Source organism: Chanos chanos, chromosome 8 (genome assembly GCF_902362185.1).
Source record: "Chanos chanos chromosome 8, fChaCha1.1, whole genome shotgun sequence".
NCBI classification, from domain to species: Eukaryota; Metazoa; Chordata; class Actinopteri; order Gonorynchiformes; family Chanidae; genus Chanos; species Chanos chanos.
Window position 1 is genome coordinate 10,206,762 of NC_044502.1, and position 66,812 is coordinate 10,273,573.

At 43.4% G+C, this 66,812-nt stretch overlaps 1 protein-coding gene across 2 annotated transcripts; it reads left to right on the plus strand.

The window, feature by feature from the left end:
• The first annotated feature begins 23,286 nt into the window (after window positions 1–23,286).
• tnrc6c2 (trinucleotide repeat containing adaptor 6C2) lies at window positions 23,287–60,490 on the plus strand. Of its 2 annotated transcripts, none has more exons than XM_030781043.1 (23): window positions 23,287–23,649; window positions 23,834–24,019; window positions 33,455–33,554; window positions 34,366–34,387; window positions 41,653–41,967; window positions 46,803–49,058; window positions 50,150–50,356; window positions 50,570–50,733; window positions 50,935–51,012; window positions 51,199–51,256; window positions 51,374–51,519; window positions 51,707–51,853; window positions 52,512–52,658; window positions 53,002–53,121; window positions 53,262–53,345; window positions 53,831–54,077; window positions 54,330–54,494; window positions 55,253–55,441; window positions 55,735–55,884; window positions 57,211–57,426; window positions 57,557–57,630; window positions 57,817–57,956; window positions 58,119–60,490. In XM_030781043.1, exons 3-23 carry the CDS (start codon window positions 33,492–33,494, stop codon window positions 58,480–58,482), a joined length of 5,352 nt encoding a protein of 1,783 aa, XP_030636903.1. In that variant the 5' UTR covers window positions 23,287–23,649; window positions 23,834–24,019; window positions 33,455–33,491; the 3' UTR covers window positions 58,483–60,490. The 2 variants fall into 2 exon arrangements, with proteins under 2 accessions (XP_030636903.1, XP_030636904.1); XM_030781044.1 differs by having other exon boundaries at window positions 53,831–53,966.
• Window positions 60,491–66,812: the final 6,322 nt, after the last annotated feature.

Below are 66,812 nucleotides of genomic sequence, written 5' to 3' on the forward strand. Positions count from 1 at the left end.
GCACATACGTGTGCTGGCATGTGTAAAGCGTGGAGGATGGACAGATGTTTCATCTCAGTGTACATGTTGGACAGGTTCTTTCTTTCCTGAGCTGATCATGCAGTGCACCTCTACATTGCTTTTATCCCATTCTTCTCTCCTTCGCTCTCTCTCTCTCTCTCTCTCTCTCTCTCATCTGTCTCTCTCCATCTCTCATCTGTCTGTCTCCCCTGTTTCTCATTCCTCTCACAGTAGCCAGTGCAAAGGGTAGTGCTGCTCCTCCTCTGTTGTCAAGACAACAGGCTCTCAAGCAGTGTGTGTGTGTGTGTGTGTGTGTGAGAGAGAGAAGGAGAAATACTTTTACAAGCAGTTATCTGCATTCACATTTGTGTGCACCTGATTTCACTTGCCAAGATGGATTATTGTTGCAGTGCAGAGTCTTGCTTAGATACCCTGAATGTGAATCCGTAATCATTGTTTTCTCTTTTTTATATAACTGAAGTGTCTGAAATAAAATGTTGAGTTGCAATTAAGGTGCATTATTTCAATCAATTTATTCTTCCTTACTTGTGAAGTTGTCTTAAATTAAACTGATTTATTTCAAGTCAGTCCCTTCAATTGTTTCTTTTGTCATGTAAACACAAGTAACTCTTTTTAGCAGTGTTACGCCTTAATGTGCTGAAATACAGAGTCATCACGAATGTGTAAAATGTTTTGCAATGTGCTTTTTTTTCCCCACAGAGTGTGAAGTGGTGTGTGTGTGTGTGTGTGTGTGTTTGCGTGTGTGTGTGGGAGGCTGTGTCTGCGTGTGCACACACACGGGAGAGCGTGTATGTGTGTGCATGCGCGCGCGTGTCTGTGTGTGTGAGTGTTTGTGTATTTGCATTTCCATTTAATTGCTAGCGTCATGCCTGACAACTCTAAAGGCAACCCAAAGCTTTGTGTTGGTCCCTTAATTGAAGTCATTACCCATGCAACTCACCGGCTTCAAGTGTTTGATTGTTCACCCAGCTTAATTATGAATGCAACTAAAAAGCATTACTCAACAGTCTAATAGACCACATACACAGACTTCAGATCTGAAATGGCTTCTGCGGTAACATCAATTACTCTCTTTTCTGCCTGTTTGGGCTTTAAGTAGCTTGGAATCATTTATAGTGGAATGTGTAGAGGCAAACATGTTTTCACTCTCTCTCTCTCTCTCCCCTCTTTCTTTCAATGTTGCTGTTTCTTTAAGTATCACAGTTGCAATGAATGCATACTCATATGGACAACAGATCTTCCAACAACAAGCACTGTAGAACAAAGAGCTGTGTCTAAGCTGTAGGAGGATAAGAAAGCAATTACTGTGACCCCAGTGCAGTACCTGGGGCTCCACTCTGGAGTAAATAAGTCACTGTTGGTGTGTGCTTATTCCAGAGATGGAAAGAGAGTGCAGCAGAAACATACAAACACTCTATCTTGCAACCTTTAACAAAGATCACCCCCAGTTCTACCCCATGTGGACTGCTATGCCCCTACTTCAGAGGAAGTAACACCAGCTCTGCAGCACACATTTTCCCCTCCATCTCTCTCTCTCTCTCTCTCTCTCTTTCTCCCCCCAACCCCATACCCTCATTCCATCTCTCTTACCCCTGCACTCCATCACTCTTTCGCTCCCTCGTTTGCTCTCTCTCTCATTCTCTCTCTCTCTTTCTCTCTCTCTCTCTCTCCCTCCAAGAGCCTGATAAGAAATCGCCCTGTCGCCACCACAAGAGAAGCAGAGCCAATTTGACTGGAGAGGAGAGGGGAGCGATTGTGTACTTGTCACCGAGTACCAGACTCCTGATATAAATCTTAATATCCTATTTAAGGCTCTTATTCATCATTCCGCTGATTTATTAGCAGGGCTTCCCCTTCAATTTATCAAAATAAATAAAAGCTCAAGGCCCCAAGCCGATGAGCAAATGGAGGCATGCATTAGATGATTTGGTGAGCCATTCAGTTGTGAATAGAGGAGAGGCATTATATTGGTTTTAGTTCAATATCCTAGTTTGAGCTTTTACACTGGATCTATTACACACTTAGTACGTTGTTTTTTTATTTATTCGTTTCAATTCTCAAGGGTAACTTTTCTAGTACTTTTAGCACGTGTGAATGTACAAAAGCATGTAGCTTATTTCCATACTGAAGAATTTTGTGGCTGCCACATCACATAACACAAGATAAACCTTGTAGTGAGAGATGTATTTTTGGAAGTATTCTGTCCGTTAGCAGTACAAAAACTAACAAAACAATTATTATAACAATATGACGTCATTTGACATAATTTTTTTCATGGGTATTTACTCTCATCTAAGGAAACGGCCTTGCAGGCGCATACCCATTTCCCAGTATTTCTGAGGTGAGAAAAGTGAGATCACTGTGTAGGCCTAAGCAGATTTTAGGATAAATTCCATATTTGGCCAGTAAAAAGGGTTACTGGCACAAACATAACAGCTCAACAGCATCTAAACACAATTTTAGACATAGCGTCAAAAATTGAACCACGCCGTGTGACTTACAGGGCCGTTTGGAGGACACAATGGAAAAAGAATTAAGGATTTAACAAATTTCTTTAAGTGAACAGACTGTATTTACCTGAAATTGAGGAGAAGAAACTACTGAAATGTTCTAGAAAATCTGACTACTCCTCAGCGAAGGAAGGAAGCCGGAAAGGAAACACCAAGATGTGACCTTTTTTTTTGACAGTGTACCCTCTAAGAGCTCCACGGGGTTTAAATATTTAGGGTTTTAGGATTTATCAGGTTTGATATGACTGTATCCATTGTTATGACAAGATAACTGGAACAGAATGTTTTTCTGACACGTCTTCAACCATATCCAACATTTTCCTAACAGAATCAACACCCATGATCATTTCAGGGAAATAACCATGTTAGTGCTCTCTAAGGCACTGTACCCCTGCAGTAACACGACACTGTGTAGGTAGATAACTTGGCACTGACCTAGCACGGTGCACTATTATTTTTTTGGGAAAACTGCTGAAGACTCACATAAGATTTAGGGCATGAAGAAGCGTCATGCTATAGCAGTGGGTTTTTTTTTTTTTTAGAGGCCAGGATGAAACCATTTCAAAGTCAGTTTTTGAAATGGATTTGACCACACCGCAGAATCCTCCTGAGATTACCCGCCTTGAAAACCTCGGCTCGGACGCGGAGCGGAAGGCGGAGTGGAGATGCGGAGGCGTGAAAAAAGGAGAGTCGCGAGCAGATGAAATCAGCGTTATCACAAGATGGCCGTGTGGTTGCAGGGAAATGAGTTGAGGTACGGGGAGCTGTGAGGAGGAAATATAAACGTAATCTCACACAGCCAGTCCTGGACACCGGTTATGAGTACGTTTTACGGCCTGACAGCAGTAAAGTAACCAAACAGCTCTCCGCATAGCTTGTGATTTTGATGACATGTCCTGGTTACATGACCTTTAGATCGAAAATAGAGACAAGACTCCCACCGAAGTTCCCACCAGACCGTATTTTACTGGAATGGATTTCTCCAAAGCCCGCCTAAGTGGTCTTTTCAGATTTTACATCCAGGGTTTTTTTTTGTTTTTTTTTTCTATTCTGATCATGTGCGCGCTTCCAGCGGTAGCATCACTTGACTTGCACGCCGTATTGATTGGGAAGAAACCGTTAGCTCAGGGAACGATCAATGTCTCTTCTGAACGGGTCGGCCTCAATGCCCGACCCTTGACCCCTGCTCACTCCTTTGGGAGTCTGGCCTGGATACATGAGGTGAATTGATGGCTGGGCAGTGCAGTGTCTGGTCCAAGTTCCTAAGGGAGCACTATAAATCTTACCCATGGCCAGCAGTGTCATGAATGGCCAGCCACCTTGTCAATCAAGACAGCTTAACCACAAAGGACTCTGTCTGCATGTTCAGCCTGAAAACATGCACATATTGGTACGTCATTGACCATAGCAAAGTATAAGGAATATGGATTAATTATTACCACCGCTGATTTACAAATATGTGGGAGTGAGAATGTAAGTTTTATCTTGTTGTGAGTCACAAAACCTCATAAGAAGTCATTTTCATTATTGTAGAGGAACAGACGTGGGTAAAATATAATGAAATTTAATAGTAATAATCAAAGAGAGGAGGGTTGCATGAGATTATTACATGCATATAAAAGGATAAACAAATACATTTATATGAGTTGTTTCAGGCAAACAACTGCAAGCTAGTCAAATGAACTATAAGTCAGGCTAGTAATGGGAGTGTGATAAGAGAAAAGGATGAATTCTCTGTTATGAAGTAAGTTTCATAGTCCTAAGAGTTTATTCTGTTCACTGGATTTATTCTACCTGGAAAGCTCAATTAGCTCGGGAGCCAGATCTTAAGCAGTCTCTTGACAAATGCTGTAGAAAAAAGGCAGGTGCAGCTATAGTGACACAACGGCTGACGTTATACAGTCTCTAGACCTTTTTTTAGGTCATGAGAAGCTAAAGGTCGCCTCCACGTTTGAAGCCAAGGCAGAGGGGTCAAATGTGAGGTAGCACATGGAATATGGGGTCTTTACAAGGTTTTATGAAAGTTGGGTCATACAAACCTCTTTCTGTGATCCAAGTAGCTTCTGTTTTACAGTGTGTGTATTAATATCAATGAGGAATCAAACAAAAACTGTACAGTTGGCTATGATTGCAGACCTTCATCAGAAGAGTATGTCAGACACAATTTCAGATGGAGTGAATCGCAAAATTTATTTCACGAGTTTATCCAGTTAAATGATGGAGTGTCGGAAAGACTGTCCTGGCAAGAGTGCTTGCTCACCAGAAGTTCGGAGGCGTAAGGGTTGACTTAAGTAAAGTTATGACATCATGGAGCAGCAAGCTTCTCTTAACAAGTTCATATTCAAAGAATTTGTTCAACAAATTTTAGGACTGTTTGATCCTTTTCATGACCAGTACAGCTTTTGAGTGATGCCAGACATGCTGTGGTTGCCTTGCTCTACCTGGAGTTACGCTGATTGCTGTCTGATCTAGTTTAAAGTCCTCCTGTGAAGAGTGCACTCTAGATGTGAATGGTCTGTGACCTACTCATTGTAGTACAGGTCTGAATGCGTGTGTGTGTGTGTGTGTGTGTGTGTGTGTGCGTGCGTGCGTGCCCAATCTTTACAAGTCTTTTACAGCCTTACCCTCATTCATTACACATTATCGTCCATCATCGTTGTAGAATCAAACTGAAAAGCATTCATATTCATCTTTTATGACTGGAGAAGTACCTTCTTGAAATAACTGCGCATTAAAATAAGTTCAGCTAGGTGATGGGAGGGCGAAGATGACCACCCAGATAAAAGCCTCCTCCGCCCTCATTGCTTGCTCTAGTCTCTATGGGTGGCCCAAGATCAAGTCCCTTCTACCATGTTAATGAGCACCAACCGAAGGGTCAGGCCATTATGGAGATAAGTAGAAGAGAGGTCAGAGGTGAAGAACCTTGTTAATGGGAGGGGGGGGGCCCTCTGTGGTCCCCTCATGGAGAGGTGTCTGCCTAATGAAGGGGCAGATATGCAAAGCAGGGTCTGCTGAAGACCTCTTTTCATCCTCCACAGGAAAAGCAGCGCCTTTGAAGTTGCTTGTCTCCACCTCAGCTTTTCTGCAAGCTTTGTTCTTTCTCGAAAAAACCGTCGTCCGTGGCCTTGTTTCGAACAAATAACTCCCACAACTTTACCGAGTGAAACGAGAGCATTTCCCCGTCTTTTCTGACGCAGTTTTGGACCAGAGGCTTTTTATTCAATAATGTCTGAAAGGGGAAATGTTTCTTGAACCAATAGGCATTCATCTCATGCTGTCTTTTGGCTCATTTAAAGAAAATGGGCTCTTTGAGTCATTGAAAAAATATTTACGTGCTGTATAATCTATTTACATGAAATCAAGGCAGATTAATCCATTAGAATGTGCTATACAGCGACAGAGGCCCTATTTAAAACCAGCAGGGCCGCCCTGTCAGCATACAGAGCCCATTAACTCAGAGGTGAAGGATCCCCATTGTCCTTTACATAGAAAGGTTTGATCTATTGTAAAGGGGTAGCGTGAATGTAACAAATACATGCCTGTTCCTTAAAGAGATACTGAAGACAGTAATAGCCATCGGAGTTTAATTTTTATTATTATTATTTTGGTTTAAAATTTTGTGGAGTTTCACATTTCGTTTAGGAATTCATCGAGGAGATATTTTAAATGAGTCAATGCTTATAGTGTCCAAAACATTTATGAAAGAGCAGAGTGCTGTTCTCCGTCACAACTGTAGTCACCATCAACTGTGATGTTGATTTATATTAATGGCGAAAAAATGTTTACATAATCCACACTCAACATTATGGATTATAAAAATGTCTTAAAGTTAGCCTATCATGCAGTGTACCCTTCAGTAAATACTCACGAGCTATTTGTGTTGGATATAAATCCAACCATACAACAAAACTATATTCTGTAAAAAAAGGAAAAAAAAAAAATATATATATATATATATATATATATATATATATATATATATATAACTTGTGTTTCTGTATCAGACATATCATAGAATATGTTTGATGACATAACTGTAATTGCTGGTTCATCAGGACCCTTGTCATTTGACAGTTTTGACAAGAGACGAGTTTCTCATCTAGGGAAATCTGTCAGTGTTGTTTCCTTATTAGTCCTTGTTAGCTGTGGATTACTCTGTGTGATGCTCTCCACATGTTATCCTCTAAACTACCACTAATGAGATTAGTGTCTCTGGCTTCATCTGCTCGAGGTCCTGTAGACACAGACACGGAGGTCATCGTAACAGACGCTCCCCTACAGAGGACACTTGCCCAGTGGGGAGACTTTGGCCAGTGTGGACATCAAAGCTCACTCCCTCTTCTTATTTATTTATTTATTTACGGATTTATTTATTTCTTAGCCTCATACTTCATTCATAACAAGGACTGTAATTTCAGTGACCGGTATAATATATGACCAGGTCAAGTCATATTTCAAAGCACAGCCCCAGTTTTTTTTTTTTTTTTTTGCCCTTTCCAACAGCAAATATTCCAGACCGCGCACAATGCATTTCTTCTGAGCGCGTTGAAAATGGGATTTGCTTTGAGTGACACTGGAAGAGAGCGGGAATCCAACATCCAATCAGAGATCTGACAGCAACGGTGTAAGGTGCTCGAGGGCCGTCTGTAGTGTTTGACTGTGTTCTGAAGGGGAAGGTATGTGGGTCTTTATAAGAACAGACAGACAGCGTCCGGGCCTTGCGAGGGCCCCCCGCGGGGCATTGGAGGAGGGTGGGTTTAGGGCGTGGGGGGTTGGGAGGGGGTGGTGGGGGGCTGGGTCCTGTTCCATGTGTTTGAAGTCAGCCTTCAAAAAGCCCGTGCGTGTGGTGAAAGAGTGATAGATAGTCACTTATGTGACTGCTGACATCCAATCACAGATCTGTGATTATAAAGCACCACACATGCTCCCTCAGACCTCCGAGTTGAAGCTCAGAAAGGGGGGGGGGGGGGGGAATCTGATTTTGTGCTTTCCATAGACAGAGATGAGGTTACGGAGTCGCGTGAAGATGATTACATGCATGTCTATGAGGATGGGATTGTGTTACTTCAATACGAAAAGGGCTGCTTTTTACTTACGTTTAATAACATAAAATGTACAGTTGTTTTCATGACAGTCTCATTCATTTCATCTTCGTTTCATGTCACTCACATGCGTCATATACTAAAAGACATATCAAATTGAGCTTACTCAAAAAAAAAAGTTTCTGAGGTAAACGTATCCTCATTTCACCGTCTGCTCGTGGCTTGTTTTTTTTTTTTTATTTCTCCTCTTTTTTTAAAATCAAGTTACAACAAAGAATGTATATAAAGAGACAGCCAGTGGGTCTGTGTTTGCCATTTAGATGTCATCAATGAACTCGTGAGTGGATGTCCTTGTGGCGGTGAATATCACAGACTGTTGGTAATTACCTATAAGCATTCCACTCAAGAAACTGCACCTCACTACCTCTAACGGTACTCTGTCACCAAAGGGCCAAACACAATAGCAATGATTATTTAAGAGCATCTGCCCGGGCTGGGGGAAAAACAAAGCCGAAGGGCTCTCCACACATCAGCTAAATGGACTCTCTTGCTCCATCTCCGTCATCTTGCCCACCGCGGCCATCTCAAGGGCTCTGTTTTCTTCCTTTTTTCAACGTTTAATGCAGGAACCAAGGGGAGGGGGGGGGGGGGGGGGGGCACTATCACTCTCATGGTAATGTAGTCATTGCTGTATGATATTGCCTGCACGGAGACAGACAGGAACGTGGGGCCGGTTGCTGTCGGATGCACCCCCCACACCCCACCCCCCGCAATGCTTTCCTGCTGTTCATCATATCAGTGGGTGAATGCGTTTTGCTGTTCATTCACTTATGGATTAACCACGCCGCAACACTTCCCCAGCTCAGGTTCAGCATGCAATCGATATCAAATCCAAATGCATTATTCAGTTAGGGAAAGGAGGGTGTACACTGCGCTCTGAATATCCGAACACTGGCCCCTCCTCATTGATCTACTGTTTGCTGCCGTTGTTTAAAATCACATGTTCTTTCATGTCTGGCTAAACCTTGTCTGTAACAGCGGCGTGTACTAAAATTTGCCGACATGCCTCTCGATGCATTTGATTGACAGGAGCAAGGTGTTAGCCTCTGGAAACATCTGTTTTACCTTAATGGTTAAATGAGGTAAAACTGTTATCTGAAGTGACGCCCCCCCCCAAACCATTCCTCTCGAAGGGGGGTGGTAGTCACAGCAGGAATGGGGAGGCGAGCGGTGGGGGGGGGGGGGGGGGGGGGGGGTGAGATGCACTGTGAAATAGGGTAGTCCCCTTTAGATCTTTCTCGTGACCACTCATCCCCGACTGTGTACATAACCCCTTCTGTGTCTACCTCACGTTATGTGGAAAAGTGATAATAGGTGTAATAAAAGTACGTCAAGCCTAGTGCGTCAAGGCAGCGCGGCTAATGCGCTTACCCCCAGCAGGGAGGCACACAGAGGGAGCAGCCATTCCCCTGGTCTTCTCCGAGCTTCAGCAATGCAATCTGCTAATTGGATTAGCCCCGTCAGTAATGCACAACCGGGTTTCGCACCAGCCACCTAATAAATTGTGCAGAACAATTAGGCATATCAGTTGTGAAGGGAGATTAAAAGAGATTATCGTAAGATTAAGTCAATTCTACCCCCGTTGCCACAATGAAGGATGGTTCACCTCTCACTACGTTGATACTGAAAAACCAGTCTCATTTTATGAAGAATTTCTCAGCCATGCTAAAGATGGCCACTGAGCTAGAGAGCAGCCATAAATTACATTAATCAAATTATTACTATTAATATACTCTCATATTATAGCCTCATAATTATGACAGCGCTAATTATAATGGCGTTAATCACCGATAGTTAGTGCCGACATGATAGAGTTTATGTGCTACTTTGTATTTCAGTTTAAATTCAATCATATTTGTTTTTGCATGCAGTTTAATGTCGTTATAATGTCATTAAGAAACTGCTCAGGACCACCCACACTGTCAGTTACTTCTGTAACGCTGTATGAAAGGATTTAAATCATTCATCTCTGTTAGATCTGTGACATTTTGTGGTGTTTCTTGACACGATTGAGACTTTCAGACAAGTTTTGCATTTTGCCTCTCTCCCCCCTCTGCCGATGATATCATTCTTTTTACATCCAATACCTTTTTTTTTTTTCTCCACGTTATGGTCGACCTTTTCCACTGCATTTCTTTCTCTTGCTCCCCTTGACCTTTTACAGGTCCCCTTAGCAGCTTTGTCCTTTCGCTCTTTTTTGCCTGGAGGTAGTGTCTCACATTCTGGCTGGGTGATTTATTTACTATGCTGTTCTGTCCACCCCCCAATCCCCACTCTCTCTCTCTCTCTCTCTCTCTCTCTCAGTCTCTCTCGCTGTTAAAATTGAATTTCTCTCTTTTTTTACACACGTACACTCCAAAAACATTATAGAGCCCATTCCCACTGCCTCTCTAAGCCATAAACCAGTGATACTGTCTCCTGATCATACACTGATGCACTTAAGAGCATCCCACTATGAGTGTCTATTTGACACTGCTTCTCACATTTAGCTCTCCTCGCATTCACACTGTTTTTACGGCGTAAAGCCTGACATGAAAAATGAGTAAAGAAAAAAAGGAGAGAATGTAGGGAAATGAAGAGATCGGCCAGGCACAGATAATCTGTTTACGGCGGGAAAATGTGTAAATTTTGGTAGTATATGCGGTTGAATCTATTTTGCTCGCTAAATAATTTGTTTCAAACAACAGGTTACCTGGTTAATGATGATGCTTAATGTCTCAGTGGACAGATGTTTAATTATTGCAGACCTAAAGCGTTAGCTGTAGGTGGCAGCAGCTCGCATATCAGCAGTAGAGCACAATACATTACAGCTTATCAGTGAAACTTTCTTAATGAGCTTTTACCCATCACGTCTCACGTGTTTCCAACATGTTTAGAACCTGCGAAGAACATCCAGAACATGGTATGTCAAAACTGTTATAAAGATATTGCATTTAATTGCATAACGTGATCCTTTTGTTTTGCACAAAAGAATGCGGTGTGATTCACCACGCAAAACACACACACACACACACACACGCACGCACGCACGCACTTACACATGTACACACACACACGCATGCATGCGTGCACACATGTACACGCACACGTGTACACACACATTCACACATCACATTTAAACTTCTTGATGCGTTCTGTGCTTGATGAACTAGCCATCTACTTCAGAAACGTGTTTTAATCATAAACGAAGATGAGATACTGTTTCCGAAAGCAAAAGAGTAATGAATGAAGATGATTTCTAGCCTCGGGCCGCAGTTACCTCTAACAGACTCATACAGCTTTGCTGCGCATATTTCGAGACACAACATTTCCTTTTCTCTCTCTCTCTCTCTCTCTCTTGCTTTGAAGGTACCATTAGAACTAGGTCAACATAGAGCTGAGACAATAACTGTTGAAAAAGAATTTGACTGACATTTTCTTTTTTTCTTTTTGGTTCCCACAGTGTAGCATAACCAAACCTGTTACTGTAAGATTGAATACATACTGAATCCATAATGGTGTCAGGGTTCCTCAGATGAATTCATTTTAATGTACTTTGCCACCCATATGTCTCTCCTTAAAATAAAAGATTCGTTTAGCTCCGTGAGTTCACGGTAAACCGTAACACAGCCTATTGAATAAATGAACAGATGCGCAATTGAACAGTTAGTCAGAAATGTAAGTAAATACAGTGTGTGAGCTGGGTTAGATTGTATGAAACAATGGGAAATGTATGGTACACTCTACCAAGGTTAGAAAGAAGTACCCCCCCTCCCCCCTCACACATGCTCATGCAGGCTGAGATAGTGTTCAGTCTGACTGAGCTTAGCGGTGTTGTGTCGTTCGCAATATTTTTCTCTGATCAAGATTCATTTTATGACCCAGTAGCATTAGGGTCTGAGAGAGCAGGTGAGAGAGAGCATCCAATAAAAACTTAATACCCTTGCAGCTACATCACTCTTTCTCCTTGTCCATATTGTATGGATCCAGGTCCACGGAGCCCCCCACCATTCTCCCTAGAGTAACACAGCGATAGAGTTTCACAATCAGCGTTGGCCACATGGAAGGAGATCAATGTTTGGATTACTCCAGAATGGCTCGCTCCGCTCCCTCCTTTCCCTCTCCGACCTTATCGGTCCAGCTAAATCAAATTGCCAGTTAAAGCAGAGGTGGTGCTGAGAGAATGTGGCGAGGGGGGTTGCCGAGACGCTGGGGGTGGGGATGGGGCGGGGGGGGGGGGGGGGTGTTGAGGGGGTGCATTCACTGAGCTTTGACAGCCGCTTCCCAAAGACACAGTGATACAATGGAGGCAGACAGCCGTTTTCTGTCAGCAATGCAGACAGAAATTCAGCCTCTCATCCCAGCTCCAGCCCCCACCCCTCCCTCTCCGCCCCCCCCCCCCCCCCCCTTTTTTCCCGCCTGCCCGCTGCACACTCTATGCACCGTATCTACATATCTGCTGTAATTGACATTTTCCATTTGTCAGGTTCTATATCTCCTGCCTGCTGTCGCCTTGGTAACGATCACAGGGGCCTCTGCCAGCAAGTCTTGTGCCGTGGCCCCATGGGCTCTCCATCTCGACGTTAACTCTCCCTAACCTTGACGGGATGTACAGCCAGCAGCCAGACCTGTGGGGAGGATTTAATCAGCCAAATAATAATAATTACCACATCTAATAAGTTTTTAAGAATTAATAAAGAATTTATGAGTCTAAGAGACCTATTAAGAGGATAAAGGTAGCTTTGATGTATGTAACGTTGTCCACTCATACAGTTACTTAAAGCTGTGTTCCGAACGGAGTAGAGTTTATATCTTCAATTCACGCTGCTTTCTATTTTGAGAATTATTTAACATTCTTTTCCAAGGTTATCTTCAGCTCCCCTTCCAACAAAAGGGGTTTGGGGGCAGGAAGGGGAGGGGGGGCGGTCCAATTGTCAGGGAAACTGGGGGAAAAAAATCAATGGAATGGCTTGGCTAATCTGGAGGTTTAATTACTCTAATGTCAATGAAAAGCCGTTTAATCCATAGACCTGAATCTGCAGCCTCGGGTTGCTCAGCCCCATTAGAAACATAGATACAAATGAAGATGAATGTCAGGGGGTGTAGGTAGAGCAGCAATATTGGAAAAGTGACATCATACCTGCTAAACTGAAAAGACTAGCGAGAGTAATCTTTGGATCAGAATCAGGCACAATTGGTCATTAAGGTCCCTTTAGATAGATTAGAAGATTATGAATCCGATCAACATCTGTGCCAGTACGTCCAGGTCTTGAGGACAGTTGGGAATTTTTTAAGTAAAAAAACAAATATTAAACTTGATGACGGAACAGCATAGGGAAAGTACTGCATCCGTTCAAGCATTTTATATCATATCAGCCATTCAGTGGATTCTCATTCTGAATGAAAGCATCTAAGCACGATTGGCTGGATGGTTCACGCGTTGCATCAATTTCAGCCGTTTTAGGTTTTTAGCAGAATCCTGATGTTACGTTCGCTCTCTCTGATAAGACCAAGAGCCTCGCTGTCCCTCTCAATTTAAGGGAGGATTGGACGGGCACGTCCGGTTTCACTCCATTCGCGATGGGGGTCGTGGATGGAGGGGGAGATAAACAGCCAGCCCTTGCGACGCACTCAACTGTGGCGCTAAATTGAAATGGGGGAGATTGTGATCAGCGGTGGCTTTTGCATGCCGCTTGATGCAGATTGCCAGGATGCCTGTTTATATATCTGGGGGTGGGGGGGGGGGTTTGTTGGGTTTTTTTGGTTTTGTTTTTTTGCCCGCACTGTCACACGGGCTAACACACTTTAATGATGGTGCTCCATGCAGGGACCAGGCTAACAATGGACTGATGGAACCAATAAACAACAAAACGCGACAGCTCACAGTACATCATAAAGCATCCGGAGAGCCTATATAAAAGAGAATATGACAGTGTCTTTAAGGTTCTAAAGCAATGCACATGTGATGCTTGGCATCAAACATCCTAACCGTGCCGCATCAGTGTACGGCTTTGAATTAACCCCACACTTCATTTACATATGCTGTTTTTAAATTCATGGCTTAGAGTGAGACTCACTCTTAAGGTTTATGTGAACAATAATTTAGATGGGTGCTATTGCCCATTTTGTCTCTGGAACTGACTGATCTTTGCTTTTAATAAATATGTTAAGATGGCTTTTAATCTAGTATGTTTATGAAAATCTGTTCTTGGAATTTCAGCTCTCCCCAGAGAATTCAAAACACATTTTGTTTACGTGAACTACAAGCTGTCCTCAATAAAATTACAGTAATCCTGGAGAAATGTCATTTCACTTTCTCTCACGTGAGGAATCTATTTCATTTCCACTGTAGGTGCACACACACACATGCGTGCGCACACACACACACACACACCCCTCCCCCTTGCTCAACCTACCCCCCCACACACACACACACACACACACCACCCCCCACTCCCATGTAACCCACTTTAATTAGCTGTGGATTAAATTAAAGGCTATATGTTCGTGTTAATTGATTTATCTCGAGAGTCTATAATTACAGATTCTGAATGGAGAGATCTCCATGGTGTCACTGGAAACTGTGTGTCTGCGTGTGTTTCGTATGTGTAACACATACATTTGAATGGATTTGTCATTGAACGTATAATAGCCATTGTTTGAGGCACCAAGAGGTTAGCAGGCGGACACAACTCGGAGGACAACGGTAATGAAAGGAGATGCAAATAGACATAAGAGCACTGTAATCAGACACAATTATAGCTTTATTATGGATGTAATTGCCTTTTTAAAGCATCCGAGTTTATTCACGCTCCGCATTGTTCGCCGCGTTCATTGAGAAAATGGGTTTAACTCCAGCAAACCTTATCATCGCTGTGTTTGTTTTTAGCCTATTGTGTGTCATACTCAGAAATTATTCCTCTGAAATGTAGAGGAAACAGAGAGAGGCCGGGCCTCTGATAGCAAGCAGCAATGTCCTGCATCAGCAGCTTTAGCAACCAAATCTCTCTCTCTCTCTCTCTCTCTCTCTCTCTCACACACACACACATTCTCACATATACATGCACATACTAGCCTTAACAGTGTTCCACATGGAACATAATCAGGCCCTCTTCAATTTTGAGGGCCACTGGTGAGCCCCAGTTCTGCATGTCAGCTCTGAAATCTCCCTGATCATCAGGCATTGTCTGGGTAGAAGACGGTCACTCAAGTTGGAAAAGGCATGATTGAACAATAATAAAAAAAGCAGAAGTGGATTAAAAAAAAAAAAAAAGACAATCAAGAGAATCTGTTTCATGTTTTCTTTTGATGAAAGGCGTGAGGAGGATTTTTGGGGATTAGTCAACTGTTAGAATGACTCATCCGGGCTTCTGTCCTCTCCCCTATGCCGTATCAGAAGGAAACAGGCTGCAATAGTAAAGCTGTCTCAGATGAGAAAAGTCCAGTGAAAGTGCTTCCTCACCACCCACATTCACTACGCTGTTTTCTTTCGCCTTTTGACTCAGAATGATTTTGGAAGCTATGACTATTTTGTGGTTTCCTCTAGAGAGACAGAAAGAATGATGCATGAGTTGATCTTTATGACAACAATACATACAACATAATTCAAATAGCTCAGCGAGGCACATATGCGTTTTATGATGTATGCTGTCCACAACTGGGTTGTATGTACAAACAGGCTTAATTAAGTATAATACAGGACTACTCTAATCCCTTATCAGTGAAGGGTTTTAGTTTTTTTGTTTTTTTCTTCAGGATTACACCTTTCAAATTCTCTCTCTTTCTCTCGCTCTCTCTCTGTCATGGACCACATTAAGACCTTTCTAACATAGTGTCATTATTCCTCTGGTAAGTGACCTATGATTGATTGCACATTATTAGCTTAACTGTGATTGTTCTGTGGATATGAATACGCTGGTAATGTCTGATTTGACTTTAATAGTCCACTTCTGGTGCATTTATAATGTGTCATTTGCAACATCCTAATGTAATGGATTTCCATTCCTGAAAATTTCGCTAATTTAGGAAAACGCGTAAGGAAAGCTGAGCCGGAGAGTAATTCTCGTTCGGCCAGTGATGCAATTGGGAAAAGGAGGAATTCTCACAGCTCATTCGTGTGGAAAATCCCATTTGGGCAGGTTTTGGATAGCAGCCCCTGGGCACGAGTAGAGTGTCAATAGAACACTCCATAATTTCATACTGAGCTCTGAAGATGAGATGGACATTTCCCTTTCCCATGATGAAACAGGATTTGGCCAACTGTCCTAACCAAGATCCTGTGAAAGCCATTTAAGGAGAACTACAATGGGGATTCTCTTACACATGCCACTTAAATCAGTCGGAGAAGCTCGAAGACGGGAATCACTTCACTTCAAGAGCCGTAGGAGATCCAACACTGATTCTCAGAGTGAAAATCTTACGATATTCATCAGAGAAGACACTGACAGTTAAGGCAAATGTCCTCACCAATGGTATGTCTTCTCAAATAACATCCAAAACCAAGGTACGAGCATGTATCTCTCCACAACCTGATTCCCAATGGACCCACCAACCCAGACACTGTAGCTTCCATGACCTCCATCACTACTTCATCCCCCCCCCCCAACCAACCAACCTCTTCCCACGGGGGACCGTCTGCTGCTTTGCTGCCAGGGGTCTGTAGTAAGCACTGGAGCTTATCTCTGTCACTGCATGGGGTTGCGCAAACAAAGGCAGCCATGCGACACGGTGCACTGGCACGGCTGTAAACACTGAGCCACAACAAAGGGATCAAGCGTTGCCTTTGGAAAAAAAAAAGCAAAAAAAAAACGGCCTGTCATCAGCAATTTAATCGAAAAACAATCCACCGCACTCCAACACAAGGAGGAGTTGCGTCGGTTACGATACTTGTGACTGTTTGGAAAGCGGTAGCCAAAACAAGCTCTGAATTATGCTCCACTGACATGAGCACAGGTGGGAATATGTCAACACATTGTGTACATTTGCATTACATAATTGGAATCCTATTATACAGTAATCTGCGTTAATTAGACGTAGATTGAAACGGCGAGTTACTAGTAGAGAGGTACAGGACAAATGATGAATAGGGCATTTAACATTTCCAATTGAACAAGCTTTGTCCTGGATGTGCGTTATATGTAGACAATGTCTCGGCATTGCTTGGTTAAAATGCTGAATGGGAATTCTCTTTCTGTATTCACCAGGCAATCCATACTGGCTGGTTTATTATGCGTGCTGGATCGTTAGTCAGAGATGGATCCTTGTGCCATGCTGCTGTCATACTCTGACCAGAGGGAGGGGTGGGGGGTTAGGGTGGTAGGTTTTGGGGGCGGCGGTGGGGGGGCGTGGGGGTTATGGGAGGAGGAGAAGAAGAAGAAGAGTGAAGCTAGAAGAGGCGGAAGCAAAGGCGTGAAATTGGCACTGCCCCCTCCATTTGCCCCCGCTGCTCTCTGCGACGTTCGCAGGGCCACGGTCGTGCAGCTTGTTGTCTACGTTTCTCCCTTGCTGCTCCCCGACTCCCCCATTCACACACACCCACCCACCCTGTGCCCAGTCCAGTCATAACTCACCTTAATTGTGTTTCATAGGTGGTGCTCGTACATACAATAGAGCATGTGTAAGGGCAGAGCTGCATCACATATACTGCGACATTGTAATAGGATGGATAGTCAGTAAGGTCCTTTGGCTCTTTCTGGGCCCTTGAAATGCACTCACATGTTGGGTCACACGTTCCAGCGTTCCTCCTCTTTCTTCCACATCCCCTTCATTTATCCAGTAAGGGAGAGCAACGTCTCACTACTGTGAAATTTTTCCAAGCTCGTGAGTGATACTTTTCTTCATGTGCGACATTACTCCATTTTTCTTTCTCTCCCTCCTTCACTCTCTCGCTCTCTCTCCCTTTCTCTCTCTCTCTCTTTTTCTCTCACTCTCTCTCTGTCTCTTTCCTCGGACTCCCCTCTTAATCAGTGTCAACGTAAATCAGTAGCAGAAGCATAATAAGCTAATCCGTGCAGCGAGGAGATCTTGGTGGCTGATCGCCTGCCTGGGTGCCATTAATTAATGTGTCCCTTCCCCCGATTCCTCTGCTGACAATCCAGACGCAAACACTCACAGGACATCACAACGCGATGACAAGCACATAGCTTTGAGACTTAAACGTCCTCCATGGAAGGCCATGAACGGGAGGGAGAGACCACGGAGCATTGTGCTTTGATTCACACATAGGAGCTGTCCCTTTCATTTCAGCATTGATGGGTTTGAATTGGAAACTGGGAGAGCAGTATCTGTGCTACGTCTCAAACTGGCGAATCTGGACTCTCTAGAGGTGACAGTGCTATGTCCTTGATTGTCCTTGACTGTCTGTCTGCTTGAAGAGGATACGTTTACATGCGTGTCTGTCTCCTGACACACCTATCACTTAACATCAAGATCTTTATCAGTGGCTGTGTACCTTCAGACTCAAGTCGACATGGAGAGGCTAGTGGGCTTTGCAGGGCACAGTAGTCTGAGTCTGTAGCTGCTGGGGAAACAAACGAAACTGCCTCGCCTTCTTCTCCTCCTTTATCCCCGGTCAAAGGAGCGCCAGTAATTGCAGCTCTGAAGCCCAGTCCTGCGGCACACCTTCAATTTGTCTCTCACTCTCATTCTCTCTGCCCACTCCCCCTCCTCCTTCCTCCTCTCTCTCTCTCTCTCTCGGTGTAAGGTGATGGAGGCAGTTGTGTGTGGGTCTCAAGGGAGCACGCCTCAGGGATTATAGCGAGCGGCGGCATGAAAGATTCATGATGCTCAGGAGAGTATGTGTGTGTACTGACTGGAAATAGGGAGTAGGGAAAGAAGAAAGGAGGGGGAGAGAGAGAGAGAGAGAGAGAGAGAGAGAGAGAGAAAAAAACCTGGCGCAGAGCGAGAGAGACAGACACAGAGAGCAAAAAAAAAAAGAGGAGAGAGAGCCAGAGAGACCATAAATTGATAGCACACCATATTACAGGCTGTGAAATCAGGGATTGCAGGCTTTTCCTGACCAAGGTCTTGGTAATATTGGTCACTCGTCTGGACGTCTTTGCAGTTTCCTAGAGGCACGAGGAATAGATACACATATATGCACATATGAGTCTCTCTTTAGCTCCTGGAGCTGCAGAACACACGACCACAATTTTTCTTCACAAACACAGTATAAATATGTAAAAACAGATACTGCGAATTCCAAACACCTTGGAAGACTCAGATTTGACGACAGCGATTTATGGGAAATAGGGGCTTGTGAATGTGTGTCTGAACCAGTGCATATGTGTTTTCATATGTATCCATTTTTTATCAGTATATCTAGTCTTTATGTGTACATACATTTGTGTGTGTATATGTGTGTGTGTGTGTGTATCCACTCCCTCCCTCCTCCAACATTCCCTCTCTCCTCTCTCTTGAAAGCCAGTTGCATTATAGCCAGTTTGATTACATTTCAGATTAGAAGCTTGGGCGAGGAGCTTCCTTGTGGGACTGAATTATGTGCCAGTTACCCCCTCCAGTGTCGCTCTACAGAAGAGAGCTGCTGTTCCCACTATTCATGTGACCTTGGGGGTCACTCAAAGGAAAGCAGCATTAATCAAACTGACGCATGGCCAAAGGGAGTGGGGACGGTATCGCTCTGAACAACACCCCTTCTCTCTCTTACTCTCTCTCTCTCTCTCTCTCTCTCTCACTGTGCCAGAAGCCCACGGTTTCCACGCCACCCTAAAAACTGAATTAACCCATCTCCAACCTCTATTACAGTTATGTACTTCTAAATATCACCCTTAGCCCTTGGATATGCTTGTAACATTTACACGAGAGGTGGAATTAATTCACACCCTTTTGGCAAATAGACTACATGTTATTGCGATATTGATTTGGGTGGACTCACATTAGGTTGGTCAGTTTTCAGTGTGTGTGTGTATATATATATATATACACGTGTGTGCATAAATGTGAATATTTGCATATAACCATATGTGAAAGGTTCCCTTTCATCCCTTGTGTGCTTCTGTGAGTTGTTGTTGTACTAATTCTAGTACTGTGCACATTGTTTCCCCTCCAAACATTCAGCCAGAGGTACTGCCCTTGGCATAAGCACATCAGCACTTGTGTCTATACCCCCAGTTTTTCTCCTAACAGTAGATCTCTCAGTCAATATGACTGGATCGATGGAGCATTGTGTGGAAAGGTGCTGGCTGAAAGTTGATGCAGCTGAGCTAATCTATTGAAACGCCTCTGTAGTGGTAATACAATTGATTTGGAAAAGATCATCTGAAGGTCAGTGTGTTGTCTCGGTTTGCACTGGCATAATCCTATTTTGAAATTAATCTCTGCCGTGTTTGCATTAATATTACAATGACAAAGAGCTTGCGCTCCCTTCTTGGCACCACGTTATTTTTCATTACGGAGGAAATGGGCTTGTAATTTTTCGTCTTTTTATTTCAAGCCATTGAAATATCCTGCGTCTTTCTGTGTAGCATTCAGCTACCAACACGCCATTCAAAATGATCTGTTTCCTTTGTATTTTCTTTTAAATATCATTAAATATTGCTTATTGTGATAGAGTATTTTTTTGTGATAGATAGTTTTGAAATGACGGTGCTGTTTGAGTCCAGTGTGTTTGAGGGCAGAAGATATGATGATGTTTCCGTTTTTGATTGACAGTCCTCCCCTCATTTCCTCCCACTGGGTCATTATCACCATCTCTCCACTTGCTTGCAGGTTGATGAAACAGAAACTATGCTTGTTAGCACTTAATTATTCATTTGGATCCATGAAAGCAATCAATTAGGTTTAAGTGTGCCATAAATCTGATTAACCAGTCAGTTCCCAAAACACCATAAAAACCACACAGGTCTTATTTCCCTTTAATGAGTTTGTAGAGAGAGCGTGAGGAAACACATGTACGTAAGCAGCACAAAGCATGAATGTAAAGTTAACGCGCGCGTGGAATTCCGTTTCAGTGGTAATTATTCTTGACCATTTCAAATCCTGGATATATTACAAAACACATTTTGTTTCTTTTTTTCCTTCATTTGACAGAATAGCATTGTCTTCCAGTCACTTGTTACCTCAAAGGTCTTTAATCATGACTTGAAGACATAAGTATGCCCTGAGGTAGAATTACAATGAACTAGGCAAGAACCTTTCCCTCAAGGTTTAACAGTCAACAGGGTGAAATCAAAAAAAAAAAAAAAAAAAAGATGTCTCAATGGAAACTGAAAGGTTTTAAGGATTATGTCTAATACATTCTTTTATGTACTTGAATGACTTTTTCCTCTCTTCTTTTTATGTTCTACATTTATCAGCGTAAAAGAACACATTTGTGCGTACTGATATGAAACGTTATTTTACCATACCTTATAGTCTATATGTGCCGGCAAAAGAGAAATAAATCCTTTAACACAAGGCTGAGCCTCTTTTTTTCTGTGCTGCTTCAATGATTTGTCATTATTTCCTCTCTCCCTTCATCCTTTTTCTCGTTCTTTCTTTCCCCCCCCCCTCTCTCTGTGCTCCATTCTGTCTCTCCCTGGCCTTTACCTGCTCGCTGCATCTTCCCCAGGGAAATTACAGCAACGTAGAAACAGGCTCTGCACTGCAGTGCACTGCACTCTCTTGGCATCTCCCGGTAAAAAGCCACCGCTGTCTGTCCTCACACTCGCCTCTTCCCTCTGTCTTTTCGGTTTGTTTATTTTGTCCTGTTCCTGCAGGAATTACACTAGGGTCAGGCGGTGGCCAAGGTCCACGCCGTGTCTGTAAACAGCTATTGCTTGCCTCTGGCTTTTACTGAAGCTTCCTCCTGGCTATTTGTTCTTATCTTTTAAAGCGTCTAATGAAAACGTTTTGCTCTACCTGATCTTAATACAAACACTTTTCCATCTCAGTCACACGCTGCGCTTTCATCTCAGTGACAAAGCCTTTTAGGATCACAATCCGGCGACAGCAACAATAATGGACTTGCTGCTTTAACAATGCACAATGGTTGTTGATACTTGTGATAGAACTGTTTTTTATTTGTTCTGTATCCCCCTACACCCCCCCCCACCCCCCCTCCTCCTCCTTCCCCACCTCCACTACCTCCACCCCCAAGGTTGATGGCTGTTTTTAAAGTGGCAGTCTAGGATGTGGGATGGACAGTTTGCCCTTGTGATAGTCTTTCATCATCATAAAGCCAGTGAGTCACAAACATAGTCCTCCATTACAGGAACACATGGGGCTCTGTCTCTGCGCAGTCGTGTATGGGTCCCTCCGTCTGCATAATTGCCACTATCATTTTGCATATGTCAAGTAATGCCTTTGGAAATGTCAACTTACATGAACGCGGCGGTCACTGTCTGCATTTTGAACATTCATACGCCTAACATTCAGACTGGAAGAGTACCTCTGTGTATCTATAATCAATAAAACTCAAGGCCATCTATCATGCTGCCCTAGACAGGGTGCCATAGGTGTCTAGGACTTAATGACCAAGGAATGAGGTTGTACTAAGATCAAGATTTGGCTCATTGCTTTTGTGGTTCAGTCCTTCATTCAGTCTGTTTTTAAAATTTTGGGAGGTATGGCATTGAGTTACAAACTGAAATAAGCTTTATTATTTCAATAATATTATCATGTTAACTTCTGGGATGTTTGCGAGTATTCTATGTAGTATTTATATGATTTTATTTATATGCCTGCACTAAGAAGGATTCAGTGTATACTGCTAAATATTTTCTGCTGTGTTCTTACAAAGAACACTGTTGTTTTTCATCAGAAACAGAAATGTATTACAAAGCCAAATAACTGATAAACTGTATGTGTGTGTGTTTGTGTGTGTGTGTGTGTGTGGGTTTAAATTTCTTGAATGTGTGTTTGCGTGTTACCATAAGTTGGCAACATGAGCATGGTCAGGTCCTTAGGGAAGCCTGAAATTAAATCCCGCTGTGGAACTTTGTGGTGATTGAACTGGAATTAAAACAAAGGATAGCATGGACCAGAGCATGGGGAAAAAAGTGAAGACACTACAGGCTGAACTGAGTGAGCGACTGCCAACCCAGCAGTCTGCACATGTCTGGATTTCCTCTTATCAAAATGTCAGCCAGACCTGGGTTGAGCTACTTACCATAACCAGCAGCTTAATGTGAAAGACATTTTGTTAATCAGAGACAGAAAATGTAAAACTTTTAAAAATTTATAATTGATAAGTATATGACAAATTAGTATAGTATATGACGTGCTAGTTTCTGCACATATTCTTTTTTTCCATTTGAAAATATGTGCAAAATTACTTTTTCTCCAGAGCATTTTACGTAAAGGTCAAGATATTGACTTATAAATAAGGGCTGAATTTCTGCACATTGGTATCGATGTTATTGTTAGTCCGATTAGTCCTAAACCTCACTCTAAATTTTCCCTCACCTTTAATCCTAACCAATTTACGATCCACTCACCCTGAGGGTGAATCTACCCTTCTGTTTCACCATGTACTGTTGAGTCTGTTCACAGGACAAAATGGGACGCTGTAGAACAGCACAAATATGGGTGGAGCTAGGATGACAAACAAGCACGTTTATTGGTTTGTAGATGTCACATGACAGTCTTCTTGCCCATGAGGCCACATCCTACTTTACTCCTCCGAGAGAGCAATGTTGTTGATAGTGAACAAAATGGCTGCATGAGCGCCAGTCACAGAGAATTCACTGAACGTGTATTTCGGACACTCCGCACTTACATCTGGATATTTTAAGAACAATTTCACGTTTCTGGATCTCTCGTTAAGTTCCGTTCCATTTGCAGTCTGATTGTTTGTAGGTTGTTTTAGCTGAAAAGACTCCTACCTTTTCAGCTTGCAAGCATAACGATTTCTTTTGCACTTTAAACTAGCTCGCTAGCGTCATCGGTCGCCCTATGCCAATGTATTAGCGAAGAGCTTCGTACTGCCCGTTTCTTTATTTTGCACCGGTAGATACAACATTATTATGACTCGATGGGCATCTTATGGTATTTTCTTTTAAATAACCAGCCACCATTTTAATGTCGACGTCCTGTTTTTGGTAGGTAATTTCATAAATGTAATGTTACGTCGCAAGGATTTTTGCATTTTTCTGATTGCATTATCTGCACAGCATGTATTTGTCTAAGTTATCAACTAAAGTGTTGCGACTGATCTCCGTTTAGACTTAACAGTGTTACTTGATTTAATTTACCCTTTTTTTCTATCTTTTCCTTTTAAAATAGATTGTCCTTGCCATTCCTTGTTAGCCGCGACACTTTAACGAAGCTGGAGTCGGGAGCTAGCTAGCTAACCACTGATCTGTCATTTTTACGGGTACTTTTCGTAAAGGCGCAAGAAAATGCCTTTCTGTCCGCCATGCAACAATTCTGTATTGAAAAGCTGCCAAAGCTCGCCTTGTGACTTCTAAGGTAAGCAGAAATTGGTAGATATTCTTGGCAAATATGAATTGATGTCTGTGTTGCTTTAATAATTTACCACTTCGTCAAGAATTGTTCAAGCAGCAGTAATGCAAGCTAACATTGTGACCCGTGAACTAAGGTTAGGGACACACCTGATCTATACTTTGCTGATATTTTTTGCCACGACGTCTTTGACTCATCTTTAAAGACATGTTTTCAGTAATTCAATGATTAATATTGGGTTTAAAACGTTTTTTCGAGTTCAAATTGATTTCTTAATGATAAAAAGATACAGTCCAGCGATGACGATGGAACGCCCTAAGAAATATGCCTTATACAAGCAACGGTAGCTACGTTTTGACTTTCTCTCATTGGAAAATAGGAGTGGAATTTATTTGACTGTTTAGTCGTCGACTGTTGCTGTAAACATGAATGAAATGCATATGAAAATAGCGGAAAGCAAGTCCTCTGGCCAGTGTCATTTTAATTGATGTTCAGGGTGTTTGTGTTTTGTTTTTGTCACCAGCAGTCACCAAGCAAACCTTTTCATGTCTTGTAGAAGTAGACAAATTAAATGCGCATTACAGGTAAATTAAAAGGGGGGAGAAAACCTCCCGTCACCGAATTTTCATGCTTGTGAGTTATGTCCGGTTCTTCGAATAACGTAATAACACAGGTTTTCCTGTTCTTGATTTTCATAGAAGCGTAAATTACAGCCCTTTTGGTATCATGTTGTTACAGTTGTCTGTTTGTGGGATTGAAAATCACTTTAATTGGACCGCCCAACTACTGAATAGCTGTCGCTGGAGACGATGTCCGAAAGATTTTTTTTCTTGAAAAAGATTTTCGGTGTTCACAGTTGTAGAAGCACTTCAGAAGATTTCAACTCGAGATTTCTTTTCTTTCTGTAACGCTTAGATTATTCCTCAGTCTGTTAAGCTTCTCGGATCTTATTGGCTTTTACAAAATTGTTCAACCTTAAAGGTCAAGTATCTCCTAGGGACATCAGGTCTTCCAGTGCTATTCAGCGTTGCACAGTTGGCAAACTCAGTCACTTGACAATGGCTCCTGCTTTAGTGTGGATAAGTGAGCACAGATCTTCAAATAGGCATATTAGGTTTGAATAGTGTCTGTATTATGAGGTCGGTGTCTAGTTTTTCATGCCACAGAAAAGCTATAGTAATGGCATTTTGTGGGGTGTTACATTTTGAGGTGCACATTGTCGAGTGTTTCTGATTCTGTGCCATTAAGCAAGATCGGTTTGGATGACCAAATGAAAATGAAGGAAAAAAAGATGCTTGAAAAGCACAAGAATGATTTAAACGACATTTTTGCATATGTGATCCTAAAATGGTCTCTTGCCGATCAGAGTTGCCGCTCTCGCGAAATAGCCAAAGTTCTTTTATTTATGTGGGACATTCCATCTCGTTCCAGCTACATCCCATCCTTGGGGATTAGCATATAGCTCTCGCTATCTTTCTTGCGTGTCTTAATTGAACTACATAATTTTCTCCTTCGATCTCCCTCTCCCTCCTCCTTAACGTCGCCTCTTACTGCTTCCTTATCTCAGGCGTCACACACCAGCGAGGCTATGAAATGAAATCAATTGGATGGAGACATGGTGGGGAATGCTTAACCACATCTGCCCCAACTCTGTGTGTGTGTGTGTGTGTGTGTGTGACCATTAATGTCATACTCAAGGCCTAGGCAGAGGGCTGTCACTACACTGCAGTCATTAATCAATCCAAAAGGGGGGAGGCTTCCCAGCCATATACACCCAGCTGCCAGTTCATGGGCCCCTTTGCTCTCAGGGTCAGGGGGCTGGCCTCAGTTCCTAAATCTGGTAAGAGGTATCGTACGGAAGGATGGGGGTGGCGTCTGGGAGCGGGGGGGGGGGGGGGGGGGGGGGGGTTGGGAGTCAGACTTGGTATTCATTTAGAATGAAAAGGGCAAAAAAGCCTCTTGTCACTTAGTTAAGTGATTCAGTGGCGTGCCATAAGGTTGGGGCAGACAACAGGAGCAGCCATGGTACCTCTTGAAGTCAGTTCTATAGGCCAGAGCAGGTGGTTGGCTAATAGGTTGGGGAATGTCTAGCCTGTCGTTGGATTAAGGAAATGAGTTGCAGTATTTTGTCCGTTCTCTCCACTCAAAACATTCCAAATTCTTGTGGCTTTCGAGTTGCTTTTTGATAGCTGTAATGATTTTAGAACACAATGTTCTTTTCAACACGATAATGACGAGCTGTATCGAATCTGTGTGAAACAATTTGCTGTAGCTTCGTTTGAGTTTTTGTAAAATCCTGTTATTAGAATACAGAGGTGAATTGTTAATGGGTTTTCCCTACTCGTCTTTTGGGGGGGGGGGGGGGGGGGTTAGGTTTAATAGCTAGAGTGACACTAGAAAGGATCCGACTAGTCTGACAATCTGACAGTGTCTGTCGTCCTATTTCTTTGTGAAATGGCAGTTTGTTGACATGTCTCATTTTATTCCATTGTGTAGCGGCAGGGCCAGGGTGAACAAAAGCAAACCGATTTCCAGCAATGAGAGAATTTTAGTTTGAAATACAAGTAGTGGATTATCTAGTCCTGCCTCCCCACATGTTACCTCAAAGCAGCCAAGGAGGCCAATTATTTAAAAAAAAAAAAGGGGGGGACAGATTTATTGTACAACAGTTTACGGAACTCTCGTTCCTGTCAGATTGACGTAGAAGAACCAGTCTGTCACAGTTGAAACTTCTCAGTTTAACTCCAGTTATTCAATGAATTTGGAGGAGGAGGGCAGTCACCTTTCTCTCACCCTGTTTTTTTTTTGTTCTGTAGCAATCGAGTCACGAATGAGCAGCTTCTCCTCCAGTCGCAGATAGCGTTCGCTAATTTCCTTCTTTCATATTACCTCATAGCTAATGGAGAGTGAGAATTGAGGCTCTGACGTAAGAGGCTGAAATCCTCTGGTCCATGTGAGGGGCGGATGGTACATAACGGGACGTGTTGGAAGGGGGAGGGGGATGGAGGCAGCCTGTGTGAGTCTTGGACAGCGGCCAGGGAAATGTCCCGTGTTAGGGCAGGGACCTCCCCCCCCCCTCCTCCCCCCCTCTCCTTTTCCTGCTAGTGGAGGAGATTAACCACAAGCTTCCCATATGAAACAACCAACCCAAATGTCACTGGGCTTCCTTCGGTATACTAAGTGCCGGAGAGAGGAGTATGGTCAGCCCTACCTGCATTTTGACGACAGCTCACTAATTGATTGAAATGTCTCTCCCGTCCGTAAATATTCTGGCAGAAATGCTTTTCATGAAAGCTAAACGATGAAATTAAAGGTTGAAATGAATACACAGGCTTACGCCGTTTCGTTGCTTTAAAAAGCACCCTTAATCGATTCTTTAACCTGCTGGAAATTTCAAAAAGAAATCGTCGAATTTTAAAACGGAATAATTCTCCTTCACCTGTTCGGAATAAAGTACAGTCAGTTGTGAAGCAAAATAAACTCTTTGTTAAGCCTGAACATAGTTGAGGCTTTACGGATCATTTCAGTGGTTTTACGTAAGCCAACATTGTTAAACGTGCCATTGTTGAGTGTGTAAATAGCAGATTTCATTTTCTCTCTGTGTATTGACAAGGATCTGTCTGTTTGAGTTGAGCTGTGCAGCTGTCAGGGTTATGTGTTTTAACGTGTGCAAATGCATGAGTGTGATTTTTTTTTTTTCTCTCTCTCCTTCCCTCACAATGTTGGGAAGCGCAGGAAGATTCTCTGGCCCGCTGGCCGAGTGCTAGATGGCGTTTTGTCATAAACAGTGATTTGGTTGGTCAGCTCCATTACCCCTCATGTCCCTCAGGCTGGCCAACGTCGACTGCCACTGTCTCTCTCTGACGTCCCAGCACCTGTCCCGGTCCGTCACTCTTCCAGAAAAAGTCTTTGTTCTTCTGCTTTTAAGTAGGATATTCACTTTCCCTTCTTCTTAGTCCTTGTGTAGTTATTTGCTCTTTTGACAGGCTGTCAGATTTTATTGTCTGACACACTGTGTGAGACTGCTGGATCTGCCATCAGCGTAATCTTGAGAATGAAAGTGGGGGGGTTTAAGGAAATTATTGACTCACTTTCTTAGATCCAATCGTCTATGCGCAATGTCTGGTCCAATTTCATTTTACAAATTGGATAGGTTTTTGGTTGCAAGGAACTGATGGTGATCTTCCTTATAATATAAGAGTCTTATTACAGCAGTCTAAGACAACCTTGGCTGGAAATTCACTGCTACAGAAACCAAGACAGTAGAATTGTGCTCTGTCTACCAAACACTTTTGTACTGCCATATTTACGCCCTGCTTATTGTAGCCTATTGTTTGCAATGTCATAATTTTGTTTGTAGAGATATAATGCACAGCCACGTTACTTTCTTAGCCTACATATCAGAAAAGCATCACTCATTGATTCAAGCATTAATTGATCTCATTATGCACTGATAAGAAAGCTCTTGGTCGCCAGCCGTACAGATGTTTGGCTGATATCAATACTTTGACATTTGTTCGCTTTTTAATTACCCTCCATAAATTAAACTTGTCGCCGATAAGCTTGAACGCAACTCCCAAAGGCTAACTAACCACTTGTTACAGTAGCAATACTAGCTTAAAAGTGATATCATCCAACTTTAAATTGTTTTCGTATTGGATCATTTTTCAGTGCAGCACAGATTCAAACATGTCACCACATGGTGACGGATACACTAGTTCCCTCTACGTTTTGCAAAGTACGGGGGCAACAGGACATTTTTTTTTATCACGTTGTAAGAACTATTGTTGACTTTTTTGTTGTTGTTGTTGTCAGCTTCTTGTGCTAGAGTGCAATGAATGGGGAAAACAGAGTCCGGTAAACCTAAGTACATACATTGTCTTTCTACATCTAAACCTTTGCTTTTCTTTTTTTTTTTTTGTATTGATATCAAAAACCTTGAATGAAGTCCACACTTCCACACGCCTCTGCTGGCACTTCAATGTCAAGTTCAGAGAGCAGACACACAGTTGACTGATCACCCTATTAACAATATAAAGCCACATCAGGAACAGGGACTGACAGCATGTAGCGCTCCAAAAATGTTATGGGTCAGCTTTATCGGTTGTGCTCACACTGTTGAGTGTAGATACAGATTACAGACTACATCCCCCTAAATTTACATTGTAAAATCATTAGGATTTTGTGTTGCCCTGAGCACAAATGAGCACTGCATTGCTTCCTGGTCTTGTGTGAGAAGTCATCATTTTAATAGGACCCTGTCAGCTAGTAGTGAATGTCGTACCTGCAGAATTCTGCAAGGCTGTGTGTTTTTAGGCACAGATTGCAACACTGGTTTTTGTCATGAGGTGATATTGATCTGTGATTTATCCGAAGCAGGGTTTGAATGTCTGTGCTCAAAAGCAGGAATAAAAATTGCAACCATTAAGGTTAGTCTGTCGCCATCTGGTAATTTTTTTTTTTGCTTTCCCCTCTCTGTGATGTAAAAGGTGTCAGATCAGACACAGGTCATGTGTGTCTTATAGAGAAATGCCAGACAACTACTCCGTCCCGTTCAAATTCTCTTCCGAGTCTTAGCCGTTTGAAACTTGACCTGCTTTTTTCTTTCTCTCTCTTTTCTTAAATAATTCATTTAGCATTTAAATATAGCCACGTACTTGTCTATCGCCCTCTTCTTCTTCTTCTTCTTCTTCTTCTTCTTCTTCTTCTTCTTTTTTTTTTGTGGCCATTGAAGAATAACTCTCTGGGCTGTGATCAGTGCCAGATGACACTCGTGGGAGCTGCAGGTTGCTAATGTGCAACCGCAGGAAGGCTAAGAGGGCGGCCATTTTCCTTCTCTGTGCCGTGGCAGAGCCAGAAGGCCCTGCGAACACGCAGCGCTCTGTTTGCCTCACGGCCGCGGCAGCCCTGGCTCCGCGCCAGGAACGTCTCGCTCTGCACACAACCTTTCAGTCTGAGCCTTTCATGCTCTCTCGCTCCCCTCCTCCACCCCGTTCTCTGCGTAAGGCTTCCCACTGCTCAGAGCTCTGCTCAGAAAAAAAAAACAAAAAACCAAAAACTCTAACCGAAGCCTTTCGCTCTCTCTCGCCTTCTCTCTCTCTCTCTCTCTCTCGCTTTCTCTCGCTCTCTCTCTCTCTCTCTCTCTCTCTCTCTCTGTCGCTCCCTCGCCCCTTGCTCTCGCTCTCACTCGCGCTCTTCGGCTTCAAGGCTTTTTCTTTTCATTTGCATGTGTTAATTCTCTCTGTTCTGTGTTTTTCCCTCACAGACATTCTCTCTCTCTCTCTCTCTCTCTCTCTATGCCCCCCCCTCTCTCTCTCTCTCTCTCTGTATGTCTCCCCCCCTCTCTCTCTCTCTTTTTTTTTTTGTCCTCCGTCTTTTTGACCGTGCATTCTGCGTTTGGCTTTTGACTGTGATTGCTCTTTACGTGCTGTAGACGCCATGCCTTGGGCCTGTGAGAAGGCTATTCTCAAAATTCAGGCTTTTTTTTCCACTATTAACATTATTACGGATTACGTTACAACTATCTGGTTTTGATCAAGGTCACGTGACCTCAGTAACATGTTTAAACGTATTGCTAGCAGTATCATGCTGCAATTATTCACAAGTGGATTTTAAAATGTGCTGATTTAATAGGCTTTTTTTTTTTCTAAAGTGAGAATATTAGACAGGGTAATTGAGTCATGTTTGGTAAGACTTGTTGACATGTTTCCTTTTTTTTTTTTTTTCTTGTGTTCTGAGGGCAAATGTCGTTGGGGGGGGGGGCAGACGCCAGACAGAACCCATAATCTGCTCAAGTGTTCTTTCAGTTATGAGGAGCGGAAAGTTTGACTCCCGCTGATCTAGTCTTCTGAGTGGAACTCATGGACTGTTTGTAACCGGGACCAACCAATGCTATAGCTGTTGGATCAGTTCCAACGGTGGGGCTGTGTGCTATATCCACACCAAGCATAGAAAATTGTTAACTGTTTGTGATCTGTTTTTCAAGTGTAGCTCAGGTTTTTAAATGTATATATTAGTGTTGCAATCTGGAAAACCAGAACATGTGCAGTAAATGAGGCTGAAGATGTAAATGTCACATGGACTTTCTCAATTATAAAATACACAGGAGAACAATTCTGCCAAGATGTCCTTAGGATGCGTAGTTTGTTGAATGTTGGAAAGCACGCCCGTTTTACACGCGGTGTAAAATAGTATACATTTGACTTTTTTTTTTTTTTTTTTTTGCATTTAAAAGAAGCGACAGAGAATATATGTTTCTTTGGGTGGACCTTAATTAGCTCTAGTTTCCTCTTGGTCACTAGCTGCCAGTAGCTCAACCCCTCTTGATTTGTGGTCAGTGAGGTGAAGCCTGGTACTCAGACTGACATGCCTTCAGTGCTCGGATAAGGCGTGAAGATGTGGTAATTCAGCACGCCCATCCTCTTCTGTGGACCATACCCACTGCCACGGTGACTTGATCAAATCCGTCTTTGCAAATCTTCCTTTATTAGGAGCCGTCTGAGTTATAAACTGGCTTTAGTTTGTCCTTCTCTTTTGTGTGCTGAAATCAGACTCTTTTATCTGGAGCCTTCAGAAAGCTTTTTTTTTTTTTTAAAGTGTCATGAACGCGCATGAAGATACAGATTTCAATACCTGAATGACGTTTCTCAGCCTTTGTTTGTTTTAATAGTAGTTAATTAAAAAGACACAAAAATTCTTCTTCTATACAAGCAGGTTCAGTTGCTTCAATGCCAACATACAAACCGTATGCTCTGCAATGCCTTCTCCAGATGGTGGGTTTTATTAACAGCTTGATCAGCAGCCTCTGGAAAATTCCAGCATACAAAGGGTGTATGTTATTTTTAAACCAATCCCGTGTCCCCCCCTCCACAAAACACATGGGGGTAATTTCAACACGCTGATCCGTGCCAGCTTCCTAAAGGCCCCCCCCCCCCCCCCCCCCCCCCCCCCCCCCTTCTGGAAATGAGCCAGGAAATATTGCAGGAGATGGAAATGTTCGTTATGCAGCTGCTGTGATGCTATTGGAGGTTGAGGGATGGGGATAAGCTTCCTAGCCAATGGGTGAGATGGGGACTAGCAGGAGGGCAGGACGAGATGAGAAAGAAACAGAGCCAGTTAATGGGCAGATCTGACCAGCTCACCAGCATAGCATGGCTGTCTGCCACTTCTCTGTCCCCGAGGACGGTACTCTATCGTCACTTACAGCCTGCCTGTCTCTATGATTGACACTTCTTCCATTATACTGTGTCAAAACAGCAGGATGCCTTTCCCATTATATTTGCATTATGATTAAGCGATCTATTAATGTATTCATTTCCGTGCCGCCACCGCCGCAGCGCGTGCCGAGCCGCGTTCGCTTCTGCTAGCGCCGAGACGGCGTTGTCTGCCGTGGGGTAACATTGGGACGGCGGATGGTAGTTACAGGGTGAAGGTGAGACGACCTGAGAACAGAATGTGCCATTTGGGTCGATGTCCTTCCACCGGCGGAGGACAAAGCACAAAGAGTGATTGTTTTCCCTGTACCAGGGCCTCATGCACTTGTCCTATCTGAACAAAGGGAAGATGTGAAATTGGTAGGCTAGCAGAGACTGTCTAGCGACTCTGCTGCAGTTCTCATAGCCACTCAGACCAGCTGAAACCGACGTGGTACAGTGCCTAGTGAATAAACTAGATGTCCTCCTTCATTTCATGATGTGTGACCTCTCCTTCAACTTGTAACATTATTATGTGGGCAAATAAGCTCCAATTAATAATTCACTGTAGTGCCATAAGCATCATACTGACAACCCCCTCAATATTGCTTAAGGTTGCATCATATGCTAAAAGCCACAATAATATTTATCACTGTCTGTCAGTTGTTCCTCGGAGTGATTTAGGGTCTTTGACCAACGCTGAATTATATTTTTCAACTCCAGACAGTATTGCTTAACGCCGCATGTCTCTGAATTAGGCTTGGTCTCTTCGTGGTGTTGAGTCTGTTGGACTCACCCACTGCTTGGTTCTGTCCTTTTAAGAGTTTCCAAGAACTGTCATAAGACCTTAGCCAAAGGAAATAAAGGTTGGGGGGAAAAATGCTTTCCATGACCCTGTAGTTATTTGATCTGTCTCTTGGCAACTTTAATGAGTAAAGACGAGCGTTTTGGCGATTGCTGTGCACAATCACACTGTTCATTGAGGAAATTGTTTTTTGTGTGTTTAGGCCTTTGGCCAGTGTTTATATATATATATATATATATATATATATATATATATATATATATATATATATATATATATATATATATATATACTTATCCCAAAATGTTGTTTTACATTTCAGTCTAAACTTTCTTCGTTTCTAGAAAATGCTTGGTAAGCAGTCAGCTGGCACTGAACGATAGCAAAAAGACTAGAATGAACAAAAAAAAAAAAAAGAGTAAAAACTGTACTTTTGTGTTTCAGCTGAGAGAAGCTAGCAACACGAGAAGAGAACCATTTGATGGAAGAAAAGAAAAAGAAAAAGCAAGAAGAAAAGACAAAGAAGGATCCTGCTCAGAAAAAGGTGAGACTTCTGCATTTCACAAGTTTCCCCTCAAAACGCACAAAAAAAACACTTCCGTGATCACGACATCAGGGTCATTTTCTTTAAATGGTGCAGACCTCCTTCATCAGCCACTACTAGGGTAGATTAGTGGGTTTCTTAATGGAAGTCGGTGTTAAGGAGTTAAAAGAGGCTGGCCAAGCTCTGTTTGCTCTCTTACTCTTCGCCTCCTTCGCGCCCCTCCTCCTCCTCTTCCTCGTTCTCTCTCTCTCTCTCTCTCTCACTCTCACTCTCTCACAGAGAGCCATTTGTAATCTATTTCCGCTCGATTACCAAGCTGCCAGTCTTGCCAGTGCATTTTACTGTGGACGCCTTTCTGGGCCTCTTATTGGGGATTTGGGATTACGAGGCGGGGTGTGTTTGAGCCTTGAAGTTGACGTGTTGTTTTACGGTGCATTTGAAGTCACGCTGAGATTGCTGGGCTGTCTGCCTTTTGTGCTTCTCTCACCACCAATTTTAAGAACACGGAGCCCATGTCAGTGTAGTTTCAACTAATCTGGGCGGTTATCCAGGGGGAATGTTGTTAAGTGAAAGTTTTACCTTGGCTTTAATTCTTTCATTCATCCCCAAAGGCTCGTGAATTATGCACCAAACAGACTTTAAAAATCTGACATCAGATTTACAGTAAGAGTAAATGGCAAGCCGGAGCCTTGCGAGCTCGATTCAACGACATCCAATAAATGTTCATTGTTATGCAAATGTCATGTAAATAAGACTCGTGTAATTTGCTTGCACTGAAAACACACCTCTGCTTTTCATTTTTTTTTTACAGGTTGCTGATCAGAAAACCAAAGGTAAGTGAATATTTTATCCCTCACAGGGTCGTGGGTTTTTAACTTAGATGGTGCAGGGTTGAGTGACCCATAAGGACAGCACATAAAGAGGGGGCATTCATTAGGTTCAGAGATGGGTCCTAGTGACCAGCCCAGCATCAGCTTTTGCATCCTGACACTTGGTGATGCGTGAATTATTGTATTAACATATGGCCACCGAGGTGTAAGCAAGTCCAGCCGAGTATGCGCGTATTCACCGATTCTTGCTGTCAGAGAGACATCGCTTGACCTCCATGTATTTTGCTTTAAAGAAAATGTTTTTTTTTTTTCTCCCCCCAGAAATTTGGGACAGTGACGCCATTAATAGTTAGCGTAAGGACGTGTTGGTTTAGACCCCTGTACTGTTTGGGTCACCAGCAAAACCAATTAATAAACGTCCAACAGGGAATTTGAACTTTAGGCACGCGCACGAGGACAGTTTTTGTCTTCTGTTATGTTCTCGTTATTCCTGACTTCTCATGAGCTCTTAGAGTCCTGGTACGTTTGTCTTTGTATCAGTATCCAGTTTGGAGGTAATATGGTGTAATCCTCATCTTGTAACACACAACAGATAAGCAGCATCGACAGAGAGACAGATGGGGCCCAGGGCTTTGCTCCTTCCCAGTCCGCTCCTCACTAAATCCCATTAGAGCACCTGTTTATGCTGCTCTGACCACACTCAGGTGGGCCAGTACCTGACTGAGACCAATGCTAATCCGTGGGATGTTGAGCAGGACTTAACCAGAGATGTACCAGCTCCTTACATCTTTCTTTCTTTTTTTTTTTTTTTCTTTTTTTTGTCTCTTTTTGTCGTAATTTCCATTGACAAAAGGCCTACTGCTGGGATCCTCTTTCTACCTCTGATCTACTTGTCCATAAGTGTTCTAAACAGTATGGTCAGATTGATCTTGGTTGAAGTGTAGTGAAAGGATGAAGCACTTAAATACCCAAATGAAAACGTCCCCACCAAGCGAGTGTCCTGAAATCATCATCTTAATGTCTCCAATCAGAATGAATCTTCTCTCCTGTCGGCAGAGTAGGATATGTGTGAAGGCTCTTTGCGTTAGTCATCGCATAACTCCCAAGGCAGTCACTGACCCCTGTCTGTCTGAATTCCATTAGGGCCCTCTTATCTTTCCGCAATCACATTTACTTAGGCTGCCCGGAGCTTTAGCCGTAACCCAGAGGTAACGCCGCGCGCCGCGATGCCGTCATCGCCCGTATTCTAAACGCGGCCGAAGATGAGCGCGATCGGCATGAAAACACTGAAACCCCCCATTACTCACCGTGTCTGACAGAAAATGTAGCAGAGGCTCATTCCTGATGAGATGAGTGATGGCCCGACAGAGGACAGAGAGCAGGAATGCCTGAGGAAGAAGAGAAATCATCAAGAGAACCTTGCGCGGATGAGGCGTACTCAACAAAAAATAGCTAAGAGGCAGAGGCGGAAGGATGAGATGGAAAAAAAAAAAAAAGAGAGAGAGAGACGTCACGGCGTGAGCACAAATATACATGCATTAGGGTATATGAGCCTGTGTGAATGGACTTTCATGGGGGGGCTAATTTACCTGTATACCAGGTACTTTGCCTGAAAACAGTCGCGAGACGAAAGGATTCGTTTTGCTTCAGAGCATCATGGCATGGTCGGCACCTCTTATTTTAAATACCAGTATCTATTCCGCTAAACACATGCGAGTCGCCACCAGTAGAGCGCATTTTTCGATTTATTGTGCGAGTACACGTACTGTGATGTCCTGTGAAATACAATAGAGAGCCTCATGTTGTTTCTCATGCTAAATCACAGCTGCCTCTCCTCCACGCTGTAATTTGTTTGCAATAATCGATCTTGGCTGCTTCGTCCATATATATGGAAATGTGATCAACCAGGAGCACAACTGTATTAACTCTCGTGGCCCCCATTAGCCAAGGGTTTTCCAAGCCTTTGTCCGGCAAGCAGGCAACGCACTCGGATGCACACGCCAATCTAGATGTCAGTCCACGTGCTGGGCTCATGCCTCCATTATTATGAATAGATCATTTATCACAATCAGCCATATTCCCATCTCCTCCAGGACACGGTTCCAAAGCTATGACTGATGCCCGTCGCGCAGCTCCGGTTATTTCCATCCTGCGTTCGTGAGCATAGCAAATTCTTACAGCTGGTAATTGCTGTAGGTCTAGAGTAAGTTACCCCCTGTAGCTTATGGAAATTCAACGGACTGTTACATTTTTTCGATTTTGATTTTGTATCAAAAGCCACTGATTCCTTACTGGGAGGCAAAGCCATAATAATGCCAGGTTGCGTTTGTGGCATTTCAAGCCCGTAATCAAAAAGCTGCAGGGTGCCATTCCCTGCTGTCGGTGCACTTTTAAGGGTTAAAGGACAAATGAAATACATGTCAATCTTTCATTGCTTTTCCCCTTACTGCGCGTTTTTCCCCGTCGTCCCCAGAGAAGCTGCTCCACATCCCAAAACAGCCCAGCGTATTTACAAAGTGTCACACAACACGTGATAACAGCGTTATTTCGCCGCCTGGGACGTCGTAACTCCAGATTGGATTAATTTGCAATTTCACATTCAATTAATTGCGTCAACACTTTGAGTCAGATTTTCATGAATTGCAATCTAATTAGCCGCTAATTTACTTTAGAGAGGAGAGGGGATGGTCTCTTTTAACTGTGACATTTATAAATGCTTTAGAGATGTATTATGATTAGTGTTCAGGTTACAGGTTGCAGCTTCATAAGAACACCTAGTCTTTTATTGTTCCTCCGTCTCGTCAGCCGTACAGATTTGAAGAGCCCCACAATAGTGAGCCATCTCTTGATTATTATTATCATCTGTTTTCAAATGTTCATAATACAGACTAGAGAACATAGACCGGGAAAGATCACCATTTAATTGGTGCCTCTCCAATGAGTATTTGAAATTGACTTTGTTCACTGAAACTGATCTGTAAGCTTTGGTTGTCTGTTAAAAAAAAAAAAAAAAGGATCTGAAATGTGCTATTTGTTTTTAACACGCTAGTGGCAGATTAGACTCTTTATACGCAGTAAGTTTCACATCTTGTCTTGGACCTTGAATATTGCCCAGAGGCCAGTGCCATGTGTAAGGGATTGGGCATAGAGATCTGGTTTCAGCTACATTCTTCTTCCAAACTGTGGGAGTAAACACTTACCCCCCCAAGCATGGAGTTTCTTACAAATTAATACGAACATTATTGCAGTTTTATGATAATTTTGCTTAGCATTTTCTAACGTTTCGTCCCTAGCTAGTTTACTTAATATGATCACACGCATAGGTTGTATACATTTAAATCCATTTTCATTTCCTGTGGCCATGGATGTTCTCTTTATATACGGCTTTGTGTCATGAACATGTGTGTGAACGCATCTTTGTGAACACGACACAGTATACGAGGGCCTGCCTCTGTCATCGTGACCCAAAAAATCACGTCGCTGGATTATGTTAATTAACTGGAGTATGTTCCTCAGCTCATTTGCATTGGCCCCAAGTGTGCCTGTTAGTCGGACAAGGTCAAAAGTATTTAGAGATTACTGTTTTCATCTCTTTGTCACCATTTGATTTTTTTTTTTTGTGCTTTTCATTGCATTCCAGAACTGCGTTGGATCCATGTTCTTCTTGAAAAATATGCACGGTAGTTGTGTAACTTTCTGCATCAAAAATGGACAGAATTAGAGAGTGATCTACATAAGCGCAATGCAGAAGCAACTAATAAGCCTCTTAATGGCAGTTTATATGTAAGTCAGTGTAAAAAAAAAAATATGGTTAGAGCATTAGCACAGTGTTAGATTTGTTTAAAGGCCCTTTTGGAGCAATGCAGTGCCCTGCATACTTACTGTAGATCTAGATTTCAACATATATCTGTTGAAGGCAAGGTGGGGGGATGAGGCATACAGGGCACATTAGTCAACCGACATCTCCATAGCAACAGCCAGCCATCTGAGGGGTGAGGGGTGAAAAGCTGCATCTGGGTGCCTCTTTAAAGCCCTGACAGATGGGCCCTGCCCAACCCTAGTAGACACTGTCCCAACCCCCCACTCAACCCTCTGAAACAGCTCTGGCATGGGTGACGCAAGGGCACCAAGGTCCTCCCTTCTCTCACAGCTCTGGTTCACCAGGCTACTCAGGCCTGGGAGGAACCATCCGTTTCTCGATACGTCACCGACGCTGCGCACCTCGTTCCCGTCCGCAGTGTCGCAGCTGAGTCTCGCACGCCGTATCGCTCGAGGTATCCACCTGGGCATTTTTTTCCTCTGAAACCATCTCTCTGAAATTCTCTAACACCCCCCATCCCCAAACCTAATGCATATTCAGCCTCAGACTCTGTAAATCCTGCCAAGCAAGAGAGAGAGAGAGAGCGTGCCCGTCTTTTTTTTTTTTTTTTTTTAATCTCGCAATCATTTCCCATAAGCGTGGCCAGGCATTGAAATACTGTCTTAGACAAAAGCCTGGGTAACCTTCACAGCTAAAGAGTGAGTAATACTTTCACTGAGCCGGTGCCCTGAAATTCACAGTGGCTTCTTCTTAGCAGGCCTGGATCTCAGAGCCCTTTCTGTTTAATTAACCATTCATCTTTGGAAGGCTATAATTACAGGTTGGTTGGGTGATTGCCGAGAGTGCTTCAGTCAGATGGTTTAATGGAATTTACTGTACGCTCGTTACAATAATTTATTTAATCGCCACCCTTCAACTTCAATTACTTTCTGCAGTTTTTTTTTTTTTTATTATTCCCAAAACTGAAAAAAAAAGAAAAGAAACCAGGGATAGAAGTCTCTGTGAATTGCCACTGATGGTCCTCAGGTTGTGAAAGTGGGAGTTCGATGTTATCTTGCTCGTTCGGAATAAGCCTTTTAAGGTGAATGGGAATCTTGCCTTTTCTTCTCCTCTTTCCTCACATGATGAAACCTGGGCCCGTACCCAAGAGTTCTATTACGAGTGGCTCTTTGATGGGTCTCCCGACATGTGCAGCCCTATACGTGAGACATTCACCCTGTAGCTCTTTGCCTGCTGGGTGTTAAAATTCCTAATCAGCTGGGTTTTTTTTTTTTTTTTTTTTAAATCATTCATTGTTGGTTATGCTTAGACAAATGTAAATCGGCCCTGTATTTGAAGAGCAGTTGTATGATTTAATCACAGTTGAACAGTCATTTCAAAGCAAACACAACATTTATGAGGAGCATGTGCCTTGTATGTGTGTTTTTTTTTTTAATGCAGTTTAAAAAGCAGACCGCCGCAAAGCTCTGCAAGCCGTAGGAGGATTAGTATTCTACGCGAAACAACAGGAATTCTTACTGTCGGATCAAGGGCACAGAGCACGCGCTGTAGCCCAAACATACACACTCAGAGACAGAGGTGGCATGGTACCGATCAGAGCTGACCGGACAGTTGACTTCCTCTCTTGTTTCCAGACGAGTAGATGTCAGCGTCGCGAGATTAGCGCACGGATTTTGGTACGGAGAGCAGAAACGAAAGGCCTTGCAGCAAATTGCCTGCTTCACATGGGCTGTGAGAACAGCTCAGAGCCCCAGTGTCCATCTGTTTCCTGTAATGGATTCACAACAGCATTGAACAATGAGGACAATGAATGAGCTGAGCAGTGAGGGAGGTGGACGGGGGGAAAGGGGGGGGGGGGGGGTGTGGAGAGGACAAGGGGGGGAGGGTGCGCTGAGAGAGAGAGAGAGAGACGCAGCATACTGCCTGCTGATTGGCTCTGAGCTCTATGAGACACAGGCAGGCTGAGCTGAATATAATCAACAATCTGCGTCACTAGCTGTAGCTCTCAACCAGGCCTTACTGTAGAGCCGTGTGTGTGTGTGTGTGCGCACTCGCAGCTTGGTCGAAGAGGGAGAGTACTGATTATGGAAATGGTGGTGAAGAAAGATCAAGGTTTTTTTTTTTCCACCGATAGCTATCGTGCTGGCAGGAGACTTAGGCTTAGGCTTAGATTTAGGAGAGACACTAGATCTGTATTATTCTTACTCTTGTAGCATAGCAGATCACTGAACATTTTAGTCTGATTTGACCTTGAAATTTTTTTCCTCGTACATTTATATTCTGGGAAAAGGATCAAAGTTGGAGATGGTTTATTCTTATTGATTCATATTGCATTGAAGTACACGCATTGCATCAACAAGATAAAAACTGACAGACAGGATTTTTTTTTTTTTTTCTTCTTCGTTTTTTGCCTTTTAAGACTCGTGAAACGTTTTGACCTACGCTGTCCTTTCTCAGGTCTATCTTTAACACAAATCCCATGCTGAGGATGTGTATCCTGGTAAGAACGCTGTACGTTGCTTAGATGCTAATCCCTGTCACTCTTGGCGGACTGCGTGAACCCCCATCTGTGCCAATTCCAGGTGGCCCTCCTGCCTGTTGTTTTTAAGCAAGCCTCACAAAATCCCCATGATACCCACTAAGGTTGTGAAAGAAAACAACCTGTGGGCAATTACTCGCACACTCATTCAGCCTCAGAGTATTCTTTCTACGTTAACACTTACTGATACTCCGCTGTATCCTGCGCTGAAGCGTTAAAGGCTTGCTTGTCTTTCCGTGCTGTATAAGCCCAGTGGGCCGAGATCTTTTCCTTTAGCGATATTACTCAACTGAGTCACCGGTTGATTAGAAACTGTTCTCGGCGAACAAGGCAGAAGAATGCAAGGTCACAGAGAGGTGAGGAAGTCGACAGGGGGTGTAATTGCCCTGGAGATGGCAAGCAGCACCTTTGCTGTCACGTCAAGCTGAGCCTTTCTTTTCACCGCGTGCTGAAGCGCTATGATGAAAACTGGGATGAATTGTGTGAATCATGAGCCTTTAAGTGCCAACCTGCCTACGGGCAGGAGGATCTGCGGGAACGGGTTTTCCGGACGTTTGCCGCGTTTCCCACATTTACCCTTGTTTATGTAGCGACCCTTGCGCAGTCATGTGTCTAATTTTAAAAAAAACAAAAAAAAACCGGTGACTTCTACTTACATGTTTACATTATACCGCATACATAAACTTCAAACACAATCACACATCAAATGGTGACCCATCAGTCTCTAATTTCCCATCTAAATAAATGTTTAGAGACTCAGGTGTGACAGGGGTAAAGAAGACTACATTAAACCATTTGAACACAAGGCTGTCCTATTTTTGAGATTGCTCTCCTGATTAGCATGACCTTACAAACGTGAACTGTGTTCTTGTTGCATCTCTCGATGTGTCGTCATGTTGTGTCTTGCAGTGCCAGACTGTGCTAAGCCCAGCCCCAGCCTCCTTCACCCTGCCAGCCCCAGTCAAGTCCTGTCCGTATCCGTGGCTAGCAGCAGTGGCAATGGCAAGCGTGCCCCCTCCAGTGCCCAACAGCAGCAGCAGCCAGCGTCTAGCACACGTTACCCACCGCGTGAGGTGCCCCCGCGTTTCCGTCAGCAGGAGCACAAGCAGCTACTGAAGAGGGGCCAGCCACTGCCTGCAGGCGCCTTGCCTCTCACCTCCTCTTCCTGCACTCAGCCTGGAGTCAGCTCACCTCCCCTTACACCGACCAGCCAACGACGCACAGGTCAGAACACCCTCCAAGCCTTTTTCTTAACCAGTGTGCACTCATTTAAAAGTGCCCTCTCTGATACTGCGTGATACTCTGTGGTGGGGGGGCTTTCAGTGTGCTAAATATTTTACTAACAATCCTGAGGATACATTGCTGTGGACTCTTATTTGTTGAGGGACGTAACTGAGAAGACAGGAATGTTAAGATATGTCAGGAACAGGGCTGCCTTACTGAGGAGCGTCGCCTTCATGTTGGTCGGCGTAAGAAGTTATTTTTCTGTGCTATATTTGTCAACGTGTTACAAGTTCTCAAATATTTGCCTGTTTTGCTTCAGGATTACATCCGTGCCCACGGGCCCTTGGTGTTTTGTTTTCAGTTAAAAATGATAAAAGGAAAAAAAAAAAAAACGTCAGCAGGTATCGGTTCCTAAAGCTGTTGAGAGTAATCAGACATTGTTGCCCGTTTATAAGACAGCTTTTTTTGAATAACTGTCGCTGCAGCATAAAAGAATGTCTAGAAACGTAATCAGTCATTCCACCAAGACAGAATCTTTGTGTGTGGTAAAAGCCATCTCCATCTCATTTGAAGCAGCTATTACAGAAACACTCTTTTAATTACATGCATTATTGTAAATGGACCACAGTGGGGGAACCACAAATAAATCTCTGAATAAATCTCATTTTTAAACAGTGATCCCTAAAGATCCTGTACGTGATTCAGAAGAGAGGAGCGTTAACAGATCCGATACCTTGAAAGTTTTCCTTCGCCATATTGATGTGACATTGACCTTTTAAGGTTGGGGAGAATGCGGAGGTCATGGGAGCTCTGTGGTCAGAGGGTTTTGGCCTGTTGTTTTGTCTCAAATTAGTGTTTACATGAGGGCCAGCTGGCTAGACTCCCACTCCAGACCCCACTGGGAGATGTGTGTCTGGTGAAGCCTCTGGTGTATAGCAGGTGGTAGAGCAGTGCTAATAACAACAGGCTTTGCAGCCTTCAGAAACATAGCTCACCAGCTGTTTTATGGCTTTTAATGTCACAGCCAGCTCTGGGTTGCGATTAACTATACTTTTTCTTTCTTTCTTTTTTCTTTTTTTTTTTTTTTTTTTTTGTAATTTTGTCCACACAGTCTATTTTTTTTTTTCATTGTTTTGCTGCAACCATATAATGTTAGCTGTGTAGCAGAGCTGAATGCTCGGTAATGATGCATAATGGCTGAAAATACAAGAAAACCCCCGACTAAATATCGCAAGTGTCAAAACGTACGTGTTTATGACCTCATTCGTATCTCGGGGTGTCAAGCAGAAGTTTCCCCGTGTTCCTCATAGGAATTAAGAAGGCAGAGCCAGCCATGTTTCTCCGAAGGTGAGCCCCTTTGAGGCATCATTAGCCGTGTCCCTCCCCTGCTGGAAAGCGGCCTGGGTCTCACACCCGTCCAGGCCAGAGAGACACGGTGTACAGGCTCTGACAGGAGGGAGGCATGAGCGATGAGCTCTTAAAACCTATTTGCCACCTCGGTCTTGGGGAAAACAAGGCCTTTGATCCAGGGTCCAGAATCTGCTTGCCTTAGAACAAAAGAGTTCTTTCATTAGCCTACAACATTGTGAGCACTTGCCTTGAGGAATTCTGGTGTTGCATTGGCACAGATTGGTTGGAGATTGCGAGTAGGCATTTGACGCGTGATGCCAGAAAGGCGTCTTGGGCACGTTATAACCAACTGATTGTTCAAGTCAAATTTAGCTGTTGGCACTGGGGGTCTCTGTCTTTTGGTCTCTGTCTCCTTTTCCCCATCATATTCGAAACATTTTGGCCATATGCCAGTACTCACATGTTAAATAGCTTGTTTTGAATGCCCCTTTATTCAAAACAACTGGTGCAAGCTGCTTAGAGGCATAGAATACAAAAAAACATAGAGATACCCTTAAAATCATATATTTTTTTTCCCCTGCAGTTTTTATATGGCTGTGGCACAGTTGCACCGTTACTTCAGTGTGAGGAAGTACTTACTAAAAAAAAAATCTGTTTATTAAACACGGCAACAGAGATCCAACACAGTCAAAGCAGAGTACACACACACACACACAAGCAGAGTACATATACACTCAAACACACACACAAGCAGTGGTGCCAGTTTCTTGGCTTGTGTTCAAGATGAGGTTCAGATACCTAGAATGAGAGACACTGGATCAGGGATGGCTACAGCCTCTTTATTTTTCAATGGGTCTCTAAGGATTGTATTCTGTCCCTTCAGGTAGTCTCCCTCTCACTGTATTTACTCCTTTACTTCATTAAGATCCTGTTTTATGTTTTCTTAGGCCTTTAGTATTCATGAAAGAGATCAAGGGAGGACAGCAGCTTGCTTTCTACCATATGATTAATTTATCAAGCAACCTATTTTTGCCGTGTTTGGAGCAAGCTCGAGACTGAGAGAAGGAGAGAGAGAGAGAGAGAGTTGAATACAGAAGCCATGCTCTCTCTCTTGGCTGTATTTCAGGTCTGATAAAATGGCGTCCCTTGCTGAGAGCGGTGTGGAAAAGGGGCGCTGGTTTGTGCCAGTGTAGCTCTCTCTCCATTCATGTCTCGTATTTTTCTTCAGCTGATTGTAATGCCTGTTCCAGTTTTTTCTTCTCTCGTTTTTGATGCCTTTTGGATAGAAATAAATAATAATTTTCCAAAATAGGAAGCAGAAGCAATTCTTAATTTTTCACTAAAACAGTACAACCTTAAGTTGCTCCAGCAATGAGAAAATGTTAAGCAAAACAAAAAAGACTGGATACTCACTGCCAAAACAAGCATACATGGAGAATGTTTAAGGTGTTTTGTGTAGCATTATCAGACTCAGCCTTTCGAATGACTCAAATTAATTCTGGAGCAATGCTTAGTACACTGGAATGAATCTTTGAAGAGGAAATTCCTGGGTAGCGAGTTCCCTTTTAATGATTTATTGTGGATTATAGCAAAGATACAACCAGTGTGAGACTCCCCTTGTTGAAGCACTTTCTATTATGCTTATCTTACATTAACTCTGTTCACTCTTCTGTATTTCTGCTACACAAATGCTCAGGAGTTCGGCAGTTTATGTTGGTGTTTCCTGTTCACTCCATTAGATTGCCGCTCACTGCAACTATTCCTTTGCTAGCGTGGTTTTTCACTTTATCTAGCACACTGGGCAACTGTTTTAAAATATTGTGGTTGTTTTTAAGAAATTGATGTGTAACCTTAATTGCTCTCTTTGTATGCAAACAGTCTCTTAATTAAATGCACTTGACTTCTTTTGTATACCAGTGCCCCCCACCCCTTTCTTCAGCCCTGTGGTTCCAACGTACTGGGCCTTACTGAGCCAAGTGTTTGTACATGTCGCGGCTATACTACCCCCAGAGGACATGCTTTTTGTATTGTATGGTTGATGTGCTGTGATATTTATGAATACCTCCATTCAGATGGAGTAAAGGCAAGGATTGGCTGTGCCAATCAAAGATTAACTGACTGCCATATTGTGCCACTGTGCATGGTGCAGCGCCCCATGAGGTAGTGTGTGTGGTAGGAGCTGAAATGCAGTGTGCACTGTCTAGGCTTTGCGATAAGGGAGCCTGGGGAGACGAGATAAGTATATTGAAGGGAAAATTACATTCTGACAGACTGGGCGGAAGCGCAGTGCGCAGTATCTTAAACCTCTCATCTATCTTAAATAGTCAAAAACAAATGCTTTCTATTTGACGGACTGTCATTGGTGCATTTTATCAATAACTGATAACAGCATTGTCTAAATTACTCAGTGACCTCATGGAATTGGATGCTGAAGGTAAGGTAGAGGTCCTTTCTGATTTTTTTTTTTTTAAATAGAGAAACATATTAAGCCAGTTTGCTGGATTAAGACTATTCCTAGGTTAAATTGTATTTTAAGCAGAGAATCTCCATACAGAATACAGTTTAGTCTGTGGCTTAATCAAATCCGTAGTGCGTGGAGCTTTTCTGAATGCTTTGAAGATAAATTTGTTCAGTGCTGGAAAAACCCGCATAGTTGAGGATGTCATATTAAAGTTCAATTCATAAGTCAGGAAACTGCTGTATGTCCTCTGGGAAGGAGAGTAATTTATACAAAGGCTGTGTGGAAGAAGTTCACTTTGTGGCAGGTGAAAAGGTGGCTGCTTTTGCATTGCAGATCAGTGCCCTTTTTCCTATCTCCAGCAGCATTCACGCATCATCGATTACCTGCCTCAGCTTGATTGATTATGGTTTGGTAGAATTTTTGTATATATGTGTGTGTGTGTGTGTGTGTGTGTGTGTGTGTGTGTGTGTGTGTGTGTGCGCGCGCATGTGCACGTGCGTGCGTATGTGTCTGCTTTCATGTCTGTGGACCTGACTTGTCGTGCAGTCCTAGAGTGTCTCGTGGTAGCAATGTAATTCTGGTTTTGTGGGGATTTGGCGGAGCGTAGGGAGTGATGGATGAGGGCCCGTCTTGGTTTCATTCCAATAAATGAGCACCGTTCCACCTCGGCCTCCCTTCAGCGCTCCAGCAAGGGAAAGTGCTATGGAGACGGATGGGGGCTCTTTTTCACCCACTTTCATATGGCTGCAGAAGATACTGAATATATGGACGTGCTTAACTAATACGGCATGTTCCATGCTCTGCTGTGCATTCTGATTTTATGGAAATCTCAAAACTGGGCAAGTGTGACTAACATCTGCTGTAGGAAAAAAAATAGACTGATATCAACCATGAGAGTTAACATTTTGGGTCCCTGAAATTTCCGAATGTGTAATTTCAAGCAATGATTTTATTACATTTGTTGCATGGTTAGCATATTGAATTGATTGTGCCAAATGTTTCCTGTCTCTTTGTCTGTTTATAGTGTTGCCCCACCAGAGTGGCCCAGGTGCCCAGTATGAGAATTCCCACTGGGGCCTTCCAACCACCAATAGCAGCAGCACTGGCTGGGATCAAGTGATCATTGATAAAAACGATACCGAAGCTTGGCCTTCCATTACCCTAAGCAACAACCAGGCATCAACAGAATGCACCTTGGACGTTGACCGAACGACAGAGGTCAGCAGTAGCAGCATGAGTATGGCCACAGGTGCAAGTCAGCAGGGTCATTACCCCATTAAAGCCAGCGGCAATCACTCCACAAGCATGGTCTCCAGCCAGGGTGGCCCCAACAGGGGCTGGGGCTCTGATGCTAAAACTGACAGCTTGTCTGTGGGTAACAGGGGCCAACCCAACTGGAGCTCTTCTAATCTAAACCTCAATCCTAATGCCAATCCTGCTGCTTGGCCGGTCCTTGGACATGATGGACCTGGCGTTGGGGTTGGTGGAATCGGGGGGTCAAATGCACTGCCCCCTAGCATGTGTGGCCCAGGAGGAGCTCCTCAAGCTCTTGGCACCAATGGAAATGGCAGCATGGGCAGCACTAATGGAAACCTTGGAGGAGATAGTGGCACTGCTGTCTGGGGCAATCCAGATGCCCCAGAGCAGCACCAGTCCTCATCAACAAATGTGTCTTTCAGCATGGAACCTTCAAACCTTAACACTGACGGACCAAACCACACTAAAACTGAGCCCATGAGCCCTGTGACCAGCTGGGGAGGCACCCTCAGCCAGTCCCCCACTGAAACTCAGCAGGTCAGTGGAGATGGGACTGCCCTCTGGGGCAGTGGAGATTCAAAAGGAGGCGAACCCAAGGACTCTGCCTGGGATTCAGGACCATCTAGTGGCATCTCTACTTGGGGTCACGGAGGAGTAGGGAGTGGAAGCAGTGGAGGAGGTGGTGGAGCCTGGGGTGACTGGGGAAAGCAATCCAGCAGTGAAGGTACTGGATGGGATGCTGCAGATGATCCACCTCCAGAGCGGATGAGTTCTTGGACCAGCGATGCCCCAGCAAGTGAGGGCAGTGGTGACAGCAGTGGAGACCATTCACGCAGGAGAGAAAGATCATCCAGTGAAGACCCACCTCCTCTGCTCCCACGGCAGGACCTGGACCCACGTGTGCTTTGCAACTCTGGCTGGGGGCAAACCCCAGTCCGCCAGCACACCGTCTGGGAAATGGATGAAACACAACCCGACCACAAAAACGATGGCGGCACTGAGGCATGGGGTTCTTCCTCAAATGCCCCATCCGGACCCCCACATCCTCCTCCTGGAGGTGCTAACCACAACATAAGTACAGCTTCTAGACAAGACTCTGGGAGCAAAAGTGAGGGTCCTGGCCGAAATATGTCAGCCTCAGGCTGGGGAGGGTCCGTTCCACCTGCCAATCAGCCTGGCACTGGATGGGGTGAACCACTTGCCAATAATAAGGTGCCCAATGGATCAGTGGGTGGTTGGGGTGATCCAATGTCAGGAGGTTCTAACACCAATGGCCCCAAATCATGGGGTTCAGAGGAAAAGTCTCCCAGCTGGGATGATGGCCCTTCCAATGTCAAACCACAGGGCTGGGGAGATGGGCCTAAGCCTTCTTCTGACTGGGGAAGCACTGGAAGCGGAAATAGTGGAGAATGGGGGGAACCTGCAGAGATGAAGAAGAGCAACAGCGGGAACTCCTCCTGGGAAGGAGAAGGAGGCAGCTGGAAGGAAAGTCCCGGCAATTGGGGAAAAGCGGCTCCAGCAGTTGCAGGAGGCTGGGGGGAAGCCCAACGCTCCAGTGGTCCTGTTCAAAGCTGGGGTGGCAAGCCTCAAGAAAACAGCGGAGCAGGAAGCATGGGTTCATGGGGGGGCCCAAACTCTGTAAAACAAAGCAGCTCAAGTTGGGGCTCAGGAGCCAGGCAGGAGTCTGGGAGCGAGGCTACAGGCTGGGAGGAGCCTTCTCCTCCCTCTATCCGTCGCAAAATGGAGATTGATGATGGTACCTCAACCTGGGGAGACCCCAGTGCTTACAGCAAGACCGTCAACATGTGGGACAGGAACAATCCCGTTTCCCCGAGTAATCCAGTTCCCAGCAACAATGGCAGCAGTAACAGTAACCACTCAGTGCCCAGCAACAACAATCACCATCACCACCACTCTCACCACAACCAGGGTCCCACCCAGAACCATTCCAATGGTGGAAACAATAATGGTTCCCCCAGTCATCCTGGACCTCCACATAACAGACCACCCTTAGTAACACCAGGTAAGAGAGCTGCCTGAATATAAAAGTATTAGTATTGGTAGGGGGGTGAATCTGGTGACATAAGTACGAATTAGGGTAATTAAGCTAGTAAATATTTGTAGCTTGATTGATTTTAGCTCTCTGTTTTCAAGAAAGAAATGGTGAATCTTTTTAGTGTGTTGTTTGTTTGCTGTAATGTTACATAATGTATTTAATATTTGAGTCTAGGTCTCCCTCTGATTGCATTTCAGCCTTTAATTCCTTAGGCCAGAGCACAGTGTAAAGCATTGCTATTTTTAGACTATGTAGAAACATAATGACATATCTACATGAATAATGCGTAACATTAGTGAGAGTATTTCCTTGAAGCCATACAAAATGCAGTAGCTAGAACACTGCTAACAGAGAAACACAACCAAAGTATGTATTGTAAAATCGTATTCTATCGTATTGCACAAAAATTGTGTCTGTGAATCATACTCTGGAAGTGGATTTGGGAACATAAGAGAAGTGAATGTTAGTGGGAATTAGTTAAGTCTATAAGCAAAATAATTGCTTGAGTAGAAATTACAGTTACTGTTGTCCAGCGCCCCCTGCTGCGTGCCCCTGTGTAGCAGCCTCGGCCAAACACTGATATGCCTTGGCATGCCCGCCAGAGTCTCCTCCTGCCAACTGTTCAGGACTTGGGCCAGGAGTTAAACAGACATGGCTGTCTCTTTTGTGGCCCTGAGGCCCCACTGTCGGGTTCATGAAAGCTTTCTATTTTTGTCCTTGGCACAACTCGAATACAATGAAAGAGGGATGTAGAAGTATAAAATCTCTATCTGGTTTATTGCGACAAACTCTGCAGTGCAGTTCCTCTACTGTGTGGAGTTATTGTGTCTATCGTTCAGCTTGTTTTTCTTTTAAACCGCATTAAACCCCGCCAGTAGTGTTTAGTGTGTTGGCCACAAGGTCTTGGATGATATTTTTTACTGTTTGAATCGGTCATGTTGCCATCTTTCATTAATGGTAGTTTATAGAATTACTCTAGAACAAACACTCCTACCTGAAACCGTAGCAGCGACTGTTATAGTTTTGCTTTGCTCTTAACGCTTCTGTCTCTCTTTCAGGATGGGGAGAGCTGCCCAATGTCCAACCTAAGACTGAACCTTCATCCTGGGGGGAGCCAGCCCCTTCCATTCCTTCAGTGGACAATGGCACTTCTGCTTGGGGCAAGCCCCCGAGAGGCTGTGGAGGATGGGGCGAGGGAGGACATGAGCCTACAGGGCCCTATGGTAGAGGCAATGCACATCCTGGATCTGCCCCATGCAAGCAAGGTTAATACCTCATAATCTACATCAGAGAACAGGCATACTTTAGCTTTGACTGTCTCTCTGACTGCCTAAATAATCTAGGTTATGAAAATGTTGTTGCTCAATACTGACACCTGGTGGTTGGATAATATAGTACCATTAACTGCTCTTATGTATCATAGATTTGAAAGGAATGTGCTTAGTAGTAGGTCTGACTATCCCTCAATCCCTCCCTAGCCCCAAAATCTATGCAAGACGGCTGGGGATCTGGAGGAGAGGAAATGAGCATGAACACGGGCCAATGGGAGACTGACGATGGGGACATGTGGAACAGCCCCACCTCCCAAGAGAGCAGCTCTTCCTGTAGCTCCTGGAACCAACCCAAGAAGGGCCCACTGAAGGTAAGAAGGCTGTGTCGGCTGTTTCTCTTTCTAGATTATTTAAGTGTGCGTTACATCTTTATCTGTTTTTAAATATGAACTAGAAATGTATGTGTATTATCAAGTACCTATGGTAAGAAGCATTTTGAATCACTGTTAAAAGTAACTTTTGAAATCATTTATCAAGGAGAATGTCGTCATGTCATTGTTTTCTTTGTGTAGGGGAAGGCACCTAACAAACAGGATGAGGTCTGGATCATGAACCGGCTGATCAAACAGCTCACAGACATGGGCTTCCCAGTGAGTTACTCATTTTCTCTCTCTCTCTCTCTCTCTCTCTCTCTCTCTCTCTTTCTCTCTCTCTCTCTCTCTCTCTCGCTCACACACACACACACACACCAACACGCAAATAAACAAACATATATTAACTAGTGACCTGACTTGCCTCTTCACCTACTTTTGCTCTCGCTATCGTACCTCTCGCAGAGAGACCCTGCAGAGGAGGCTCTGAAGAGCAGCAACATGAATTTGGATCAAGCTATGAGTAAGTACGGCTGACTGCCATCTGCGACCCTACACAGCAGAGGAAAAACATGACTTGCGGACATCGTATGCGCCGACCTCCCATCGTTTGTTTACGTGTTTCTTTTCGAATCTTCAGGCGCGCTGTTGGAGAAAAAGACAGAACTGGACAAGCGAGGAATGGGCATGTCGGACTACAACAACGGGATGAACAAGCCCATAGTGTGCCGGCCCACGGCCCTCTCCAAAGACCCCTCATCAGATCGCTCCCCCTTCCTGGACAAGGTTGACACCCTCTCTTTCTCTTTACTGGCCAAATTGGAGGCATTCACTCAGAATGTATTCTGGAACCACCAGAAAATGTCTTTGAAATGGGATTTTTACTTATTTTGTTTTTTGTTTTGTTTTGTTTTTATGTTTTTTTTTTTCTTAACCTTTTTTTTTTTCTTAACCTTTTTTCCCCCCCCGTCAGGACGGCGGCCTGTCGGACGACACACCGACCTCACCATTTATGCCTTCCCCTGGCCTGAAGCTCCCACTGTCCAATAGCAGCCTCCCCAACCACGGCCTGGGTGGGGTCTCCTCGGGGCTGGCCATGCAAAACTTGAACAATAGACAGGTGAATGCTTTAAGCGTTACGTTTATGCAGAAGGGTTTAGAGTCCTTTAAAAAAATATACCATTCCCCCTCTTGAGCAGTACTTTTAATTTGGACAATAGGTACGTGGTAACCAGTGCTCAAGAGATCATTCATATGTAGTTTTACATTATTGTGTGATCTCAAAAGTAGTTCTAGAAAATGGGAGCTGAATAACTTTGACTCAATTTTAAATCCCACACTCTTGGCTGAAAGAACCCATTGATACATTCATCCTTGACAGAGACCTAGTTAAAGCGCAGTCAATGAGTGAACTGCTGTTGAAATAAGTGACACTCCTCCACCTGAGACATTCATCATAGATTTTTTTTTTTTTTTAATAGACACATTCGTGTCTAGTCAAGGTTTTCACAGTTGTTCAGTCTTTGACTATCAGCGACACAATTTCAGTGGCACTGCTTTGACAAAAAAAAAAACTTCCCTATGAGTCTAGCTACAATACAGATCATAAAATGACAAGAACACCCCCCCCCCCCCCCATAGGAACTTCAGCCTCTCATATCCTTATAAAATCACACACATACCAAGGCATTCATTCTACACACGCTAAGCCGACTTGAAAGGTAATATCCGCGTCACCTTTAACCCTCTCTCTCTCTCTCTCTCTCTGTTTCTGTCAGATGCAGAATGGAATGTTTGGCAGTAACGGAGCAGCACAAGCCCGGGCTCTGCAGCAGCAGGCCCCTCCCCCTCAGCCGTCAGTGCCGCCTCTCAGCTCCACCCAGCCTACTCTACGCGCTCAAGTGCCTCAGTTTCTCTCCCCTCAGGTGAGTGAAAAAACAAGGACCGCAAAGACGTCCGTTGATATTACACGAAGCGCATCGTACGCGTCGCTCCCGTAGATTTCGCGTTGCTCGCAAGTCACGTCACGTATGCCAAATGAGAACTCGGCTCGGTTTTAACCGGAGGAGCTCGGCTGTACGATCAGCGCGGTCTGGTTAGATTTTCAAACACATTTTGCAGGCACAAATTCTCTCAATTCGTGCCTGTCAAGTCATTAGGTCAACACACAGATCTTGCTGTTTACTACTGCTTTTGTAATGAAGGCGTATTTTGAATGCTTATTTGTGTTTTTTGTTGTTTCGTTTTTTTAATTTCCACTTTCCTCAGGTTCAAGCACAGCTCTTGCAGTTTGCAGCAAAAAACATTGGTCTGAACCCTGCACTTTTAACCTCACCAATAAACCCTCAACAAATGACCCTATTGTACCAACTCCAGCAACTGCAAATGGTGAGTCAGTTCGTCCTCAAGAGCTTCTGTGTCTATGTCAGCAAGGGCACTGGTCAGTCTCTGTGTGGTGCATGCATGCATACGATATCTCCATCCCCCATGGAATGCATTCTCTCTCTCTCTCTCTCTCTCTCTCTCAGGCGTACCAGCGTTTACAAATCCAGCAGCAGATGATGCAGGCTCAGCGCAGTGTATCCGGTCCCATTAGACAACAAGAGCAGCAAGTAAGCACTTACTTTGTAAATAGTGTCCATGTCATTTGCTCACCATAAAAAAAAAAGTCACTTTACTGTTTTCTTTTTGGTTTGTTTTTTTTTTTATGTGTTTTGGTTTTCGTTTGGTGTGTGAACCGTCGACATTAGCAATCTGAAATGCAGGATCAGATTGCGGTCGCGTTGTACCCGTCTTTTTTTTCCGCTGAAAGTCGGCCGTGTTGTTTTCAGAGGATCAGATTTCAGTAAAAACAGTGTAACATCATGCTAGATTACATAAATAGGTCAAGTACACAGCGATATGGCAACCGGATCGAAAGCTGTGTACTTAAATCTCCGGCAGTGGCTCACTTTCATTGCTATCAAATCCTGACTAACAGCATCTCTCTCTCTCTCTCTCTCTCTCTCTCTCTCTCTCTCTCTCTCTCTCTCTCTCTCTCTCTCCCTCTCTCCCTCTCTCTTTCTCTCTCGTCGTCTCATCCTCTGTCTTTGCGCAGGTTGCACGTACAATCAACAACATGCAGCAGCAGATCCAACAGCACCAGCGTCAGCTGGCCCAGGCTCTGCTCATGAAGCAGCAGCAGCAACAGCCTCCACCTCCCACCTCTCACCCCAGCCTGCACCCCAGCGTTGGTAAATCAGCCCTGGACTCCTTCCCAGTACACCCCCAGGCATCGGGCCTGTCCGACCTGCAGACCAAAGATCCGCAGTCCTCGCCCAACTCCTACAGTCCCTACCCGCTCTGTAAGAAAAAAAAACAAGAGAAAAATTAGTCATTAACCTTGTCCGCCAAGGATGAATCCATCATGGCGCGCCCTACAATGACATACATGCGCGTTGGACGTAGTTTTACCCGATGGGTTCAAAAGGACTTGCGTCAGATGAACAAAACACACACACACACACACACACACAAACGTATACACGTACACACACGTAAATCCTCCACACGTCCTCTGGTTTTAAATGCCGCTTTCTGTTTTGTGTCCCCCTCAGCTGGCTTGAACCCAAACATGAATGTAAACTGCATGGAGGTGGGCGGGCTGTCCATGAAGGATCCTCCACAGCCGCAGTCTCGGCTGTCTCAGTGGACGCACGCCAACTCCATGGATTCTCTGTCAGCCAATGCCTCACACATGGAGGCCAACCTCAATAAGCATGGTAAGAACGACGTCTTTGGAAGTCTGCACGGTTTTATGGATAAATTTACGCTCGCCCCCTACTGAAACGAAAGCCCAGCGTGAGAACTATGGCACGAAACCGTTTCGATAACAGCTTGAAGTTTTAGTTTGTCCCGTAACCCTTTCTTCAACCTTTTTTGTTTTTCTTTTGTTTTGGATTTCTACAGCCCCAAAACACAGCTGCTCCTTTGAAAAGGCCAGAGTTTCAGACGGTGATTCAGAGTTTCTGTCTGACAGATTTCGGTGTTTTAGAAAGACTAACAAAATCTGCTGTCAAGTTGTGCATGCTGGGACATTCCAGGGTTTATTTTTGCATTGAGTCAGTTTCACTCTGGTCTATCAAATTGAGTGTGTCTGTTAAAAATATCCATTTTTGGCACAGTCTTCTGCAAACCATGTCTGTTGGCAAAGGTTACCAAGCCGCATAAACTTAATAGAATAAGGGTTTTTCAGGACAAGGATCGGGACAGTATTTCTAAGTTTTGCATACAGATCCTGTCATTTTCTTACTGAATTCTTACTGAAAATCACTGTGGCCACTGGCTAACACCGCTTTTCGTAGAGCAGTTGCTTTTTTGGGTTTGTTTTGTCCTGGTTGATTTTGGAAGCAGTTGTGATTTGGCAGGCCTACCCATTATGTAACAGAGTTCGGTTTTATAACTTTTTTTTAAAGGATTTTTTTTTTTTGTACTTTTTAAGAACTGGCTTGAGTAAATATTCCTTTTTGTGTTTTTTCAGGTGCCATCTCTAATGCCCCTACCCATGGCCCAGGGGGTAAGCAGTCAATGGACGACTCTTTCAGCTCCTACAATCTGATTTCCAGCTCTGAGTCGCCCACTAGTCCTCTGGTCCCCCCAGAGAGCTGGGCACAGGGGAAGAGCCCCAGCGAGAAGATCTCTAACGGCACGAACATCAGCTGGCCTCCAGGTGAGTCTCAAAACCATTCACAAGCAGCTCAGGTAAAGCAGAGCAGGTCAGAAAGCAAGCGTTTCATTTTGGGGAGCTTGGTGTGCTGCAATCACAAATGACCGGATTCTACACAGTAATATACACAGTATGAACAATGCAGCAGACAATTGATTTTAGTAATGATTTAATCGCTCATACATTGGAAGTCATTAAAGTTTAAGTTTCAGCTAATAGTGCAGAATGGGAACTGAAGTAGTGATTTGAGTGCTTAATTATTGTGGGGGTTTTTTTTTTGTTTTTTTTTATTGCAGAGTTCTGTCCTGGAGTGCCCTGGAAAGGTCTGCAGAACATTGACCCCGAGACTGACCCCAACATGACCCCAGGGAGCGTTCCAAGCGGCCCCACCATAAACACTAATATCCAGGATGTCAATCGCTACCTTCTCAGAGACAGGAGTGGAGGTGAGAAACGAGAGATTGGGCGAGTAACATGAACTCTCTCTACTTTTGAAATGGGTAAACCTTGGCTTTCTGCCTGTGTTTCTGGGGGGTTTTTTTGTTTCTTTGTTTGTTTTCCAGTTTCAGTTTCCACTTTCAGATTCCACTCTCACTCTGAGGGCTTAATCAGCGTTCGGTACTATATAGAAAAGGAGTGTCTTATTTTGATCATTACCCTTTCATAAGTTCTATTAAAACAGTATTATTCTTTATTTATGTTATTGTTCTTTCAAAAAGCACAGTTTTATATGACTCCCTCATTTTCCATGTTTCTAATTTAGTTGAGGTGTCATTGATTTGGTGCACATTGCTAGCCTGACCACCAGAGGGCAGCATCCTGATTTATTCTCACCACAAGCTACAACCAAAAACTCCACTAATGTCAGCATCGCACATTGTATATTATTTTCTTTTCTCCCCCTCTTTGCCGCCCCCCCCCCCCCACCTCAACCGTTTGTGACCTGGTTGGGGTCACACTGTAGGCTCCTCCCCTACTCCATCTCAGAGCGGCTCTCTGCCTGTCTCGAGCGAGTGGCCTGTCAGTGCCTACACTAGTTCATTCACTCTGTCCTCTCAGGAACATGGGGATGATGACACTGCAGGTACAGCCCAATTCAAACCCACCTGAGCCTGCTGACTGCCTCCACCTCCCTCTCCCTTTCTCTGATCCTCACTGCCAGTGACCTCTTACACTGTGTGTGTGTGTGTAGGTGTGTGTGTGTGCGTGTGTGTAGGTGTGCGTGTGTGTTGACATGTTCTCTAGTTCCCCTGCTCTTTCCTCTGGTTCTGCTCCTGTGTAGGAAAGCATTTACCCCTCTTACACTTGATGTAATGTTGATGGAGGACTACAAGAGCTTGAGTGTGTGTGTGTGTGTGTGTGTGTGTGTTTGTGTGTAAAATTTGTGACTAATGTTGAACTAATAAGATGGTTTATGTTAAGCAAGGAATTAATAGTAGCTCTTTTTGATATATACAGTTGCAGTGAGGAGGAGTGAGATGGTACTTCTGTTTTACTTATGTGTGCATTGCTTCTCTCATCCTCAAGATAAGGATGTATCACAGTTATTGGTAATATTAGTAATACATTACCAAAAGAAAGTTGGTACCCAAAATATGATTTAAAAAAAAAAAAAAGAATTAGCATAGCGCTGTGCTTTCTGGTTGCCAGTCCATTCAAGATGGCATGCGAGTGTTTGTGATAGTTCGGAAGTGACATTTTGCCGTTCGGCATCTTGTTTTCATCATCTTTCTTTCTCTCTGTCTCTGCCCCCCCCCCCCCCCCTCGTTTAGGTAAACTCTTGGACATGAAGTCCACTTGGTCCTCTGGACCCATCTCTCACACCCAGGCCTCGCTGTCCCACGAGCTGTGGAAGGTTCCCCCAGGCACTCGGAACACCACGGCCCCCTCCCGCCCCCCACCGGGACTAACCAACACTAAACCCTCCTCTACCTGGGGAGGGAACACCTTGGGCCTGACCCAGGGCTGGAGCAGCTCGTACTCCTCAGGTCAGCACCACCACCCCCCACCCCCTCCCACCCCACCCAGCATGCTCAGATATTACGTCCGTACCTCGCAGTGTCTCTGTGTAAGCAATTCTCAGACTGTCTTTCTGTGTCTGTTGCTCTCCTGTCTCAGAGGGTACTACATGGAGTACAGACAGCTCCAACCGGACCAGCAGCTGGCTAGTGCTCAGGAACCTTACGCCTCAGGTGCGTGTTTTAGTGAAAGCCAAGTTAAAGTTGTAACCGCGCGGCACATTTTCGCAGGCGGCGCAAGCGTTCCCAAATACAACCTTTCCGCCTCCCAACCGGGAAACCGTAAAGGCGTCCCTGTCTGAGATGGACTTGGTCTCTATTTTTGTCTTCTCTCTCTCTCTCTCTCTCTGCGCGTTCTAGATCGACGGTTCCACTTTGCGTACGCTGTGCATGCAGCACGGCCCCCTCATCACATTCCATCTCAACCTGACCCAGGGGAATGCCGTGGTGCGCTACAGCTCAAAGGAGGAGGCAGCCAAAGCCCAGAAATCCCTGCACATGTGAGACACTGATTCATCTACACTCCCTTTCCTGTTTAGGGCTATAAAAATGTATCCAATTCAATTTAACCTCCAGTCATGTTCTGAAATGAACCATCATTTTGTATTGTCAGAGATTTTCGTTACGAATCTTAAGCCTTTAATGTGTTTGTCGCCGTTCAGGTGTGTGTTGGGAAACACCACCATCTTGGCAGAGTTTGCTGGTGAGGAGGAGGTTAACCGCTTCTTTGCACAAGGTCAGTCCCTTACACCCACCACCAGCTGGCAGGCCAACCCAGGCACCAATCAGACACGACTGGGCAACGCTGGGTCATCTCACGCCGTTGGCCACTGGAGCGGTGGAGTGGGTGGAGCCAAGGCAGGCAGCGGAGGCGGAGGAAGCGGAGGCGATCTGCTTTGGGGCGGAGTCCAGCAGTATTCCAGCCTATGGGGTCCACCCAACGGAGAGGACACCAGGGTCATCGGGAGCCCCATCCCAATCAACACGCTGCTCCCAGGAGACCTGCTGAGCGGAGAGTCCATGTAGGACGTTCCAGAACCACGGATGTTTTGACAGACAATGTTAAAAAAAAAACGAAGAGAAAAACTTTTCAAAAAAAAAAATACAAACAAAAAAAAAAACCCAGAAGAGACATGGAGCAAAAACCAAGCAAATTTAGTGTGGCGATAATCAGTTTCCATGGAGCTGTAAACCAGAAGGCTGAAGCAGGTCCAGTTTAGGCTGTCCACCTGCCCCCTTTGCTCTGTATTTATTTTTTGGGGGGTTTTTAATCTGCTGACTACAAACTTTTGGCGTGTCGGAGGGTTACGTTGTTTTTAGTATCAACAGACTTTGACAAGGAAGAATCAAAAAAAAAAAAAATTTGCAAAGGCCTTTAAAGTTTTCTTAAAGGCAACTTTGTGTGTTGGTTTTTTTTTCCATCAGGAGAAGCAATCTAAGAGGCAGCCATGTTAACCATGACACAGACAAAAGCACCTCATAGAATCCCTCAACCCCCACCCCCCCCACCCCAGTCCTGAACCGACCTCCTGAACTTTTGAACTGCCCCTGACCTGTGGATCGGTCCTGGTACTTTTCTTTTAACCTTTCAATATTTTTGGGGGGTTCTTTTTGCGCTAGTTTTGCAGAACTATTGTTAGCCTTAAGTCCTCTCTCCAGGTCCTTCTTAAGCATTTTTTTTGTTTTATTATTATTATTCTTCTTATTATTTTACTACCAACTAAAGATGATCTTCTGATACTTGCACAGTTCTGTTTCTGAGCCAGTGAATGGACCAGAGCAAGCGTGAAGAACAACGTCGCCAAGCAGTGTGTGTGGCCTCTCAGCAAGACCAATCACCAAATGATTTTTTTCTTCCCCCCCCCCCCCCCATATAACCCGGCCCTTTTTATGAAAGGGGTTACACTGCTATGAGTTTTGTATCTATCCAGGCTGGTTTTTGTTTGTTTGTTTGTTTGTTTTTAAAACACATGACAAAAAAAAAAATAATAAGCTGAAAGAACTAGAGTAGCGTTTTTGTGTTTGTATGTGCATATGTGTGCCTACAAGGAACCCTGACCATGCATCTGTCTGTGTTCATATACCACTGTTTGGAGGGGGAGGAAAAACAACACAAACAGGAAAAAAAAAAAAAAAGAACTTTTAAGGACACGTTTCCTCGACTTGTTACTACATCTTTTGGACTTTAAAAAAAAAATGCTGAATCAATCAGAAATACTTTTGTTTATCCCTTTGGTCTCCCCAGTCCTCCACCATTTCCTGGAAAAAAAAAAAAAAAAGAAACTGAAAAAAAAAGGAGAAAAAAAAAAAAACACAAGTGATGCATCGTGCAATATATGCCACAGATCCTTCTTCCGTCCACACTGAAGTCAACAGAAACTGTTTTGTTTTTTGGGGTTGTTTTTTTTTTTTTTTTTTTTTTCCTCCTTTTACTGATTTTTAATCAAAAATCGCTCGCTTGCGTCGAAGACTTGTTTGAAACTACAGAATACCTTACCTATCTGGAACATTTCTTTTACCTACGGTCTCAGGGCCTCTGGACGGCTGACTGCTGGGCGCACCGTGTAGAAGGAACTGACCTCAACCTGTGCATTGAGAGCCCTGCCTGCAGTCCCAAACTCAAAAGAAAAAAAAAAACAACAAAAAAAAAAAAAACAACTGCATGTATGGGGATGCACTTCCTCTGTGCACAGGTTACCTACAGCTGTGTGTTGCCCTGCAGAGACTTAATCCACAGAGACCCCCATAGAGACTTGGGTTATCTGGCACAATACCAAATATAAAGGGTTGCTCCTAATGCAGTAGAGTAATGAGTGATCCTTACATTTGGTACAAACATTAGAGACTACATTTGTTTTGATTTTTTTTGTTTTGTTTTTAAAAGGGGTTTTATCATAGCACTTATGAAGAAAAGCTCCAACTGCAATGCCAATAAATCAGACGATGGAGCAACAATTTCAGAAACTTTCAAAAAAAAAAACAAGAACAACGAAATAACAAAAAACAAAAAAAACACAAAAAAAACAAACAAAAAAAAAAAGGACAAGGAAAAAAAAAAACTCTCGATGGCAACTCTTAGCTCTTTTTGTACTGTATCTGTATTTGAAAATACTTTTTTTTTTTCCTCGTCCCTCATTGGTCTAGGGGACTCGGATGGACTTTAAAAAAAAACAAAAAAAAAAAAACAAAAAAAGGTGTCAGGATGAAGGGAAAAACAAGACTGAAACTACAATCAGACAAAAAAACTTGCAGCATATGTTATTATATTTGTTTATTTCTCTGACTATATATCAAAGTGAATGTCACTGTTACTCCAAAATGTTTTCTAGCCTTTATTGTGTCTGAAGGAGGCACTAGACATGCAATGTTACATTAGATGGGGTTGAGGGAAGGGGCGGGGCGGGGTGAAAGGGGGGCGGGGCAAGGGATGGGGAGGCGTGACGGTAGGAGAGGCAGAAAGCAGCGGCCTGGCTGACGGTTTGGCCTATTGCGTGCCTCTCTGCTGTGGAGCCTGTATGTGGAGGTCGAGCATTTTTTTTTTTTTTTTTGTTTTTCTTTTTGTCAAAGCTCCTCAGCAGAACCTCCGACCCAAGCGGTCTGCGACGATCCTGACCGGACACCCCCCCCCTCACCCCACCCCCTGCAATCTGTCCGTCTGTCACCGGCTTGTTCAGCACAGTTAAACGCGGTGCCGACGGTCTGCCCCTCTCCCTCCCCACCCCCCCCCCCCCCCCCCCCGTCCCTCTCTCTCCTCATCCTCCCTCTCGCCCCAACGTCTCACAATGATGATCACTTTAGCTGGAAGTCGAGACGCTCACATCTCTGGAATCGCCAGTGTTGTTGTTGTTATTCTTTGTTTGTTTGTCTCCATGCAGTGGTCCTGAAGCTAACTGCCTACTCGCCCTTCAAAATGCTTATATGCAGAAACACTTTGATAAGAGGTGCCTCTGTGTGTGTTTGTCCTGTGTAATGAATGCAAACGAGGATCAATATTACAGGCCATATTCAATTTGTTTCTCTCGTTTTTTTTTTGTTTGTTTGGTTTTTTTTTGTTGTTAACGATTTTGATTTGATCTGTAAACAGTGTTTCTCCCTAGCAGTAGCTTAGAAAAAAAACCCCATGTACAATAGGGTTTCTTTTATCGATATATGTCTGTATGTGTGTGGGTATGTGTGAGTAAGAAAGATAGAGACCTCACCCTGGCTGTCTCCTCAACGCCCCCCCCCACCCCCCTTTTATCGCAGCTGCTACCATTCTTCTTTTCTTTCCACATTTCTGCAGCCACAGTCCTGCTAGCTCTAACCCCTGAAACCAGAGATCAAACCCTCCTTTTCTGAGTAGAGCCCGGTCCCGTTAGTGCTTGTCTGGCGGGCTTGAATGGACACACGTTTAGCACCACCCCACCCCACCCCCACCCCCCCTTTTTTTTTTTTTTTTGGGTCGACGACCGGGGGACTCTGAACAGGTACCAGGTTCTGTTACTATGCAAAGACAAAAAAAAAAAAAAAAAAGAGACCACGGGCGTTTTAAAATGGCAGCCCTTTACAGCAGTGTGCCACTTTTCAAGAGCTTGGTTCAGCCTTTTAAATGACTTACTGTGGCCATTTTTACTTCTGCAAAGTTGGAGGAAACCAAGATACTGTCCCATAGAATTGCCTACAACCCCCCCCCCCACCCCCCCCCCCCCCAAAAAAAAAAAAAAATCAGGTGTTCCATGAGGAGGGGGAGGCCTCTGTGTTTACTGAATATGATATTTCACAAAAAAAAAAATGTTCAATCTCAGGGCATGTGGAGAGAAACTAAATTTTAGGCCTGTGTTTTAGAAAGGAAAAGAAAAGAAAAGAACAGATGTCTACAGAGCGCATGTTTGTATACTAAATGGCTATAAGGAGAGTTTGCATTTGCAAGGTTAAACGTCGCGACGTCGATTTTGTCACAAGGGAAGCAGTGTGGCTGTTTTGGTTTTTTTTTTTTTTTCCGAAGAGTACACCGTGAACTTCTTCACCGGGGCCTGTGTTTTCTTATTAGAACTGCAGCCGGTGTATATATATATACATATATATATATAATGTGGGTGAACGGGCCCCTTGTCTCTTACCTCCTCCTGGCTGGATCCACCAATCACAATCTCTGATTCCATGTGCCAATAAAAAAAAGAAAAAAAATGACAGCTGCCCCTAAGTACATGGGCAGATTTAGTCAAGAGACACTGCAGAATCGAAATTCCAATATCCTCACTTGTTGTAGAGCACTTCTCTTTTCCCGGTCTGGTGGCACTTTGACCTTTTCTGTGCGTGTGAGGTGGGATTAGGGCTGAAGGACTGTCTGCCAGATTACTAACACCTCATTCTTGTCACTTGCGATAATCCTTGCTCTTACTGAAATTTGCCCTGTTTAAAAAGAGCAAGAACATTCACTGCGATGGGGATTATTAATATACTAAGGTGCACAGTTAACGTATAATCCCTGTTACTTCTTTTTTTTGTTGTTTGTTTGTTTTAAATGTTTTGTTTTTTGTTTTGAATACCAAAAATGAAATTGCATTTTAATATCTTTTTTATAAAGTTTGACAAAATAAAATGAAAAAAGAAAGTGGCAGACAAAAAAAAAAAAAAAAAAAAAGAACGAAAAAAAAACTAAGATGTAGAAAATGATAAACTGCACTTCTTGCTGAAACGTCTCCTGTTTGCAGGCCTGCACATCCCTCATCTCTGGACGCAGACTACAGACAGGGGTGCCTTTTTTGTGGATGCTGTATTAATTGCATTCGTTTGTAAAACAAAAAAAAAACGAAATGGACCCACAAAACTGTACATTTCCACTCAACAATCGAGATTGTTTGGGGTCCTCGTGTATCAACCCTCGTCCTTTCTCTTTCAGAGGAAGACATCTCAACAGGTACAAAGACATGTCTTAAAACAGGAATGGCCAACATCTTTTTTTTTTTTTTTTTTTTTTTTGGGGTGGGGGGGGTGGAGGGGTGCGTGTGGGCTTGAGTCCTACATCGAAAGCAAAGTCACTGCTGCCTGTGTCTGAAACTGCCTTGCTCCAATCTCAGTCAAACCAATCGAGTAGTGGACTTCAGAAGCATCTGCTAATCTATACTGTCAAACACGGGACTTATCTGGTTTCACCAGCAGAGGGCGACTGTACCTGCAGCTCAACAGTATGCGTTGTTGTACATTAGTTTATCAGAGATGTTCGAAAAATGTCAAGCTCTGAAACTTTTTTTTGACAAGGTGGGCAAAATACAATTTTAAGATGAGCAATATGTACTTCTCCCTTCAAACCAAGGGACAGGAGGGAAAGAGCGAGGTAAGGATGTACTGATACTTGATGATGGTTCACGAGAAAAACAAAATCTCTCAGTGAGATATGCACGCATTGGTTTTACATATACAGTACATAGAAATTTGTGTATGTGGATATATTTCGTGTTTATTTTGTCTAAGACCCATGGTCCCAATCGGTTTTTAAAATGCATTATCTCTCCACAAGTTAAACAAAATCATAAACATATCAAAGCGAAACAAATAAATACGCCAATACTTGAATCAAAGAGCGCCAATAACATAATGTGAACACTTTTTTTTTTGTTTTCTTTTGTTTCGTTTTGTTTTTTGATCTTGACTTGTACACTTCCAATGTATTTGATGACATACTCTCAGCATTCAAGTTTAGCATTCATTCAGAAAAATACTGAAAAAAAGAAAGACTAGAAAAAGAAAAAAAAAAAGAAAGAAAAAAAAATCACATGGCTATTTTTGGGTTGTGAGAAATATGTATATGGGTGGGTATGTGTGCACGCAGAAATGACTGCGCTCCTGTCGGGCTTATTATGCCCATGGGTTTTTTTTTTTGTTCCATTGAATATGTTGTAATGTTGTTTCCCTTTGTTCTGTTCTTTTCTCAATTTTTTTTTTTTTTTTTTTTTTGTCAAAACTATATTCTGAAATTGTTATTATCTAACGTTGCACTGAGTGTCTACTCCCCTCACTCAGCTAACCGTCAGAAAGACTATGTCCTGAGGGGAGGTGGTGACAATTCACGTGTTAATGTTTACTCAAGGACTTAAGAGAGGAAAAAAAAAAAAAAGTTCTTTTTTTTTGTTTGTTTGTTTTATCTGTAAAATGTTTAACCTGTAAAATGTTTATCTACCTTATAGTGGCTTTTATTGTCAAATAATCCTAGCAAGGATTTTCATCGAGTATTGCACCATTTTGTTTGAACTATTAAAGAAAAAAATCATTTAAAAAAAAAAATTTAAAAAGAGAAAAAAAAAAGTTAAAAAAAAAAAAAAAAACAACAACAAGCTGTGGCCATAGTTAGATGTAGAGGGGCTAGAAATCCATATGTTCTATTGATGGAGAAACGGACAGAGATGATGTGGTGACGTGAGTTTGATATAGGACTCATTTTAGAGGTGCCTATCTTTTCTGTTCTTTGAGGTTTTTTTTGTTTTTGTTTTCAATGCCACCTGCTGTTTACAAACAATTGGTTTGTCTAATGTTTTTTGCGAAAGAAAAAAAAAAAAAGGAATTTATTACAGGATTGTTGGAAAAAAAAAACAGTTTCATCCTCCATTAAAAAAAAGAGTTTGAGGAAAAATAACTTTTCAAATGAAGATTTATGCTACTTTCAGAACTCTGGGATTGATCAGTGTTGTCTCGTGTTTCACTTTTTTGAATTTACTTTTGTTGTTGACAGACTATCGAAGCCTGTATATCTTGATTTTCTTTTTTTTTTTTCATTAGTATTTCTGTAAAAGCAACATAATTCTCTCACTCTATTGCACACTTACAATGGTTGTGGATATTTTCTCAGGAAGGCCAGGGTTCTAGTGTTCCAACTCCAATATTTAATGTTAATTATCATTTAAAGAAAAAAATTAACAAATTAATGAAAATTAAAAAAAAAAAATGTTAGTTATGAAAATCCAACTCTAAGCACTGAAGGTTATGGGTTTAAGAGAATGGAAAAATACCTTTGTATTTAAATCCGTAGCAGTTACATTTACCAAATAATAGACTTGTAATGAATCTACACTTAAAAGTGGAGTGCTTTACATTTCAAAAATATATGTAGACATTGCTTTACCTTTAAACACAGTTATCGATGACTCTTGAGTGTTTGAACAGTGAAAGAACATGCAGTTGTACGATTACCTGTTTGTTTTCTTAAATGAGGTCCTGTAATAGGAATAGGTGTGCGTTTTTTGTTTTTGTTTTTTTTTTGTTTTGTTTTGTTATTTTGTTTGTTTCTTTCTCCTCTCTCTTGTCTCTTCCTGCGGCAGGTATTCAGTGAAGGAAACAATTTGAAAGGTTGGGTGTTTTTTTTTTTTTTGAGACAAGGTAGAGAAGAAATGAAATTGGTTAGAAAGGATCATGATCTATGCACAAGCTTGAGAGGAGAAATGTCCAGACCTGCTATTTTTTAATTTTTTTTTGGGGGGGGGGGGGTGTTTTGTTGTTTGGGGGGATGGGTGGGTGGGGATAAGGGAAGGAGGGGGGGTAATTTACCTGTGCTTATATGTAGTATGTTGTAATTTCTCCCATTTTTCTCCATTATATGCTGAAAGATGTGTTGTGAGACCATGCTCTGTATCCTTAAATCAAAGAGCGTCTGTTAAAACCAAGCACTGTGGGTTTCCGGAAAAATCCAAGACACTCATTGGGTACGAAGTGGGGGATGTGTTAAATGGGGAGTTACATTATGCCTTTTTTGTTTTTTCTTTAGAAATGTTAAAAACATGACTGTATTAAGACTTTAAAAAAATGTTGCTGGCTTTTAAATGTTTTTTTTTTTTTTTCCTTCCTCTCCTCATAGAATGTGATTGTCAATGACTTGCACCGAAAAACAATGTTTCCATGTGGTATGGAGATTCTTTCGGCCTATATTAATAAACTGCAGCTTTTCCTCTTGATTGTTGTTCTGTTGTCAGTTATTTGAGTTTAAAATTAGATGTCAATTTGAAGTAAATTTCTTCAGAATTTTTGATTCTCGTCAAGACAGTAGGACTTAATGGTTCTCTTTTCGTTTAAGTACCGCATAGGACGTAACTTCGCAAATCAAGTAGCATTTAATATTTGTTTAAGATTTATATTTATTAGTTTCAGATGTGACCAGAAACAGAACGCCTTCATGTGAGCTGATGTTGCATGCCGTAATGGAAAAACAATTTGATAACGACTGAAAAGAAGAGTGAATGAAAAAGTGAAATAGGATAGAGAGGCTTGCAGTGTACAAAAATTTTCAAGAGAGACATCAACCATGAAATCACAAAGTGACCCCTGGCCAAAAAAAAAAAAAAAGAAAACATTAAGAGACAAAAAATCCAATCTGGTGCAGGAGATGT

Bases quoted from the DNA above. Each gene is read 5' to 3' on its own strand.
- tnrc6c2 (XM_030781043.1), top strand. From the start codon at position 33,492: ATGGAAGAAAAGAAAAAGAAAAAGCAAGAAGAAAAGACAAAGAAGGAT. The intron at 51,257-51,373 runs GTAAGTACGGCT...TCGAATCTTCAG, and splicing joins GAATTTGGATCAAGCTATGA to GCGCGCTGTTGGAGAAAAAG. The intron at 54,078-54,329 runs GTAAGAAAAAAA...TGTCCCCCTCAG, and splicing joins CTACAGTCCCTACCCGCTCT to CTGGCTTGAACCCAAACATG.